At 37.6% G+C, this 72,089-nt stretch overlaps 1 pseudogene; it reads left to right on the plus strand.

Annotated features, from left to right (window-relative positions):
* The first annotated feature begins 5,983 nt into the window (after nt 1-5,983).
* On the plus strand, nt 5,984-57,143 carry LOC149260624 (ubiquitin-conjugating enzyme E2 22-like; annotated as a pseudogene).
* The last annotated feature ends 14,946 nt before the right edge of the window (nt 57,144-72,089 follow it).

Here is a 72,089-nt window from a genome sequence, read left to right on the forward strand (position 1 = left end):
TGATGGTGGGCTTATAAATGATGTATATCATCGCTTCAATGCTTGTGGTATTGCAAGGATCATAAATGTAACAATTTGGTATGACAGAGACATGACCAATGCCATTTGATAACATGGTGATAACTGTTGCTTTGAAAGGGACCACACGTAATTCGTGGATAGAGTGCTCAACATTTTGAAAGACAAACAAACAACATATGATACTATAACGAGAGGAACCAGTGCTGCAAAAGTGAGTATTGTTCCATCAAGATTCTTTTTCTGTTCAATGTATAAATTCTTTCACACAGAATATATCCAAAAGGTTTGGACTTACCAAAGGAATTCGATGCATGAAAATCCCAGTCTCAGTGTGCTTCTATTCGAACCATCCTAGATCAGGGGCACTATGGATCTTGTTGGAAATTTGGTGCAGTGGAGGCACTTTCCGATAGGTTTTTCGCTCACTATAAAAACAATGTCACTCTCTCTGAAAATGACCCGATGGGATGTAGTAGATTTCGGTGTAGGAATGGTTGTGATGGTGGTTATCTATTATTCGCTTAACTAAGTCATCATACCTGCGCATTGCACACTCTCGACCAGCAAATTATCAATCCTTGCATCCAGTGTCTGCGTTGTGTGCTCCTACCTCTCCTCTCTAGCACATAGTGGATTCTTGACTAGTCTTAATCCTTTTCTTCTTAAACCTGCGCCATGTGCCACCACTCAAAGGTTTTTTTTGGTCTTAGAGTATCGCATAACACACGCTTAGCAGACATGCATGCTAACACTGCCTCAAAAAATGTGCCATGCGACAAGCAAGGTATCAAGTCATTTTCAGTTAAACAAAAGATTGCAATGACATATATTAAATAATTCCCTGGAATGGATACCATCCTTATGATGAGCGATTGAAACTTATACCACCTCACTGCTAAAGCCTCTAAAAGCAAAGATCCTCAGCATTGAAGGTGGTTTGTACATACTTTTGAAAATCCTCAGCATTTGGATATGATATATAACGATGCAAATATCACTCAGCTCATGTTTATAAAGCCTGTGATATTGTTATGGATTTAACATGGTCCAAATACATTCAACGGTGTGCCAAGGCATATGACATGTTGCTACAGGCATTGGAAGCCCATATAAAAGAAGCGCAAAGGAAATTATATATGCATGGAAGTGAGGAGATAATGCAGGGTTGACGTGATACCTTGCATAATACATGCGCTAGAATGGGAAACGTGAAGTGTTGTGTGTCACTATTGAGAAAGATTGTGCTCAGAAATATAAGTAATTAGCCATTATTGAATGGTAATGAATGTTATAAATATTATATATGACATAATGATTTCTCTAGAATTATGCCTAGTTAATGCACAAAGAGGAAGCTAAAGAATGAAAAAATTATACCCGTACAACAAAGGCACAATCACTCAATCACGTAAGCATGGGCCTTTCAAATGGATCAGTTGGAAGATACGTGGTGAAAAATATGTGAAAGCTCAAACACTAGTTAGTCAAGCAAGTGACATGGGAAACATAATGAAACCACGAGGAATGGTGTGATAAGAAGTTATAACATGAACCATAATAGAACTTAATCGAGGTTCCATAAAGGTTGTGTGAAAAACGTTGAACTATTATGCATGAAAGGAGGAGATTGTAAACTCAACAACAAGCTACGTAGACCTTCTTGAATATCTCAAAGTTAATTATATTAAATAATTTAATATATTGAACAAAGAATAATTGACACTAACTTTTATCTTATAACGTTAAAGTTTCATAATCTTCTAATGTGTGTTTGTTTATGTGTGTGTTTGTTTATGTGGTTGTTTATTGTATGTTTTGAGGACTGAAGTTGCATTGTTTATGTGTGTGTTTGTTTATGTGGTTGTTTATTGTATGTTTTGAGGACTGAAGTTGCATTGTTTATGTGTGTGTTTGTTTATGTGGTTGTTTATTGTATGTTTTGAGGACTGAAGTTGCAGGAGCATTGCTAGTCTATCATTGCATAGATGTATGATCTCCATCATAGAAAGTAGTGAATGATCCAACCAACAATAAGGTGACCTTGCAATGTTACGAGGACATCAACAAATTTTTGAAGACCAATGAATTTCCTACATGGAACTATGTCAAAGTTCATTACAGTTTATGATTTCATTTTGTAAATATTTGTAATAAATGAAAAATATTAAAGTCATTAAGAAGGCCATGAATAAATCGAAATGTCTGAAGGAACATGAAAATTTAAACAGATGTTGAAAGATCATGAGGGAAGTCCATGAGCCATGGGGAAGATGAAAGGTCACCCCCACCTCTATAAATGTAACTACATACCTCAAGAAAAGGTGGAATTTTAGCACTTAAACTATGCTAGTATAGGATTGCTACTTTGTGTTTGAGGATCTAAAAGCCTTCGCTCTTGGTAGCTTATAGGTGGAGGGATTGTCAGGCTAGTGTTATGTCATGAAGATGTTATGAACTACTCTTGTCCCACTATTGGATTTTGGTGATCTTGTGTACATGTACTTGAATGGGCGACAATATTAATGAGAAGTTTCAATTCATGCATTGATTCCCATACATGTTAATGATACTTGTAATGATTATTCATGCTTTTTTCGTTTATGTCTGTGGGTTTACACATTGGTTATATGTTTATGAACTATTTCGTTCCATGTGTTAGGGTCCTATAAATATAGGAGCCATGTATTTTTAATAAGTTTTCATCCCACTCAGATATTGTAAAATTTTTATTTTTCAATTTAAATTTGTTTAGCTCAAAATAAAAATAAAAAGAAAGAAAAAACATAAAAATTATAAAAAGAAAAAGAAAATAAAAGAGGGATGAAAAAATATGTATGAAATAAAAGAATAAAAGAGTTTAAAAAATAAAAAAATAGAAACCCCTATAGCGCGCGAGTCAAAATGTCACTTTCAATTTGACTTAAAGTTTAATTTAATTGTTATTTTTAATAAAAACTGTAGCTTATATGGTTCATTTACCACATGACATGAATTTTTGTCATTTTGTATATAATGGTCACGCATGAATGAACAACGGCGATGACTCCCGCCCAGATTAATGGCGGGAGGAGGATTTTAGACCCCCACCCCACACTATCGACAATTAACGGAGGGGAGGGTTCCCCTCCCAAAACCGATTACCGCTCCTACCCCCCCCCCTCCGAAAACCATCGCCTCCTCATATTTTCTGCCTATCACCTATGCCCATCCACTCGCGCCACATGTCCTCCCTTCTGCCCTCAATGTCATCCCTCCACCTCATCCCCTCTCCACATCATCACCCCTCCACCTCATCTGATCGTTGAATTTTCAAATTATCTGCCAATTGAACGTTATGCATTAATTCCTCCCACAAATGGATTTGTTTCAAATTGACTGCTCCTACTCCTGAAATGGTAATAATCCTATTACAATCCCCCACCAATTTCGTTATATAACCACCTCAGAAGCCGACAAGTTCTTTCCTTTTCATGCTTTTACAGTCTGCGCAGGTTAAGCTCGAGCTAGTCAAAGCCATCAAGTGTTGTGTGTCAGCTATCCCTCTACACAATTCGACCAATTAAGCAAGTTTCTAGTAACCCGTTCTTTCCTGCTCATCTTTAATTAAAAATGTCGGCGTAGAAAGGAATAGGAAAGATGATCGAGGAAGACCCTATGATTCCCCCTGTCCTGGACCTTGATAAAACTCCCCTGATCGACACCCAATACAAAATTGTCGATACTGATTGTGAGTTCGACCTATATGAACTCCACAATTGGGAAAAATAGAAATACCTTGACTAAAGCGATGACTTGAGTATCTGGGAGTCCTTTCTCCCTCAATTCATCTTCCCTCAAACCCATTTCTTCCCTGAATTTTCCACCTGGTGTCACCTCAGATACCTTCCTAGTAAGAAAGCAATGATTGCCCAGAATGATGAAATTATATTTTCCATTTCTCCTGAGAGTATTTTCCAAGCTTTGCAAATAAATCCCCAAGCCTCCCTGCATCCATTTTCCAACAACTCATTAATGGAATTTTATAAAAATCTTACATTTCTCTAGATAGCCCATATCTTTGAATGTTTTCTCCCTGAAAATATTGAATTGCCTAGAAAAAATCCCCCATAACCTGTTTCCAATTTCCCATAAATGTCAAAGCAGTTAATTTCCATGGTGACTCGGTTACTAGGATATTATACAAACCAGTGGGTCGATGAAGTAGTTTTAGGATTCTTCTCAATATTCACACTTGGGCAAAAGCCTTCAGTTTTATTTAAGTATAGTCATTTTTTGTATGATGTCATGCATGATCAATTGATGAAATTCAAAGTTGAAGGTGTGTTCAAATAACAGTCAATGTTAGTGTATCTCATGTTATATTACCAGGAAGGCATATTCAAGTTTCAGTTGCAGAAGATGGATGAGTAGGGTAACCCATTGTCAGTTATCCATTGGACTTCACTGGTCAGAAGAAATTCAGAGGAGTACACTTATACAGATTTTGTAGACCAATTTCTTCACACCTCTTTATGTTTATTATGCAGTGATATTATACTGAGGATATCTCCAGAAATCAAGAAAGTATTACACCTCTTAGAATAGTCAAAGGTTGGAGACTGGTATTTATACTAGAATTATACAGAGATCAAAATTTATGGATGTGAGCTCCCTCCTTATAGATTACCAGTCTTTGTGCCAGTGAGTATTTTTTCTTTGGAGTATGCCAGATAGATGCTAAATATGGATGAACTACATTTTGTGTCAAACAAGAAGAAATCACAGTTCAAGCTAAAAGCACAAGTAGGCCCTTACATTGTAAACACCAGAGCAGTTGCAAAGGAGGTGGAAGCAGTTTTGAAGCGGATGAAGTTCAAACCCAAATTTACATGGTCCTATGACCCCTTGGGAGCAATCTCTATGCTAAGGGTTGAAAATAAAAGAATTCCATGTCCTCATACACCAAGGCTAGAGATATAACAATATGCCAACCAAGAAGAATGGACAAAAAAACACATTGCAGGAAGTAGAAGAGAAGATGGTTAGTCAGTCCTCATTACAAACTCATATATCTAAAGACAAAGAAATTAAAAGGCCAAGGGAAAGCACGTCTCCCACAGACTCAAAAACACAGGCTACAAATTTTCTTGTTTTCAATAGAATGAAGAAGGATCCACAGACCACAGCCAGAATTGATAGCAAATCTAGTCCTCAGGAGATCACCATTCAGGAAGGATCTTCAGAGGAAAGGGATGTACAGGAGCAGAATACTTTGGTTTTAACAGGCACTCCTACCACCTCTCTACCTTATGTAGAAGATATAATTGAGTGTCATATCTCTTCTACTTCTCAGGTTCCACCACAACCAAGTACATTGACAAGGTATAGGGAGATTAAGTTAAAGAATGAAGCTCTCAAAGCTTCAACATACTCAAAATTCTGGAAACAAACTACCACCACTCAACACAGGTTGTTGTCTGCTTTTGATTCAGAGAAGGGGCAGTTTCAAATGGACTTTTTGGAACCCAAAGTGTCAGCCCCAAAAGGTATTGAAGATTATAAGGCCTCCATTTTCTCTATTGATACTAAATAGGTTCAAGTAATAGATCAGATCGATTTGCATAAGTAGGAAGGTGAGATGATTTATTCAACTCTAATCAACTCTAGCGTGGCAGCTTCAAAATTACAAGTTTCACTAAATAACACACACTCACAGCTTAGTATTGAGAGGATGTCCTCTATGGCCAAAGACACTAGAATCAAAACATTGGAAGAATTAGTTATTAAACTAGGATATGATCCTAGTGATGTCAAGACAGCAGTGGAGGTGATCAGAAGCAAGAATGTAAACATCCAAACTCTTAGGAAACAAATCAAACTCCCAACTATAGAACACCCTCAGGCTAAAAAAGTCACTATTCTGGAGATGGAAAAAGAGAAGTTGTTTACTTTAGTAGTGGAACAAAATGCTCAAATATAGAAAATGGAGCAAGACATGGAGGCACTTCTAAAAGAAAAAGAGCAATGGGAAGCAGCACAGACATCGGCAGGAATATCAGCAGGAATGTCAACAACACGGATTGTAACCCAACTTACAACACAAGTATCCGTTTCAGATTCCATAGAAAAGCTAACTCAAGGTTTGGTGGAATTTCCATTAACAAACAAAGAAGTGGAGAAACTATTAGCAGCACTCACCAAGATGGAAGAAAACAAGATAAAGGTAGACAATGCATAATTGGTAGAAGTACATAAGAACTTCAAACTTATTCAGTAGATTCAGAAGTATGAAGATCAGCCCATCATTATTCAAATGTTGGAAAAGGCGAAAGGCAGAATTTGGCACAATATTAATGCCAATGTTACAGACTTATGACCTTCCATCCAAATCATTTTTGAACAGGAAGAATTGGTCCAGAGAGTCAAAGCAGTAGTGGAGCAAACTAAAGTTGATATTGAGCATAGGCCAGAAGAAGCACAAAAGATCATAAGGATGTTGAAATCCAAAACCAAAGAAGAACTTGAAGAGCTCAACATTCAAGACAGAACAAAGACAATAATGGAAGTCAAAAGAGTTTTGACTAAGAATAATTTGATGGTGCAATTGGAAAACAAGTGCAAAGAGCTAGAGGTATAGGTTAAGAGATTCAATAGAAAGTTTTCTTTGTTGCAGGAAAAAGGACTTCCCACCCTCATAAAATCTAATGGAAAATAGATTCCATTGGAGAATTATCATGACAAATTGTGCAATCTAGCTGCAAAAGTGTCAAAGTTTGCAAAGCTAAGGGAAGCTATAAGTGGAGAAGCTTTTCTAGAAGGCCTGCAGTTTGATTTGAACATACCGCATGAAATTCATCATTTATTTGTGAATAAGACAACTTTTCAAACTTACACTGGGGTGGATGAAAGGTTTAGCAACATGGTGAATTTTTCTATCCTATGTGAAGAAAGGTGGTACCAATTACTGGAGTTGGCCGAGTAAGAATGAAAAAAAGACCTACAATTTTGGCACAAAAACAGAAACAAGGAGCTGGAAAAAGGCCGCAGTCAACAATATATTTCCTTCATTTTTTCAACAAAAAACCGAATTTGTCCAAGGATTCTATTTTCTAGTTCTGTTTTAGAAAAATATGTAATTTTGTTATATATTATTTTGTAATGAAATTCATTTTTGGAATCTGAAATTAGTTTAGTAAGAAGTCTACAAGTATGTTGTAATAAGACTTAATAGAGGTTGGAACTTGTATGACGAAAGGAGTTGTATATTGATGTAAGTTGTGTATTATACTAAAAGTGATCAATTTACAAAAATACAGAGAGTTTTGTTCCAGGATTCCCTTGTCAAATAATTGGTGATGTACTTTCTTATGTAAAATTGTTTCTTTTCTTAGTTTTCCATATATTTTCCCTCTCTATTGTTGCAAGAAGATTTAGGGACGACTTTTCTTAAGTGTACTATGCTTTGGCTTGTTAACAATATTAATGTTTTCATTCTGATGTTAAGTATAGAATTCATCTCAGTATGCTCTATATTTAATTAAAATTAAATCATTTCATCCTTTTCACTCCACAGACTCTCTATAAGATCCAAAAGTTTGCCTATCCTTTCCTGTTACAACTGCTCTGACATTTTGTAATTGATTACCCAAATTTTCATGACTCCATGCCCAATGGATTTTCCCTACATATTTCAACTAAACTTTAAAAAAAAACCCACCTCAAATTTTCAAAACTACTCTAATATCTTAAAACAGAGATCTAAACCAGATAGAGAGATCCTTCTATGAAGTAAGAAAGGCTAGATCTCAGCTTTAAAAGTGGTTTTGTGGTTACCTTTGGGTTTCTCTCCACAACCTAGGGAAATTACGAAGTGCTAAGATTCTGGTGACCATACTGGGGAACAATCTTTAAAGACAAAATATTTCCCTGGTAAATATTGATTACAGAGCTTGAAAACTATTTCCTATGGGTGACAGAGAAGTAGAAAATATTTAGGTTGAAATTGCACCCAAAATTTGTATTTATATCTTGTTAATAATCCATTTCAATATTTGGTTCCAAAAAAGATTTACACCGGATATCATCTAGATCCTAACCCATCCAAAATCGTAAACAATCTTGAGAAGTTGATTAAAAAAAAGAGTTTCACAGGAAGTCAAGCTAGCAATAATCCTTTGCCAAGAGTTAATTCCTTTCCAGAAATCTCGATAACTGTTGAAGATCTTGATTTTGACTTACAGTTTGAACATACCCTTTTTAGAACCAAATCAGAAATATTTGTCTCTTAAACAATTGTAGATGAGACTAAATTGAGACCTTATATCTCAGTACAAAAACCTATAATTTCACAATCTGATAAAGATATTCTACAACAATTTGAAAATCTTGAATATTTCGTAACTAAATTAAATAAAACTACTGAAAAATCTTATGAAATTCATCTTTCTAGTGTTTTACCTTCCACTTCACCCTTTACCCCTCGTGTAATTTCTCTTTCCACCACTGTTCATATTTCATCTACCATCTAGATTCCTTCTATACCAAATCATCTAGTCATAATTTCATCTTATTTACCATCCCTAACATCCACATCAACTACATTTTCATCTTCTTCCCATTTACTAGTCATGGCAACTTGTTATTCTCCTCTTGTTTTACCAGCACAACTGCATACCATGCCATGGGATTATCATAACCGTATGCCCCAATTTGATAGCATTGGGCCTATCACAACACAAAATCACATAGAAAGGCTGAATGACTTCTCAAATTTACAAGAAATTGACTATGATTATGTGAAAATGAGGCTCTTTGCACAAAGTTCTAAAAAATGGTTCAGGGGATTACCAGCAAGTAGTATTGCAGATCTCCAACAATTTCACTGAAGTTTTATCACAAGGTGGGAAGTTAAAAATAATCCTCTTCAAATCCTAGCCGAATATGAGAGTCTAAGGAGATCTCCTGGTGAAACAATTCAAGATTATTGCACTAGATTTAACAATGTTTAAAATTCTATTCCAACAACAATACAAACTCCACCAAGGCTAGCTTTAATCTGATTTCCAGATGGTTTTGATGCAGATATGTCTTATCAAACGAGGGATATAAATCCTTCTACCCTAGAAGAAATAAAAATAAACGATGTTAGTGTAGAAGCAAATTTGTTGGCCAAAAGAGCAAAGTTAAAGGCTGAAAGAAGAGTGACCATCAAAAGAGGAACGTTCTTCTTCTTCATCAGATGCCAAGTTAGACACCTTAGTTAAAAAAATGGAAAGGATGATGGAAATAATGAGTTTGACTAATAAGGCTCCACCAAGAGAACCTCAAGGGGGTCTGCAAATCAGAAATCCTAACTTCAGAAGGAATCTGTTGACACCTAATCCGAAACGGATGAGGTGAAGCTGGACAGTCATCTAGAAGATGAATTGATCTGTTGTGTATATGTATAAATAAATAATTGTCTAATGAATAAATCCATCAGTTCTGTCTTGCGCTCATTAATTGCTGGAGTTACCCTGGCCTGACATGGTATCAGAGCTCAGGTCCTAGACCCTAAAATAGTAGTAACTCCTGTCTTGAGAGCTGCTCTGGCGTGATTCCCTGGCTCTGCCTCTACCTTTGCCTGAATTCGCTGCGCTCTCTGACTGCCAGAGACTGCACCTCTGGAGACTGCGCCCTCTGACCATGAGTAACTGATGTGCGTTGATGCGTTTTGAGCGTTGATGCGTTTTTTAGCCTGATGCGTTCATGTATTCCCTGGAACGCTGCGTTGAAGCTCTGCTGTCAACCATGATTGCGTTTTTTAATGGTAACTGCAATGGTGGCTGCGTTGAAAACTGAGGTATCGTTTTTTATGGTGACTGTGGTATGCTGAGAACTGAGGTATCGTTTTTTGTAATGGTGACTGTGGTTTATTACTGCGTATGGTAGAACAGTGTATTGCTGCGTTGAAATATGACTGTGGTTTATGGTAGAACAGTTGTTGCGTTGGGTTTATTACTCTACCCCCATCTCACCTGAAATATGACTGTGTATTGCTGCGTTTTTATTATTCGCTCGGTTTTTTTGTAAGAACTACTCCATGGCGTAAATGATGTATGACAGTCCCTTTCTTAATTGTCGTGCCGTCTGCCAACACCACGTCCTCCGAGACTTGTTTTCTCTCGATGGGCAGGGGAGGGTAAAGCCTTATCGTCTCCGAAAGACACGTGCATATAATTCATTTGTTTCAGTTCCTCTTTGCTGAAACGAATTGGATCGTTAACCATAATTGCACGCTCTAACCGCTGTAATAAAAAGTTTGTTTTATGTAGCAGCATATATTCATTTAAGTACTGCTATCTCTCCCGAGAAGTTGGAACTAGCGGAGTTTTTTTTTTGTTGCCTTCTGGAGAAGTGAAGTACCAGGTTTACTCGCCCGAATCTCTGTCTAAGCTACTAGAGAAATTGAATCTCACTCAGCCCGCAGCAGAGGTTTCTTAATTTAATTTGGAAATGCATGTCTAGGGTCTACGATGCCATGCTTGAGCGTATTGCTGTGAAGCGCGATAAATGCTGGAATATGTGGATCTGCCAAAATTGCTGAAGCTATAATGTTAAAACAAATACAAATGCCATCTGACATATATTATAGTATACTTGGAGCGGAGTTTTATTACATTGTTTTCTTAAACAATTTTTTGCATTAATATATATAAGATCCCTTGAGCGCCTTCTTTTTCAAAACATAATATTGTGGCAGTGATATAAGAAATGATGATATAAGATTTTTTTTTCCAGCAGAAGTCTTGCTGTGACATAAGGATTTTTTTTCTCAGCAGAATTTTTTTTCTATCAACAGAAGTTTTTTGGCAGAGATAATTTTTTACAGAATGCATTCAATCATTTCAATGGTCGGAATAGTTCTCACTGGCAAGGAGAACTATTCTGAATGGTCTCGGATGGTAAAACACACCCTTATCTACAATGAGCTGTGGAAAGGAGTGTGTGTCGGAGAAGAAGATAAAGACCCTGTGCAGCCCACATCAGATAAAGAACTCGCCATTTGGGAAAACAAGAACAACAAAGCCTTTGCATTGATCGCAGCATCTGTAAATGAGGAAGTAAGTCGTCATATTTCATCCTATTCCACTGCCTTTGAAGCTTTACAAAAGCTGAAAGAACTCTATGATACACATTCTGCACTTGAAGTTGTTCAACTCATGATTAAACTCTTCACTCTTGAACTGAAAAATAATGATCCTCTTACTCTTGCATCTGAAATAAAGTCTATAGTGCATGATATTAAATCCACTAAGGTTGAGCTGGATATCTCTCTTATTGCCTTTCTCAAAGCACTCTATCCTACCTACTCTAACTATCTTGAGTCTTTACAAGCAAATGGAAATCTTAAAGATATAACCTTTGACACTCTTGTGAAAAAGTTTGTTGAAAGAGAGAAAGCCTTTGGAAAGAAAACAGTCCCTGAATCTTCTAAAGAGAATGTTTGCCTTGCTCATAAAGAAAAGCATCCTGCTCAAGATTCTACAAGAGGAAGAGGTGGACGAAGAGGAAGAGGAAGATACTTTAGAGGCAGGGGGGGCAGACATCCTCAAGCAGAAAAGGCAGATCTGCATTGCATTCGCTGCAAATGAAATGGATCACATGATGCTTCTACATGCAAGCTACCATGGGACAAGGTTGAGCAGAGAAGAAATCAGCAGAAAGGTAAAACTGATGACACAGACAAAGGTAAAGCACCTGAATCCGCTCACTATATTGAGGCACAATGTAACATTGGAGTAAATGAAGATTTGTTTAATGCTTCACTTGCTTCTTCGAAAAATGACTGGTTGCTTGATTCAGGAGCAACCTGTCATATGACTCATAGGAGAGATTTCTTTGAAGATTTCACTGACAATGTTGATGGAGCAGTATACTTTGCAGATCAGTCAAAAATCAAGCCATCAGGGCTTGGCACAATCAGGCTTAAACTGCCTGGTCTTCCAGTCTTTCTTCTGGATCATGTTCTATATCTCCCACAGCTGAAGAGAAACTTGCTGTCCCTGGTCCACATCCGCCAGCAAGGTCACTCCATTCACATGTTTTATGGCAAGCTTGAGGTAAGAAAGGCATCTGACCACTCACTTGTCATGAGGGGTATAGAAGAAGAAAGACTCCTTAAACTGCAAGGAACCTCTGCTCATGCACAACATTTCTCATATATTTCTCATCATGAAGAAGGTGCACTTTCATCAAGTTTATTATGGCATGCTAGATTTGGACATTTAAACTATGATAGTCTCCGCTTGTTGAAGAAAAATGGTGTTGTTGGTTTGCCTACAATTCCTAGAAAACATAAACAATGTGATGCTTGCATTCTAGGAAAGCACAGCAAACAGTCTTTTCATGATTCACATTCAAGAGCACATAGGAAGCTTGAACTTATTCATTCAGATTTATGTGGTCCAATGCCTGTTTCTTCTGCAAATGGAAATAAATATATCATGACATTTATTGATGATTACACCAAAATGTGTTGGGTTTACTTATTGAAGAACAAATCTGATGCTTTTCAAACATTCAAGAATTTTCATAAATGGATTGAAAATGATGCACAATCTCATATTGGGTCTATTCGCACTGATAATGGAAAAGAATATACATGAAATGAATTTGAACACTATCTTCGCCAACATAGGATTAAACATCAAACAACTGTGCCTTATAATCCTCAACATAATGGTGTAGCTGAAAGAATGAACAGAACAATTTTGAATATGGTATGATCCATGCTTTTCTTCAAAAATGTAAAGACAATGTTTTGGGCTGATGCTGTTCTATGTGCTGCATATATAAAGAATAGATGTCCATCTAGTGCTATAAGAAACAAGACTCCTTATGAATTGTGGTATGGACATGTTCCTTTGGTAAAACATCTCAGGATTTTTGGTTCCACCTGTTATGCTTTAATACCAAAGGTACATAGAAACAAACTTGGTGCAAGAAGTCGTAAGTGTATCTTCCTGGGGTATTCAAACACATCTAAAGCATACTGCCTTTATGATGGAGTAAATAAAAAGTTTGTTTTATCTAGAGATGTCATTTTTCTTGAATCATCCAAATCTGACAGTGTTGTTGAGCGGCAACTTGATCGCTTGGATAGATTCACAAAACAAAAATCATTCCAAGAGTTTGATAATCATATTCCACATCTTGAAGGGGGGATTCCTATACTAGATCAACATGTGGAATCCTCTTCTGAAGAACAATCTCCCCTGCATGACACTCCAACAACGGATGATGCTTTAAGTGATGTAATTGATATAATTGGGAGACTCAATCTTGATTCAGACCCAACTCAATCAACAGAACAGCCTGGACCATCTCAGAAAGGTCCCCCAAAATGGCTGACAAAGACACTTGAAAGTGTTCATCCTGATGAAATTGGAAAAACAGGAACCAGAAATACAAACAGACAAGATGGAGGTGATGTAGATAACTCTAATTCACCTGTTGATATGGATATTACTTATGATTCTGAATTGAACTTGTCTACAGATTTTGAACCAACTTCCTTCAAAGAAGCTGCTTCTCATGATGAATGGAAAGAAGCGATGCAGAAGGAGTATGATGCCCTCATAAAGAATGGCACTTGGAAGCTGGTTGATCCTCCATTTGGAACCAAACCAATTGGCTGCAAGTGGGTCTACAAGAACAAGTACAAAGCTGATGGCTCACTTGACAAGCACAAAGATAGGCTTGTGGCAAAATGTTTTGCACAGAAGGAAGGGGTCAATTATGAGGAAACTTTTGCTCCCACAGCAAAATGGGCCACCATCCGGACACTCTTTGCACTAGCTGCTCAGAACGGTTGGAAAGTCCATCAAATGGATGTAAAAACTTCATTCTTGAATGGAGATCTAAAATAGAATGTTTTTATGTCCCAGCCTGAAGGATTTGCTGTGAAAGGACATGAACACAAAGTATGCAAACTTGTGAAGTCCTTGTATGGCCTCAAACAAGCACCACAAGCCTGGTATGAAAAACTAACTGAGCATCTTCTGAAACTCAACTTCAATCATTTTGATCTTGATGATGCAACTTTATTTGTCAAGAAAGTTGGCAAAACAGTTGTATATCTTGTGGTATATGTAGATGATCTTTTAATGACAGGGAACAATGAAAGCTATATTGCATCCATAAAGAAAGAATTAGGAAAAAATTTTGAAATGACTGATTTGGGCTATGTTCATTACTATCTTGGCATTGAAGTAACCCAACATCCAAAGTCCATATTTCTTTCTCAAAATAGATACATTGGAGATTTGTTATACAGATTTGGCATGACAGAGTGAAATCCCATTTCTACTCCAATGGAACAAAACTTGAAGCTCACATCTACTGAAGGAAAGGAATTTGAGGATGCAACAAAGTATAGACAGCTTGTAGGAAGTCTCATCTACCTCACTACTACCAGACCAGACATTTCATTTGTTGTTGGAATCCTCTCCAGGTTTATGCAAAGGCCTTGTGAGGGACATTGGTCTGCTGCAAAAAGAGTTCTAAGGTACTTGAAGGGAACTCAAGACCTTGGAATCAAGTATACACAGGTGGACGACTTCAACTTGATTGGATACTCTGATTCAGACTTCGATGGAGACAAAGAAACTGGGGTATCTACTTCAGGATATGCTATGAGTCTTGGATCGGGAGCTGTCTCCTGGAGATCACGCAAACAATCAGTACCAGCAGATTCCACAACAGAAGCAGAATATGTGGTAGCAGCTGAAGCAACGAAAGAAATTGTGTGGCTCGGGAAAATTCTTGAAGATTTGCAGGTAAAACAAATACAATCAACTCCACTCATGATTGATAACACCTCTGCAATAAAATTGGCCAAGAACCCAAAGTTCCATGATCGTACTAAGCACATCAATACTAAATATCATCTGATCCGACATCATGTTGAGGCCAAAACAATCCATCTCCGTCATTGTTCCACAAACGAGCAAATTGCAGACATCTTCACCAAAGCGCTTGGAAGAGAAAAGCTTGAAAGATTCAGAATGATGCTTGGACTCACCAACATCCCTTCAGATTAAGGAGGGGAATGTTGACACCTAATCCGAAACGGATGAGGTGAAGCTGGACACTCATCTAGAAGATGAACTGATCCGTTGTGTATATGTATAAATAAATAATTGTCTAATGAATAAATCCATCAGTTCTGTCTTGCGCTCATTAATTGCTGGAGTTACCCTGGCCTGACAGAATCCTCCCCAAATTAGACAAAGAGATCAAAGAGCTCCAACAGATCAGTAGCAAAATAGACCCCCCTTCCAGGCGAATTATGTAGATGAAGAAATAGAAATAGAAAATGACCCTAAGGAGAATCAAAATAATCTTTTTGGGGAAGGGGAAATAGAAAATATTTTCTTAACCAAGGAGGAACAAGATATGTTCATGTTATCACAGCAAGAATTCATCCCTACAAAAATTGATGATTATAAAAAGGGATACGAAAATGCTATTACGGAGGTACACAAATAATAGAATTTTAGAAGTAAGAAGACTGTAGTGTTGTTGGGAAAAGTATCCAATACGGAATGACCCTATCCCACTCTAAGGGTGATAGTTCCTTAGCAACAATCAAAGCAAAGCTATCTGAGATTACTTCTTTATGAGATGTAAAAGAGGGGAGAAAGGGATCCAATAATCGATGTCTTTCGCTAATGATTGATCCAATCTTCTCTCCTTGTTGCTTGCTCCCAGCTCCTTGCTCTTTCACTGGCCCAGCTACACCAAGATCCTGTAAAATGGCAAGAGAGGGAAACTACAAGAAGCATACATTCATAACTGATTCAAGGATTAGAATAAATCAAATACACAAGTATAACAACACACCATTGAGACACATGCATATAGAAGAACCTCAAATGCTTTAGTAATGGAAGAAGTAAGGTTCAGGAAGTGATACAACCATAAAAGGCCCCAATCCAGCATCACCTTCCCAGCAGAAAGAAATCTCCTCTTCACCTCCTTCAAAGCAAATCACCCAATAGTTCTAAACTCAAACCAACAACAATTCTTTACTTTCACAAGATTCCAGCCTTCCTAGACCTCATGAGAGAGATCTATATATAGGAGTTTTGGAGAAAGGATGAGTCAGCTTGAGACTGGCATGAAGCTGACTAGTGTCCTCTCTCACTTCAGTTATTCTTCAGTTCTTGAGTCCACTTGGAGGTTCTTGCTTCCACTTGGAGATCTAGAACCTCTTACTCATCCCCAGTCGAATTCTCTGATCCAAGTGTCATTTTGGAAGCTTCCTGGGCATTGACACCTTGAGGAATGACTGTGCCACATGTCCAAACTCGCCCAGCGCAGGTAGCCTTCTTTGCAGTTGACATTCAACGCAGGTAGACAGTGGAGCAGTTGACATTCAGCGCAGATGCTCAGTGGAGCAGTTGACATGATCCAGAATTGCCTTGTTTTTGAGTGTTTTCAGGTGGAGAACTTTTATTCAGTGCTGTGGTTTGCTGACCTTGTTCCTCTAGGGGTAGGAACAACATGTTTAGGGACTTTGGATCCCTTAGATTATGGACATTTCATGCTTCATGCTGTAAGGCACAAAAATGTCTATAACAGTTTCCCCCTAAAGTATGAGGTCGTTTATCGGGTCAAATGCTTTATCAGGAGGATCCGAAGTTCATTCAATCGCTGAGAGGTGACCTGTAATAAGATACAATACAATACATTATTTTTCATACTGCTTTCATGATCTAGCTGAGGTGGGCATTCCCATGCTCAGCTTTATAAATTCATTTTGGTACATAGAACAGACGACCGTCTGATGGTAGACTGATAATTCTGGTGAAAATTGTCATCCTTTGAGTAGGATGATCATCTGCTGCAATGATGTACATGTCAAATGTCTTTATATTTCCTGAATATATATCGCAGCCCAGATGGATGAAACTAGATCCGGGGTCTTCAAACTCGTTCGATCTTCACTCTAAGTACAAGTCGATCCATGTGAGAATTGCGCTGAAGTCGAACATGGAAAGACATCGCTTGATTACCAGTCAATGATGTAAACCGTTAACGAGCGCGAGAGGAATCACCGATAATGATAATGACCCTCAAGGTACTGCAGTACAATTCACGTGGTGTGAATAAAGGACTTGGTGTCGAACACCACGCAAAATCTTCTGGTCGAAGGTCATTGATGTATACCTATCGCCAGAAGTGAGAAACTTGCCATTGAGGCATGCAAGCTTCAAAGTACTGAGGGGGTTGTTCCTAGATCAACTTCTTGGATAATGAGCTGAAGTCGACAAGAAGCGATCCGTCAAAGGAGGGCCTTAATGAATCCCACATCAGTGACACGGAACGGAGCTAATGATTTTAATGGAGGTGAAAACAATCTGTGAAATATGATTCAGGGTGGCGGTCATGAATGGATGAAGGATAATGTATGGAAGTGGATGGGACACGGTTGACTCTTTCTGAAAAACATCTCTTGAACATATAACGACACTGATGCGATGGATCGGTAGCATTACCCCAAATGTGGATGGTTTGGCGAGACCATGGTGATGAGACCGGTGAATGAAACAACCCAACCCGATGTAATACGGAGGAAAAGTGTCATGTTCAAGAGCGACTTGCTACCATTAAAGCTTTGAGGTTCTCCCAATTTTTCCCCAGTCATTTATGACCAGTACCTCTTTATTTTTGTCAAGCTTGAGGAGGATAACATATGCTTGTTCTATTACCTGCCCTTCGGGCAAGCCCATCGCTATGTTTTAACGAGCCTAGCGATAGGGAAACTCGTTCTCGTCTAAAGACAAGTTTGTCGCTATTTAATCAATTTAACGAGTCTAACGACAAGGAAAACTCGGTCCTTTTAATTTTTAGAGAGTCTGAAAAGGTACATAAAGTCAACTCCAAAATTCCTTTTTCATCATCTAATCCCTTAAGTCCGAAAAAGTGTAAAACAATACAGAAGGGATGAGTTTTCGATAACTTTAACGAGCCGAATAAAACAAGCGCTCGACCTTTTTGTGCAATAATCCCTCAGGTCCAAAAAGATTAAAATCTAGAGGAAGGATAGCTCTTCCGGTCCTTTTAACGAGCTGGAAGGCCAAAACTCGGCAATCTTTTCATATTTTACGAGTCAGTCGAAAAGAGCTTAAAGAAGACTAGTCTTTTGAGGAACGAGTGATAAACAGGGATAGCAACTGATTCCAGGTACAGGTTGGAATTTTCTAATCACGGCAGTGTCACAAGGATGGCTAGGTGAAATCACTCTTCGCAGCTGTTCCTCAAAATGGGTAAACAATCATATGGAGGTGAACGATCGGCCCAATGAAAGTGGAGGTGGCAGGTGCAAAACACGACCAAGGCTTTTATGGCTGATAAATTTACGATCACAACGGTTATTTACCGGGATAGGTTCATTTTTTATTTAAAAATGAGCTTAAACTCTAGAGGAAACATTGCTCGTTGCTTTTATTTATTTTTTAACGAGCATGAAGACCGCGTTAAAACTGCTCGGATCTTGCGTTTATTTTTAACGAGCATGAACTTTATACTAAAACTGCTCGATATACCAGTCATAAGATAAGAAATGTCCCCTGTGAGATCTCTATTTTTTTAAGGAGTTTCATCTTCACTAAGCTTTACTCCATATCCTTTCTTTGTGCAAGTTCGAAAACGGCTAATCCAAAAAACAGATAAATAACCGCTCTTTGCTTGCACTCCAAAAGGGTCGCATGCCCCCAGGTATAAAATACAATTTCAAGGCTGCCCCTCCTCCTTCCCACCTCTGCTTTTCTTTGGGTGTTCACAGCTACTTGTCGTCTTGCTAGTCCAATTTTAATGATACTTGTCTTCTCATTAATTTTAACGGGTCTATACGATACTTGTCTTCTCGTCAGACCAACTTTCAACAGATTTTTCGCAAGATCGCAAGAGAACAGCTACTTGCGACAAGAGAGCAACTACTTGCTACAAGAGAAGAACACTACTCAAAGACAAAACATTTTTGTTATTGAGGGAGGCTTACCTCTTTCTAGTTACCCAAAGATTGTCTCGTTAATCTTTCAAACAAAACATTTCCTTGGCAATGTCTACCGAAATAGACAAGGGTGAATGACTGGTGCCAGACACGTAACTTTGACAAAAGAATTCTATTCTAGAACAACCCCTCTTCCATCCATGGACGGGGTACGGACGAGTCATATTCTCTCGCGGAAATTCTACCTTATACCCAGGGTTTTCTCTGCCCAACGCAGACCAGGATGCATGCCCCCTGGGTTCCAGTCCCATCTTTCCGAATCACTCGCATTCATCGGGAAGAAGGACTGGGGGTGGAGACATTTCTTGATTGAATAGACCATTCAGGGTTGGTATGTGACTATTTGCGATGCGTGATCCTGGAAATGAAAGTTGGTCTACGAGCTTGACCATTCTTCCTTCATGTGGAAAACACATTACTCTAAAGAGTGAGGAGACTATTGCTCCCATGCAATATATATAGTCTCGTCCAAGGAGTAGGTTATAATCCAAGGGTCCTTGAACGACCATCACGTTCATTTGAACGGTCTTCCCTTTCAATGTTACAGGCACATTGGGGAGGATCCCTAATGGTCGACTGGTTCCTTTATCGAAACCTGAGAGATTTCTTATCTCAGGCAAAAGCGCCGGGGAACCCAGTGCTTTCCAAGCAACAGAGAAAAGGATACTCACAGATGCCCCTTCATCAATGATAGTGCCAGCCATTACCATTCTGTATATTTAGACCATGATTCTGAATGGTATACTGGCTGGCAACCGAGGTCTACCTAGTTGGTTCCAATCAAAAGACACAACCAGGTTGCTTGGTGGTGGGACCGAATACACGGCCGGATATGACCCTGACGATGTTCCTTCCTGCGATAAAGGAATGGGCGCATTGCCCTGACGCTCATCAGAGTCTGTGTTGATGAAAAGAATCTGGATGGTGTCATCCTTATTCTCTTCAGTGAGGGTGTCATTTGAAGATGAATCTTCAGTGACGGTGTCATTTGAAGATGAAACTTCTGAAGGGAGAACTGGGTCAACTGCCGTTTCGACCTTTGGACTTTCGTCCGGTCTGGATTCAGTAGGTTCATTTTCAATAGCTGACGCTTCAGCTGACCACTTGAGCGGGCCAGCTGTATTCTCAACCAACGAAGGACTTGGCACGAGTTTTTTGTATCCAGGAGGAAGTCTCAACGGTGAAACCGGACGATCTTCCAAAACTCTCTTCACTTCGTCTAAGAAGGGACAACGGTGGATGGCGTGATTGCCTTCACATAGTCTACAGGGGGATCTTGCTCCCCCTCTTTGTCTTGAACCTTCACTTTCGCTGGTTGACGGTAAGCATTCAACATGGCTATCAGAGGTTGATGCTCCCGAACTGTGCAAACGAGGGGACCCGTCCCTTAGTATCCGGGGAATACAGGGACAATCTCTATGGAATTGGTCTCCTCTACATATGACACATGGCGATTTAGGCCCGGTCTGCGCTGTGTGTGGATTTTTTTCAGATGTCTTTTGCTTGCCCCCAGTCGCCTTAGGCTCCTTCTTCTTCTTCTCTCTCTTCTTCTTCTCCTTCTTCTCCATGGGAGCTTGGCTTTTGCCGGCTCTACCTTGCGAAGATGAAGGATTGGAGGAAGAGTTATAGGAAGTAGAAGGCTGGTGGGCAGCTCTAGACTGATCTAACTGTTGACTCGACTGTTCAGGAACCATGGTGTTCTGAACTACATTGGTTGAGAATAGCCATATTGGCAGGCCAATTGTCAGTCTTGGAAGCGACAATGTGGCCATGTGGGGCGCACCAACTTCTCCCCAAGAGGAGAAAGGACTAGGATTCCCATCATGGGGAATTCCTTGGTTGGTGCGTTCCATGTTCTCAACCTACAGATCAACGCAGGAATAGGAGGTGATTATGTTCCGTTTAAAATAAATTTTATAACGATGCTTTAGACACAACTTGCTTTTTCACTTTTTAAGAGTCGAGAAAAAGCTAAAGATGACTCTAGTCTCCTTCGATGTTTTAACGAGCCCGAAGTGACAAATGCTCGGATGGAATTTTTCAGTTATATAGTTTGAAAAAGGCCAAAAGAAACTACTCTGGAGATCTAGGCAGAGGGTGTGCCAAACTTTTCGCAAAACCACAGAATACGTTTTACGGTACGGGTGGTCAATCTTCGTGAATGTTGTGTTCACTGCATTGCGATCAGTAGGGCGGCCGACACGGCTTCCTAAGGATAAAAGATATATGCCTATAGGGGTCTCCCAATATATACGCAATGGTACGTGGGAGCACAAGTCCGTATTAGTGCCACCGACTCTCAGGAGGAATCACCCACCTTCTTCGAGATCGACAGTCACTATGTTTAACGACGCCGGAACACGTCTCTACCTAGACCTCTACGATGAGCATTATGTTGCAAAGCGTTGTTAGGTTCATTCAATATATTTTAAGTTGATCTTTTTAAAGTTTGCCTTTCAAGGTTCACCACGAGATGTATGATACAAATTCCTAAATGCAGTCTAAGATGAGAAGCAAGCTTTTTCAATCTTTTCAACTTATGAAAATCTTAACTACTGAGGGAAAAGAAAGACATCATCTTTTCACACAGATCATAGAGCACACACTAATGCACTTTTTCCTAAATCCAACATGCAAACTTATCAAATGCAAAATGCACAATGCAGGTATTTCTTTTCTCTTTCTTAATGTTGGTGTACTACAAAAAGAAAGCTGTTGTATAACTTTGAATTCAATTTCAAGTGAAAGAAAACAAGCTTTTGTCCAAAATCAAAAGACACCTTAAGATTTACTTGTTTCAACACTAGAAATACATAAATTCAAACCATATGACGAAAGCAAAAGCTCAATCAGCTATGAACAGCAAACAAACTAACTCTTAAGATCAAAACGACACTTTATCACAGGTCTAGATCTAAGAGGCCACAACAAGACTAGTTCACTTTCGTTATGGGAAACTGCAAATGATGTAAGAAATACACAAAGAACAAATACAGTTTCTTTATACAACCGAGGCAGAATAGTGGTAAAGAAAGGTGGTTTCAGATAGGTACATTGACTGATAACAGGCTGCAAAAACAGGGATGAAAACAGGGCAACAGAAAGCAGAGAACCCCAGTTGCACAAGGCAAAACTGGTTCAGCGCAGGTAGAACACTGTCAGTTTGACATTCAGTGCAGGTAGCCCCTTCGGGACCTGCGATGAAATGCAGACTGCCTTCACAGTGCCTGCAATGAAGAGAGAAACTCTCGTTTCTCTTGGTTTCCGGGTTACAGATTGCTCAAAAATCAACAGTTTTTGGCCAAATCAAAGCTACCAATCAATTACACACTAAAGGATGAAAAGGAGGATGAAAAGCTATCACTAAGAGATGTTCAGAGTCCTTGTGGATCAGCTCTTCAAATCATAAACATGCCCAGAAACTGAGCTAGAGTAGCTGCCCTCTACTTTGCATTTGAAAGATCCAAATGCAGTTCGATTCGGTACTCCCTGTGTTTAGGAAATGAATAGCAAAAAAGACAAACAACCAACAAGATACGATCCCCAGCGGAGTCGCCAGTTTGTTGTTGGGAAAAGAATCCAATACGAAATGACCCTATCCCACTCTAAGGGTGATAGTTCCTTAGCAACAATCAAAGCAAAGCTATCTGAGATTACTTCTTTATGAGATGTAAAAGAGGGGAGGAAGGGATCCACTAACCGATGTCTTTCGCTAATGATTGATCCAATCTTCTCTCCTTGTTGCTTGCTCCCAGCTCCTTGCTCTTTCACTGGCCCAGCTACACCAAGATCCTGTAAAATGGCAAGAGAGGGAAACTACAAGAAGCATACATTCATAACTGATTCAAGGATTAGAATAAATCAAATACACAAGTATAACAACACACCATTGAGACACATGCATATAGAAGAACCTCAAATGCTTTATTAATGGAAGAAGTAAGGTTCAGGAAGTGATACAACCATAAAAGGCCCCAATCCAGCATCACCTTCCCAGCAGAAAGAAATCTCCTCTTCACCTCCTTCAAAGAAAATCACCCAATAGTTCTAAACTCAAACCAACAACAATTCTTTACTTTCACAAGATTCCAGCCTTCCTAGACCTCATGAGAGAGATCTATATATAGGAGTTTTGGAGAAAGGATGAGTCAGCTTGAGACTAGCATGAAGCTGACTAGTGTCCTCTCTCACTTCAGTTATTCTTCAGTTCTTGAGTCCACTTGGAGGTTCTTGCTTCCACTTGGAGATCTAGAACCTCTTACTCATCTCCAGTCGAATTCTCTGATCCAAGTGTCATTTTGGAAGCTTCCTGGGCATTGACACCTTGAGGAATGACTGTGCCACATGTCCAAACTCGCCCATCGCAGGTAGCCTTCTTTGCAGTTGACATTCAACGCAGGTAGACAGTGGAGCAGTTGACATTCAACGCAGATGCTCAGTGGAGCAGTTGACATGATCCATAATTGCCTTGTTTTTGAGTGTTTTCAGGTGGAGAACTTTTATTCAGTGCTGTGGTTTGCTAACCTTGTTCCTCTAGGGGTAGGAACAATATGTTTAGGGACTTTGGATCCCTTAGATTATGGACATTTCATGCTTCATGCTGTAAGGCACAAAAATGTCTATAACATGTAGCGAACCCTCCCAAGAAGATTTAGAGTGATACACCTTCCACTAGCCAGACAAAGGATGACTCCCAAAAGGAGGTTCCTCAAAAATAAGATGTAAGTGTTAAAGAAGTAGATAAATCTCCAACCTCTTTCAGTATTGAAAATGAATTAGCCAAGGTCAAAATTTATATTCGTATAAAATTCAAGCCATGAAGGCACTAAAGATAGGGGAGGAAACATACACAACTAACTTAACTGATGACCAACCTGAATTATTATTTGGATCTGAAGATCAAGTCACAGGACGGTAATGTGTCACCTTTCTATGTCAGTTTGAACATTCATGACTATATTTTGCACAATGTCATGCTTGATATTGGTTCTTTGCACAATCTCATGCTTAAAATCATTATGGAAAAGCTAGGATTAGATATAACAAGACCTTATAAAGACATTTACTCTTTTGATTCTAGCAAACTAAGATGCTTAGGTCTCATTAAGGATTTATGTGTGACTCTGGCCCAAATCCTAGCCAAAAGTGTGGTTATGGATATTGTAGTGGCTAATATACCTCCCAAATATGGAATGTTATTATCAAGATCTTGGGGGGGAATTACAAGGTACCATGCAAATGAACATGACATATGCAACTATTACTGTATTTGGTCGGCATAGGAGGGTGTATAGGGAAGCATTAATGAAATATATGGTAAGAAGCCAAGACCATAGGGGCTTCACTGAGAAAGAAATATGATATCATGTGCATTAATATTGGGGCATAAAAAATTCAAAAAACAAAAACAATATATTGACTTTATAATAAGGGGTTAAAGGGGTTTTATTTGTTATATATATATATATATATATATATATATATATATTAAGATGTTTTTTATACTAAACATTGGCCAAGTGGAGGCCAAAACAGGTGGGGAGTATTAGGGTCCGTGGGTTGGGTCCATGGGAGTCACAACATACACTCTTTTTGGTTAGGCACATATGTTGTTCAATTGGGAACATATGGTTAACGTCCTCTTGATGGGCTCCTCCCTTGGTGCCTTGTATAAGTGCTACCCAAATAGAATTTGATTGTCGATTAATGAAAATTGGTGCTTGGTTTGTGACATTTAGTACACATATTATAACTCCCTTGTTCCTTGGCTTGGAACTTGATCTTTTGGACTTTTATTTGCATAGCTTGGTAGATGACCTAGACATTAGGCTCTCAGCCCAGTATTTTTGTGGCTTGGCGCTTGATGTGTTGGAATTTTTGTGTTGACTTCAATTCTTGGTATGTTGGTTTGGTTTGAAGGATTTGGATAGTGGCCTTCGATGGAATATGTTCCATTATATATGAACTAATCATTTTTTATTTGGTCGTGATTCAAGGGCGATATTGATAGAGGGTCTGCTACAAATTCAAATTTTTAGAGTACTTGTAATGGTTCGAACAGACAGTTCTTGAAATGACATATCATAGATTTAGTGTCCACTTGTCTTTTGAGTGGGTAGAGTTGTTCCTAAAAGTTGCGCAGTCAGTCTCAAAGCTTCATCACTTTAAAATTCAATTCGAGCACGCAGACCGTAGGATAGATTCTTGAATTGGGTGAGACCTTGGCAACCTATGTTCGCAGGCCAAAAATAGGCTAGACATCTATTCACAATCTTGTAAGGGGATACCTGTGTTCACAGTATATGTCTATTGGGTGAAATTTATGTTGATAATCAAATGTGGACAAGCATTCCAAGTATTTTTATTGGTTTTCATTTTGGGGCTAAAGAAAATTATTATTGTGATTTAGATAATGATTAGGGTTTTGTTTTTTTTGGCCAAGTATAGCTTTGTTGATGAGAATTATAGCATCTTGTGGAGAAGGTTTTGTTTACTTATTTCCTTTTCGAATGATCAATGAGATTTCATGAATCCATCGATTGGTGTTTCACAAGCAACAAGAGCTCGGATAGAGTTTGACCTACCTGATATCCATGAATCCTCTCTTTCGAGATGAACTACCGCCTATGAAAGGGTTAAGCACCTCTTCCGTTAGATCCAAAACTTCACCATTGTTGCTAGCTCTAGCCATGGAAAATCCATCTAAGGTAATACAACGACACTCAATTTCTTCCAAAACAACTGTAATATAGCAAATACAAGAGAACATTGCCTTGATTGAAACCTCGATTGGAGCAGAGAAAAAACACTTTCAACTCTATCTTGAGGTTTAAGCATAGGTATATCCTAAAAATTAATGGCATACTTCTATCCTGTGGCTAGCAATTAATTCAATCTTTAGATTTTGAATGTGAGACTCATCATTCAATTGGGCGTGTTGATGTCAGTAGAATTTATTTTCCTTAGAAAGTAAATATTCTAGAAATATGGAATTTTGATCATATGCCCATGTAGGGAAACTAAGTAATGTCACCTGAACATTTCTTGTATACCTATTTTTATATATCTAACAAGAAAGAAGTCTATTACCTTAGATGGAATAAGTACACAAGAAAATAATACAATCAATGCAATAGTGAAAGCCAGTTAATTGTATTGATAAAATAGTATAGTGTCATTGTTTAATTTTGAAGTTCACAATGTTTAACATTGAACATGTCTCTTTTGTTGCCGTGAATATCCACTATAAATTTTATTAGTTGGAGTGGAGATGGCCCTCGGGACATGATGTGGCAGTTTGATGATAATATTCCAGCTTGAGCATTTGACAACTTCTAGGTTATCTGACACGCTTTTAAAAAAAATGGAGAGAAATGATGTGATGTAATTTTTACTTCTGTACTTCCATTTAATTTTCCATCTTAATTTGTAATTTTTCTTTTGGTTTTTCAGTCTGTGAAATTTATAGATATTATGTCAAAGAATGTTGCTCAATATAGGAAGGATACTGAGTTTTCCCTTGTGTCACTTTTGGAAATACCATCTTAGTACAAGGCCACGCTGGATCTTCAAATACTAGGGAAGCTTGAATTTTTTGAACATCATGTTCTCCATCTAGATTATAATAGTGAGACTTATTTATATAAAATATGTCCTCAATTTTTATCTTATCTACTAATGAAAAAGTATGGGTAGTTTGTTGTTTTCTCTTTGTAAGAATTGTTGGAATATAATTGAAAAATCCCACTATATTCTATTTGTTTAATATTAGAAAATTTGGATGGATTTTCATACAAAACATTAAAACAGTAATAGCCCTGGTTCAGAACAACCCACTACAACTAAGAGTGCATAAGAGGATTTTTAAGGTTCATTTCCAGTCGATATGCTACACTTGAAAACCTCTATTAAACCTCTCCCAAATTAATATATCAAACTTTATCTGAGTAACCCTAAGGTTGTTATGCAATCTGACCATAGAATGCATCCATTATATTGCGTAATTACATCAAATAATTCTTGCAACTTTGTCTTATAGGTTAATATCTCACTTTCCTAGTTCTATGTTGCTTTAATTTAACCACTACCAATGGGATTGAAAACAAGTGATAGGTGTAGGAACAAAAGTCATCTCCATAGTTGTTTTCAACTATAGTTATATTTACAAATTGTTACAAGATTCCAAAGTGGGGAAACCTGTGGAGTGTGTGTCCAAGGACCATTTTTTTTTATTCAACTTAATGATCGTTTCTATTGATCTTTGTATTGATGTGTATGGTTCAATTTCCCCAATATACCCTACATTTCTTCTCTTTCACCATTCTTATGTCTTTAACAATTTGGATTTGTGGGTTGTGGGGGTATGTCTGTATTCTTGTGGATCCCCACAAATGTGAGTTGTACAAACTTATCATGTTTTAGAGGCTTGTTCATGCTTCTTGCAACCTAGAATTGTAGTCATTCTAGATTTGCATAGTTGGGTCTTGTGGTTTCTACCAGATTGTGGCTATGTTGCTTTTTGGTCCTCAAATGGACATTGAAAATCATTCTTGTTGTCTCCTTAGACTCTGCAAATCTTCATTGTGCACAATGTAGCTTCGTATGCCCTATAGGTTGTGACTAACTTAACTATCCATGAGTTTTACACCATTGTAAAATCAACAAATCTGATTTAGATCGAATCTCACCACTTTGAAGTTGATGTTCCTCATTGGCATTCAAGTGTTGTGGATTTTCACTCGAACTTGTATCTTTCTTGGATGCATGTATTGTATTTTTCTCAAATGCTATCAATTTAATATTCAGACTGGCATTGATTAGGTGCTTCTCTAATGTGATTATAATCAAAGAAACCTTCTCCTCCCTCTTGTACGAATTAATCAAATAAGGTTTGTCATCCTCTTACAATTTATATTGATTGGCACACCTTAAGGTCATTACATATTTTCTCCACATGTAGGGACTATCTAACTCAATCTCAAAATGCCCATGGGAAGTACATCGCATTCGAGTTGACTAGTAAACTAAGAAGAACTCATGAACTTGAACTCACACTATTTTGTGACTATCAACTCTATACATTATATGGAATTGTCCCAAGGGATTTATAACTAGATGGGTCTTAGATATAATATAAGGTTGTTAATAAAAAACTCTAATATGAAGCTCTTCTGATTTCCTAGATTGAATATTGTAGCCACTATAAACCTTTTTATCTGCATCTTAATAAGGAACATATTTTCTCTTTAATTGCTTGCAAAAATTATGGGTTTTTAGAATGGTCTTGATGGCCTTTGGGTCTTGTTACCTTGGCCTAAATGTACATATATTTTGTATTCTCCACTAAAGGTGTAAAAATCAAGTGACCCTTAACTTGTTTTTTCCATGTATTCATGCACGTTATTGTTTCTAACTCATTTTCAGTGGAATTGCGCAACTTATTGATGACTCTAATATGATGTCTTTTTATTCTCTAGAAAGTTGCAACTATATGGTATTCTTGTGGAATTCAGTGATGTAATGATTAACCTTTTGCCATGCATTTGTCCAAGATGTTTTAATTCTCTTTCATACCCTTAGGGTAGAACTTTTGCAATTTTTTCTTTAATATTTTTTTCCTAATTGAGGATGGGAAGTCTTACTTGTTTGTTGTGAGTAATTTCTTTTCCACCACAACATGACTTTTCATTGTATGTATTCCTATGGGATTTGGAGGTTGTCATGAATTCTAAAGAGTCCAATTCACTAGATGCTTCTTACCTATCCAGTATACCTTTTCTGGCTAATTTTTACCAGTCTTTACATTCATTCTACCAGTAGCAATCCAACATTCAATATGTATTCCCATGGTTGTTTTATATTTATGCCCCATTTCACTATAGAAGCACCTTTGTCTTCACTCTTCATGTTCTTTCATATTCCCATCCTTTTCATCAACCTAGTGTTCTAAATACTTTACCACAACAGAAAATAAGGAAAAACAAACTCACTGTTTAATTTATTTAACTCCTATTTTGGTTTGTTGCTTGGCCATTCTTTTCCTAGTTGAGGAGGTTCATTTTCCCTCACATCCTCTAAGGGAGAGTAGTTAAACAATGTTAGTACTGATTTTGGGATTAGTTAAGTCACTAGACATATCCCCACCCCTCGTGTCCTAAATCCTACATGTTAGATGCGACACATGGGTGACACGTGTCCGACACGAGTTTGACTTGTGTCTTATTTGTAGGACATGAGTTTGAGTCGTGTCAGGCATGAGCCCTACTGGTGTCCCGAAATTTGGACACGTATATATTGAAACAACATCTTGAAGTTGATTTATTGACTCATTCTCACACAATTTAGTCAAAATTATGGATTCTCAAAAGTTTTGGAGTGTAGCTAAGGACAATTAAGCAATATTGGAAGGGATTCCAAGTGTTGGGAAGTGGATTTGTCTAGGCCCTGCTAATGCTATTAATGGTAATGTTAAATTCTTATCCTTCATTTTCATCCTTTTACTTAAATTTTTGACATTACGATTCATTAACTCGGGATATTGGAGAGTGGTTTTGACCTCATTGTATTTCATATGGAGAAAGTAGAATTTTAGATCCAACTCAAAATCCAACAGACTTAATAGTTTTTCAGCATTTTAAGATTGGGGGGATTACAATGTTTTTGCTAGCGTTTGTCATGTATGAGGGTATGGAACCAGCATTTAATTAAGAGGAACAAGCCCTCTATGTATCTTGATGTTGGTGGTATTGATTTTTGAACTCCTCTCTCATGACCCTAGTAAAAATGCACCCATCACTCAAACAAAATCTCAATTTAACATGCTAAGCTTTTTCTATCTTATTTTAATAGTTAGGGTGATATTTATTATGAGGATCCCTATATAGGCAATGATTTTGATGATATATAGTACTAGACTACTAGTTATTTTTTGTAGCATATTTTTTTGGGACTATACAAGCCATTTAGGGCCTCTTTGTTGATGTATTTTGGTTTAGAGATGGATTGCATTTGCACTCAATGTTATTTTGATTATCTGAATTAGTTGCATGATTGTATTTATATCATTATCATGTAAATGTTTTATATATTTCATTTTCATATTTTAAGTGTAATTCATTATATATATATATATATATATATATATATATATATATATATCGTGTCCTCTGTGTCATGCTTAGGGGGTCAAAATGTCACGTGTAGGGCACTCATATTTTTATGTCCTTCGTGTCCCGTGTCTCTATGGATAAGTGTACTTTGTTGCTTGCTTTCCTAATCCACTATTAATCGGCATTATCTAACCTCCGTTTTGGAGAAATTTCACCTCTTCATCAGCCTATACCTCTTGCACATCAACGCCCATCAACTGCCAATGACTGCCCTACATCAACTGTTTACCTTGCACCTGAGATGTTTTTTAGTCTCAAATCGATAACCTACATTAGATTTTAGATTTTATCTAGGGTGAAAACTACTTGTTTTCTAATCAATAAGGACATCATTGTTCATGGTCACTGTTATTAAAAAATATAGTAGCCTAATGCAAAGCCTCACTAGGCGTTCTAGGTTTAGAACAACAATGAGATTAGCCACCATTGTTACCTTGGTGGCTTCACCCCTTTTGTTTTGTTGTTAGATATTATCCCCACAATGGAGGATTCCCCAATAAGCTTAGAGGTTAGATGACTAAGGGATTCTAAGCCAAATGGCTCTCTAAGGAGCCTGCAAATTTACCCACCTTAGAAAGGTCTTCAGTAAAGGAAGGTTCGAGGGGAGAGAGAGAGATGATGTATTGAAGGAAACCACTGGTTAGGCCTAAGAGGTCAAGATAAGTCCTATAGATCTTCAAGTTTTTTTTTACTAGCCACCATCAATTTATGGATTGTTGTTAAATTAGGTTTTTAGGAGATTTCACTTTTTACAGCATGCAAAACTTACGATATCAATAGGAAAATAACCTATTATAAGTTTGGACAAAAAAATCCTAAAGGTTTAATTTGTAAACACTAGGTTTTTAATGGTTGGAAATGCACATAACAAACAAACCCTAGAACTCAACCCTAAAATAAGAGTGAAAAATGCATAAAATGATATATTTTGCCCTTTTAACATAATAGAGGCAATGCTTAATTTTATGATAGTGACATATAGGTGAAATCAAGCTATTAATTGTAGAGTTAACCAAATCCTAACCCTATTTTACCATCAAATAAAGAAAAATGGAAATTTTAGGTTGATCAATGCACAACGACTAGTGTCTTCTATCATTTGGGCAATGGAGTCAATAGGAAAAGCTTTAAGAGGACCCTTGGACAAAGAGGGAGGAGAGGTAATTTGTTCTACTACCAAACCCTAGTGACTTTCGATTCAAAGAGTGGATACTTGATGACAAATTTTGCATAATAAGAAACAAGAGTGCATAAATAATATTACAATTTTTAATATGGCACAAGATAAACCCTAATTTCAACAATTAATGCAAAATGGAAGAAAAATAACTTTAAACTTACACCATTCAAGAAAGCATGACTTCAACAATTCAAAGAAAGTCTCCCCATGCAAAACATATCCTCCCAAGACAATTCACATACTTGGTTAGCCATTGTGTCCAAGTGAAAGAGAGAGAACTAGTGTGCACTCTTTGCAAGAGAAAGAATTGAGTGTCTGTGACAATGATCCACTCAATTCAACTCCCCTCTATTTATAGGAGGGTAACCAAGTCGAATTGGACATAAAAGGCCTCAAATAACAAATTTATGTGTTCACAAGGAAAATAGGTCATAGGCTGACCTATAAGATAGCTCTCATAATGTTGAAACATAATAAAATGGCATCATCATCAAGTGAACATCTCCATCAAGGAAAGTTCCAATGAGTGTCCAAGAGTGCTCCTCATTCTGAGACATCCCATCAATGTGAAAGGGTGCATCATCAAGCCACAACTCCTCAAGCCGTATGTCATCATCAGGAGGCCACATGTCATCACTTTGGGATTTGCAAGGGTGATTTTGAAATCCTAGTGCATGACATCATCTTGAAGAGGTGTACTAACCCTCCCAAAGTATCTTAAGTCATCATCATCCTCATTTGGGCTTTGGAACAAGATAATGCTCATCAAGAAGGTTCAAGGATAACTTGGGGGCATCCTAGGTCCTCTGGGGCACATCATAAATTTTGGCAACGTCCTAGCCCCTATGTCGAATTGGACACACAATGATTAGTGCCTTCTATCATTTGGGTAATGGAATCAATAGGAAAAGGTTTAAGAGGACCACTGGAAAAAGAGGGAGGAGAGAGAATTTATTCTACTACCAACCCTAGTGACTTTTAATTCAAGGAGAGGATATTTGATGACAAATTTTGCATAATAAGAAACAAGAGTGCATAAATAATATTGCAATTTTTAAAATGGCACAAGATAAACCCTAATTTCAAAAATTAATGCAAAATGGAAGAAAATTAACTTTAACTGGCACCATTCAAGTAAGCATGACTTCAACAATTCAAAGAAAGTATCTCCATGCAAAACATATCCTCCCCAAGACAATTAACATACTTGGTTAGTCATTGTGTCCAATTGAAAGAGAGAGAATTAGTGTGCAATTTTTTCTAGAGAAATAATTGAGTTTTTGTGGCAATTACCCACTCAATTCGACTCCCCTCTATTTATAGGATGGTAACCAAGTCGAATTGGACATAAAATCCATAAAATTTTGAATTTAAGTGTTTACGAGGAAAATAGGTAATAGGCTGACCTATAAGATAGATCTCATAATGTTGAAACATAATAAAATGTCATCATCATCAAGTGAACATATCCATCAAGGAAAGTGCCAATGAGTGTCCAAGAGTGCTCCTCACTCTGAGACATCCCATCACGGATAAGTGCCAATGATTGTCCAAGAGTGCTCCTCACTCTGAGACATCCCATCAATGTGAAAGGGTGCATCATCAAGCCACAACTCCTCAGCCATAACTCCTCAAGTTGTATGTCATCATCAAGAGGCCACATGTCATCACTTTGGGGTTTGCAAGGGTGATGTTGCAAACCTAGTGCATGACATCATCTTGAAGGGGTGTACCAACCCTCCCAAAGTCTCTCAAGTCATCATCATCCTCATTTGGGCTTTGGAACAAGACAATGCTCATCAAGAAGGTGCAAGGACAACTTGGGGGCATCCTAGGTCCTCTGGGGCACATCATCAATTTTGGAAACATCCTAGCCCCTATGCTTAGTGTTTCAAGATTTGGAGGTGTAGAAGTTGTCATACATCTATGTGAGGACTCATCTATGTGGGGCTAACATTGTGGTTGCAAGGTCGTAAGTGCAGTCATGTTGCACTAGACTCCCTCTTCAAGGTACTGTAGAAGTGTCAAGACATCCCTCAAGAGATATCCAATGCATTTGGGAGGAAACAACTAAGACATACCCTTAATATCAAGTGAGATCAACATTATTAGGTAAAGAAACCATGAAAGTATCATAGTGGACCATATTTAATGCTAGGGGCACCAGAATACTTCAAACAAACCTTACCTTCAAATGAAATTCTAGCTGATGATTTGTAAGAAAGTTGCCAAACATATGTTTTTGATGGCTATTCATTAGCCCTATTAGGTGTTTCCAACCCTAAGGGGAAGGAAAGTTCCCAGGAAGACAAATTAATACATAGGTACATGTGATAAAGGTGGAAATGGAATGGGAAAGACTTTAGGGAAGATGCCATTGCCTTGGTACCAATTGAATGGGGTTGAACATATTGAGTGTAATGATGAGAAGATGGAACAATCATGGGGGCTTCAGTTACCCTTTCTTCGGCCTATTTTTACCACCCCTCTGGTGTGCCTTTTACTTAATGATTTTTCTTTTTCTTTCTTGCATTAGCTTGGGTAACTTGCTTGCTTGATTCTTTCAAATACCCCTTAAATAGGTAGTGGTTTCTCGCTCATCGGGGTTGGGACTTTCATAAGTTCCTTATATTTAGATAGAGCATGATATGCAAGGAATTGGGTGATGGCTAATGAGGGGAGTCGAGCTCAAGCCAGGCCTTTGTCCAAACACTTTACTTGTCCTAGATATCTTTTTCATTTTACATTTTATTTCATTTGTGGCTATAAATTCTTTTATCTTTATTTCAACTACATTAACCTCTTCTAGGCCCTTACTTAAAGATGAGGATGAAGGGTGCCAATACTGGTGACAAACGACAATCAACCCAAAAAATGGAAGTGGATACAAAGGATTGTTTTAAAGTGATAAGTTTGAATTACCTTGGGCATGTTGTATCAATCAATGCCTCCTATTTGTGCCCCTCCTAGATGGTGAAAAGGAAAGGCCTTAGGGAAGGTCACATTGGACTAGGGACAAAGGAATCACCTCCTAGGTGAAGCATGGGAACAAGGATACAATCAAGAGTAGTCAATCATCTAGCTAAACCTGTGATTCATATTAGAATGCCCTTAGCATTAAATGAAAGCAGATGATTATAGAAATGGTTAGTGTACCTTATAATATATGACCCACCTTCCTTCATGTATGCTAGGTGAGGAAGAAATCATTGACTGAACATATGTGGAGATCTCTGAGGCATAGCTATATGTCGATCATACTAGGGTTGTTGGCTGTTAGGTTGTCATTTAGGAGAAAAAAATTCTCCTAGTGGTTATCTGCTTGGGTGGGCAATAGTCACCTTGTTAGAACTTAGACATAATATCTAACAAGATATAGGCCTTTAATTGTTCATTATATTCAACAAACATCAATTTTTTGCATTTTGGATCTAAGTTGATATTTCCTCATATAGAATTAGAACATATGCTACTGGAGCAAAAATATTTCAAGTTGCAACCATGTAGTTTTCTTGTGGACTAAGCTTCCATTGGTGTGACATTCCATCCTGCCTTTGGTAGGATTCCTCTTGATCTGGTACACTGCAGTGTGCACTCCTTTCACTCAGTACCTGTTTTGAACTTCCCTACATCCCAACAATCATCCTATTTTTTCCTTCTCACAACCCTAATCTGTTGAGGTGTATATGTTGCAGAAACAAGTCTTTGGATACCTTCCTCCTTACAAAATTGACAAATTCATTAGAGTGGAATTAACATCGACTCTCAGACTGAATGATCTTTATAATTTACTTGATTTATTTTCTTCTGTCTTAATATTCTTAAATTCAACATATGCATCTGACTTAATTTAAGAAAGTAAACCCACATCTTCCTAGAGGAAACATCTACAAAGAGAAAAAAAAGTACATTGCACCAAATATTTACAGTCACCTCAATGGACCACAAATGTCATAGTTGACCAGTTCCAACATTGCCTTAGTCCTTCAAGCGTTCTCCTCATATAAAGCTAATCTATGTTGCTTTCTAGCTAAACAATATTTACAAAGATCCCCCTTTTCATCTACATCTAGCAAACCAAGCACCATAGTTCAACCAAATATAATTTAAAACAATATTCATGTTGGAAACATTTATTTTCACATCTTATAAATAAAAAAATTCAACTCTCAAAATGAGTGCCCTATTCTTCTAACCATAGTATATCTGTAGTGCTCCATTAGCCTGTCGATATTCCATGATGTTGTCTTCATTTTCTTATGATTTCTAGGGCATCAAATGAGTTAGAAGTTGTCCCTTAAGAAATGAGTGAAATAGTCATGCAAGCTAGGAATATTTGGATTTTTTAAGGCCTCCATGGGATCTTGTGAGGTATACAAATTAAAGAGTGCGTGAGGTGAGAAAGACCTCTTGTTTACATTTGTTTAGGAAGGTCTTTGAGAAGAACATGTTGGGTCCTTGTTTTGTTTCTAAAAGGCTTATGGCCTACTGATGACATGTGAAACCTTGGCAGGTGGCTAAGAATCTAGACATGTCTAGCTAGATGAGGCCTTATTGTTCTGTGAATTATTTCTTCCCACCTGTGTTCAACATTCCTTTAGGAAGATTTTGAGTGGTTGGTTGAGCATGAGGAGCTTAGGGTTGTCAATTGTCTGGTTTGGACAAAAAGGAATGTTTCCAAATCTTGTGGTCAAGGGTTTGACACCTAAAACACGTGTTGGGTAGATTCTTATATTGCATTGGCTGGTGGAACATTTTATTCAGAATAAGAACATATTCTTGTTGGCATTATGATTCAAGTGTTGTCCTTGATGGCAACTCACTCAGAGGATGGTACAAGTGCTCAGAGGTTGGTACAAGTGATGGCATCTTAATCAGAAGACAGATCTCAGTACAGCATGCCAAGGAAGCTCATACACGCCGTTTCGTTAAGCCCAAGTCGCGTGTACACGCTAGTTCGATTCATAAAAAGCGCGTGTATGTGGAAAGGTTCCTTTGGTCCATGGTGGTTAGTCCTTGGAAGTTGTGCCTATGATTTCGGACCATTGTGTCTCGACGGGCGTGTCGATCCCTAGTTTTGAAGTTGATGGTATTGTGTTACTATGGTTTTGGCTCTTGGTATTGAGCTAGGCCTAAGACTATATAAGGAGAAGAAGATCATTAGGCAAAATCATCTTTCGACAAGGGCTTGAATATCTAAGAGTGAAAGAGATCTGATTTGCAGGTGCTGGGTTGCTTGATCTAAGCCAAGGAGAGATCACATTGGTTGATGGAAGACTAGATCTAAGGATAGATCGGGATCTAATGGTTTGAAATGCACTATCATGATATGGTTGATTATGCTTATTTCTAGATCTGCATATTGTCGCAATGCTATGTTCTGGGTCTAACTAATGTCTGGTACAGCTGCAAATTGAGAAAGTTTATTTTTAGATCTGTACGCAGGTTGGCTTCGGTAAAAGAGCGTGTATACGCGGGTTTGGCTCCTTGAAGTAGCGTATATCTTTTGAAGCTTGTTTTTGGGTTTACAGTGGGGTCTGACAGTTATTGCAGAGTTCTGTAGTCTGCTCTGTGTTCTGATAACTGGTGATTGACAGGGTTCAGTGGTTCAGTGATTCAGAGTTTGGTTGTTTTATGCTTCAATGATCTGTTGTGGAAATTGAATGAATTGTGGTCTTCAGATTGTAATGTTGTGCTTCAGGAATATTCAAGTCTGAAAATGTATGAAAGGTGATACCTGAAGAAAAGAAGATTGTAGGTCAGCACCTACGTACTAGTATCTTGGCTAGTACAAGAACAAAGGGGGTTGGAGCTCCCTTCCAAGGAAGTTTGGAGAACGAGAGAAGGTTGTAGCCTTCTGCAGGTTGTAGCCTGCGTACTGGTATAAGGCTGCACCAGTACAAAAGATTGTAAACTGAAGTTTCTTAAAGAAAGATAGAGATAACTTGCAGCAGGTGGTTTTCACCCACATTGGGTTTCCACCTTATATCTTGGTGTTCATGTGTGTGACTTTTGATCCGTTCTGTTATACTGCATCTGCTTACTGTTAATGTGCTGAATAATGTCCTGATGAACTTAACTGAAGAATAAGCTAACTAAGTTATGAGTTTTCTGCTTATACGCTGTTTTATTTAGTCACAGTAGCGTGTACACGCTGTTTTACTTAACTGAAGTAGCGTATATGTTTCTGAGCATTGAAAAGGTTTGATTGATCTGATAATACTGATTCACCCCCCCTCTCAGTATTATTTCCAACAATTGGTATCAGAGCAGGTCCTTCAGGGAAGCTTGATCGCTTGAAGGTAGATCATTCATCATGAGCAACTACGAGAAAGAAGCATCAATCAGGCCACCGGTTTTTGATGGAACAAATTTCAATTATTGGAAGGTAAGAGTTACTGCATATCTTCAATCTCTTGGTACAGAAGTTTGGAACATTGTAGAAACAGGCTATGCTTTTCCTTCAGTTACTCCTACAGATCCAGCTGAGAAAAAGACATATGAAACAAATGCAAAAGCAGTCAGTACTCTATTAGGAAGTATATCCCAAACAGAATTCATGAAGGTCATGCACTTCAAATCAGCAAAAGAGATATGGGACAAAATGATCACTAGCTATGAAGGAGATGAACAGGTAAAGGAAGCTAAACTTCAAACTCTCAGGATTCAATATGAGACTCTCAAGATGTATAATGATGAAAGTGTGGCAAATTATTTTCTTCGGGTAGACGAGATTGTTAATTGTATGAAAAATTTGGGTGAAGAAATAAAAGAGACTATAGTAGTTTCAAAGATTCTAAGATCATTATCCCCCAAGTTTGAATCTAAAGTATCTGCAATAGAAGAAAAGGAAAATCTCAAAGTTCTCACTATGTCTCAGTTACATGGAATTCTAACTGCTTATGAAATGAGAAAGGGAGGTCCATCAGACAGAAGGGAAGCTGCTTTTAAGGCATCAGGAAAAGAAGATTACTATGAGGCAAGCCATGTTCCAGAAGAAGAGGAAGAAGAATCAAATTTTGTTAGAAATCTTCAAAGGGGTGCTGGAAGGTTCAGAGGTAAGCTACCTTTCAAATGCTTTGCTTGTGGAAGAGTAGGTCATTATGCTGCAAAATGTCCTAATAAAGATAAAGGAAAAGAACCTGCTAGATGGAATAAGAAACAAAGTGCAAATAAGAAAAGCTACTACACCCATGAAGATAGTGATGGCTTATCAAACAGTGATGAAGATGAACAAGGTAATAAATATAAGCTATTAATGGCATTTGAAGATGATGATTATGAGGATGCTGTAGATGTGGATAATCTCTATAATGAAATTACTAGACTCAAGAGATGCATAGAAGAAAAGAGTGTGATCATTGATACTTTGCAATTTCAAATTGATGAAAAGGAAAAACATCTTGAAAAACTAGAAGGTGAAATTGTTGGTCTCAGAAAAGAAATTGAGAAAACAAAAGCTATTAATCTTAAGTTTGTCAAAGGATCTGAAACTTTGGATGAGATTATCAATGTGCAGCGGTCTCCTCTAAACAAGACAGGTTTGGGCTATAATGGAGAAACCTCTAAAGCATCCACCTCAAAAATTATCTTGATGCAGCAAGAAGAAATGAGCAGAAGAACAATGAAGATAATCAGGTAAAGCAGGGACGAATTACAAACAGAAACTATCAGGGACAATCCTTCTTAAGGGTGAACAAAAGCTACAACCAACCACAGGTAAAATCTTCTCAGTTTGGCACAAGAATAGATGAAAATAGAAATTACAATCAGTTGGCTGGTAGATTCAATAACCGCAGAAGCTTCTTCAATGGACAATGCTTTTCTTGCCATAACTTTGGTCACAAAGCAGCTCAATGTGTTGCATATAAAACAATCATGACTAGGGAAGCTCAAAAACAAAGAAGTATGACAGGGATTACAAAGAGGACCTATAACAACTTTTCGGTTCTTGAAAATGAAGTTGAATGTTCTATTTGCAATAATTTTGGTCATAAAGAATCTGAATGCAGGAGCAGGTTTCAGGAGAAAAAGGAACAAGCCACGAGCACCAAAAAATGGAAATATAAAGAACCTCAGACAGAAAGATGTGGGATAGCGTTTTATGCAGAAGGACAGGAAAATCTATGGTACATTGACAGTGGATGTTCGAAACATATGACAGGTGATAAAGAAAAACTTGAATCTTATTCTACTTTAGAAAAGGGAAAGAAAGTTTCTTTTGGAAATGATACTCCTGCAACTATAAAAGGAAAAGGTATTGCTCCTTTGAAAGAAAAGGTCAAGGCTGGAAATGTTTTGTATGTTGATGGATTGAAGCATAATCTTCTAAGTGTCAGTCAGATGTGTGATCAAAAAACCGAGGTTATTTTCAGATCGAATGGATGTCTTGTTCGTGATCTTGATACAGGTAAAACAGTTCTCAAAGGCAAAAGAACTCCAAATAATCTGTACATATTTGAAGAAGGACAACAACAATGCTATCTTAGCAAGGATGAAGAGCACTGGTTATGGCATCGAAGGTTGGGACATCTAAGCTTCTCACAAATAAGAAAAGCATGCAAATATCAGGCAGTTCGCGATCTTCCAGATATCAAAATTCCAGACAACACTATATGCAAATCTTGTCAGTTTGGAAAGCAAACCAGAACTAACTTTCCAGAAAAGGAAGGATCAGCTAGCTTGCCTCTTGAGCTAGTCCATACAGATGTATGTGGTCCATTTAGGAAAAGGACACCTCGAGGAGAAGAATATCTGATATTATTCATTGATGATTTCTCAAGGTTTGTTTGGTTAGGGCTTATGAAGCACAAAGATGAAGCATTCGAAAAATTCAAATCCTTCAAAGCATTGGCTGAAAATGAATCAGGACACAAAATTAAGTGCCTCAGATCTGACAGAGGTGGGGAGTTCACATCAAATGAATTTTTCGATTTCTGCGATGAACATGGGATAAGAAGAGAATTCTCTACAGCTAGAACTCCTCAGCAAAATGGGGTTGTGGAAAGAATGAACAGAACTATCCAACAAATGGCTCGTGCTATGCTCGATGAATCAGGTACTCCTGCAACCTTCTGGGGTGAAGCTGCACATGCTGCTGTTATCATTCTTAACAAAACAAATGTCCGAGTAAACAGCACTCAAACACCTCATGAGCTTTGGAGTGGTAAAACTCCTTCCGTGAAGCATTTCAAAATCTTTGGGAGCAAATGTTATATTAAGAATACTGATGAGCAACTTGGCAAACTTGAACCTAGAGCAGATGAGGGCATTCTTCTTGGTTATTCTCCACATAGCAAAGCATACAAGTGCTACAATAAAAGACTTGGCAGAATTGTTGACAGTATTGATATAGTGGTTGATGAGAAGGGATATATTCCTAGGCAAGTTCATCATGAAGACATTGAAGAAGATGAAGGTTACTCTCAAAGGCGAAATGATGAAGAAGAAGAATCTCAAGAAGAACCAGAGGAGCAGACAAGAATAGAAGAGAAGACTCCATCCAGATATGTCCAAAAGAATCATCCAGAAACTCAGATTGTGGGGCAGAAAGAAGCAGGAGTACAAACAAGAAGGACACTTGCAGAAGCTTCAAGCTACTTGGCTCTACTCTCCTCCATTGAACCACAAAATGTGAAAGAAGCATGCAAAGATGAATGTTGGGTCAAAGCAATGGATGAAGAACTTGAGCAAATCGAAAGGAACAACACTTGGGAATTAGTTCCTAGACCAAAAGATAAGAATGTAATAGGAACAAAATGGGTCTTCAAGAATAAGTTAAATGAAAATGGAGAAGTAATTAGAAACAAGGCCAGACTTGTTTGTAAAGGGTATGCACAGCAAGAAGGAATAGATTTTGAAGAGACCTTTGCTCCTGTGGCAAGACTAGAGGCCATCCGAATGTTCCTTGCTCTCTCAAGCTTTCAAAACTTCAAGGTATTTCAAATGGACGTGAAATCAGCCTTCCTAAATGGAGACTTAGAAGAAGAAGTATATATTGAGCAGCCAGATGGGTTCATTCTTGGAAATGATCCAAACCTTGTATGCAGATTGAAAAAGGCACTCTATGGGCTCAAACAAGCTCCAAGGGCTTGGTACTATCGGTTGGACAAATATCTTCACCAACAAGGCTTTTCAAAAGGATCAGCAGATAGCAATCTCTATATAAAAGTTGAAAATAACAAATTGCTAATCCTTGTTGTTTATGTAGATGATATTATTTTTGGCAGCAATGAAGAGACCATGAGTCAAAACTTTGCCTTGGTTATGCAGAAAGAATTCGAAATGTCACTTCTTGGAGAATTGACATATTTTCTTGGATTGCAAATCCAACAAAATGAAGGAGGTATCTTCTTGTCTCAAACCAAATACCTCAAGCAGATCTTGAAGAAGTATGGCATGGAAGAGTCAAAACCAGTATGTACACCCATGGTTACAGGATGCAGCCTCAGTGCAAATGATGAATCAGCAGCAGTTCACCAACCCACTTATAGATCCATGATTGGGAGTTTGCTTTATTTGACAGGTACTCGACCAGATATTACACATGCAGTAGGAATGGTTGGAAGATTTCAAGCCAACCCAAAGGAAACTCATCTTCAGGCAGTCAAAAGAATCTTCAAATATCTTCAAGGGACCCAAAACTATGGCTTATGGTATCCTAGAAATACTGATCTCACTCTTCATGCTTACACAGATGCAGATTGGGCTGGAAGTGTGGATGATAGGAAAAGCACAAGTGGAGGTGCTTTCTTCATGGGTTCCAGATTAGTATCTTGGTTCAGCAAGAAACAAAGTTCGATTGCCTTATCTACAGCTGAAGCAGAATATGTGGCTGCAGCATCTTGTTGCACACAACTTCTTTGGATGATGCAGACCTTGCAGGACTTTCAAATCACTTGCACTCCACCTGTCTCTATCTTATGTGATAATACAAGTGCAATCAGCATTTCAAAGAATCCTGTCATGCACTCAAAGACCAAGCACATACCAATCAAGTACCATTTTCTTCGGGAACAAGTGCTTGAGCAGAAGGTCAAGTTGGAGTATGTTCCTTCTAAGGAGCAAGTTGCTGATATTCTCACAAAACCACTGCCCAGGGAAACTTTTGAATATCTCAGACAAAAGCTGGGAGTAGTTGATGCTTCATCCTGTTGTTGAAGATTGTTTGTTCTACAGAAAAGTTGGTATACGCAGGTTACGGAAGGGATATGAGCGTATACACGCGGATTTATGGTGGGTAAGTCGCGTGTATGCTGGACGCTTGTTGCAGAAAGAATATCCGCGTACATACGCTGTTTTATATAGGATAAAACGCGTATATGAAGTTCTGAACAGCAAGGGAAAACTCTGAAGTTCTGAAAAGCAATAGGAATGTCAGAATTCTTCAGGCACAGTTTCAGGGAGTGCAACAGGCACAGGTTCAGGGGGAGCAGCTCAAAAGTCTCATAAAGCATTGTTGGCATTCAGATGTTTTGGTTGTTGGTTTCAGGAGAAGGAGCTCAGAAAGAAATTCTGGTTGCTGATCTAACAAGATGTTTATCAGATGTTGCTGGTGTCTTTCCTAAGTCTTGGTCTAGATCTGTTGTCTCTATGTCATGTATCTCTCTTGTCATATCTCTTTTATGGTGTCAAGGTCATGTAACGGCCTATGTTGGTTTCCCCACTATGCCTGGGATGAATGCTGTAATATAATTGGTTGTTTCTGATATGTCCCCTCTTGGTAGGGAGTATGGATGTATGTATTGAGTCTTTTGGTGATAGGAAGGTCCCTTATGGTGTATAAATCTTGGCTCTTGTTGAAGAACATCTTTTTCAGATCTGGCCTACTGTCAGGGGGAGCACGAGTCAGCACAGCCAAGCAGAGGTATCAGCATGTCCTCAGGGGGAGCACAGCCCTTTGCTCTTGATGTCAAAGGGGGAGAGTGACTTGGTGTGGTGGTTGCCATCAAGTCCAAAGGGGGAGATTGTTGGCATTATGATTCAAGTGTTGTCCTTGATGGCAACTCACTCAGAGGATGGTACAAGTGCTCAGAGGTTGGTACAAGTGATGGCATCTTAATCAGAAGACAGATCTCAGTACAGCATGCCAAGGAAGCTCATACACGCCGTTTCGTTAAGCCCAAGTCGCGTGTACACGCTAGTTCGATTCATAAAAAGCGCGTGTATGTGGAAAGGTTCCTTTGGTCCATGGTGGTTAGTCCTTGGAAGTTGTGCCTATGATTTCGGACCATTGTGTCTCGACGGGCGTGTCGATCCCTAGTTTTGAAGTTGATGGTATTGTGTTACTATGGTTTTGGCTCTTGGTATTGAGCTAGGCCTAAGACTATATAAGGAGAAGAAGATCATTAGGCAAAATCATCTTTCGACAAGGGCTTGAATATCTAAGAGTGAAAGAGATCTGATTTGCAGGTGCTGGGTTGCTTGATCTAAGCCAAGGAGAGATCACATTGGTTGATGGAAGACTAGATCTAAGGATAGATCGGGATCTAATGGTTTGAAATGCACTATCATGATATGGTTGATTATGCTTATTTCTAGATCTGCATATTGTCGCAATGCTATGTTCTGGGTCTAACTAATGTCTGGTACAGCTGCAAATTGAGAAAGTTTATTTTTAGATCTGTACGCAGGTTGGCTTCGGTAAAAGAGCGTGTATACGCGGGTTTGGCTCCTTGAAGTAGCGTATATCTTTTGAAGCTTGTTTTTGGGTTTACAGTGGGGTCTGACAGTTATTGCAGAGTTCTGTAGTCTGCTCTGTGTTCTGATAACTGGTGATTGACAGGGTTCAGTGGTTCAGTGATTCAGAGTTTGGTTGTTTTATGCTTCAATGATCTGTTGTGGAAATTGAATGAATTGTGGTCTTCAGATTGTAATGTTGTGCTTCAGGAATATTCAAGTCTGAAAATGTATGAAAGGTGATACCTGAAGAAAAGAAGATTGTAGGTCAGCACCTACGTACTAGTATCTTGGCTAGTACAAGAACAAAGGGGGTTGGAGCTCCCTTCCAAGGAAGTTTGGAGAACGAGAGAAGGTTGTAGCCTTCTGCAGGTTGTAGCCTGCGTACTGGTATAAGGCTGCACCAGTACAAAAGATTGTAAACTGAAGTTTCTTAAAGAAAGATAGAGATAACTTGCAGCAGGTGGTTTTCACCCACATTGGGTTTCCACCTTATATCTTGGTGTTCATGTGTGTGACTTTTGATCCGTTCTGTTATACTGCATCTGCTTACTGTTAATGTGCTGAATAATGTCCTGATGAACTTAACTGAAGAATAAGCTAACTAAGTTATGAGTTTTCTGCTTATACGCTGTTTTATTTAGTCACAGTAGCGTGTACACGCTGTTTTACTTAACTGAAGTAGCGTATATGTTTCTGAGCATTGAAAAGGTTTGATTGATCTGATAATACTGATTCACCCCCCCTCTCAGTATTATTTCCAACAATTCTTTGAGGTCCATGGACATATTGATTTTGATATAGAGACATTTTTACATCACAAGGTTGTAAAAGCTCAGGGTTGTGATAGTTAAACTCCTTAATAAGATTGGTTAGAATGGCCAAAATTGCATAGGTGGGATTTAGAATTCAATCCATATTAGGTAATGTAATTTAAAAAAATTCTCAACAAAACATCTTTGGCCCATTGTTGCTCCGAAGCAGGAACCATGAGTGGGAGCGATAATTTTCATAAACTTCCAGGTTAGGAAGCATTGATTACATTTTGTTGTTGTGTACTCAGTTGTCTTTTGTTCCACTATTACTATCGAAAATCCATCTAAGCATTTTCAAATTGTGACATTCACCAAGTCTTTTTATGCCAGAATATAAACTTGACAGTTCTCTTCATATTCAAAAGATTGGGAGTCTCTAGCCAATGTTGAGGAAAAAAACATATCATGGGAGAGATCAAGGGCCTGAAGACAGAGTAAAATGATCCAGTGTAAGAATACTAAACACTTTGCCTTATCTTGAGTTATGCACTGTCATACTACCATGTCCTACTGCAGTATTATAAATTCATGACCACTAAATTCCATTTTACCTGAGAATACACTTCAGTTGATGTAAGACTCTTGCATTGAGTGTGCTTGATGAATGTTTATTCAAAATGAGAGTAAAGATTGGATTTCTTAGTGTTTTGTTTGACCTAACTAGGTTTACAGAGATTCTCAATGGGGGAGCTGCTATGAAAGGTACAATGAGGATCCAAACAATGACAAAGATAATCTTTAGTCTGCAGTGGCAACATCCTGCCAATTCCACAAAAAATATGTGTTTAGTAGGTGGACAATTAGTTGAAAACCTTGTGTTTTATTCATTTGTCCTTTCCCATAGAACATGATTTTTTTTTATCAATCAATTATGCCACATATTTACACAATTAGTGATCTATTTATCTCTATCAGGTCAAATGTTGCAGCCTATGCTAAACATTTTGTTGGTGATGGTGGAACAACCACTCTGTAATCAATTATAAAGGATTGGTGCACATCCACATGGCAGCCTATTTTGATGCCATTGCCAAAGGAGTTTATTGTTTGAGGTATGATTAATTGATGGGCCAGTATTTATAGGTTAATGATGCACAAAGGATGGAAATGTCTTTAATGGATTGAAATGTGCTCTAACGTCCACGAAAGGCATTAAAATATTCACCCTGTCGACAGTGGGGTTATTTTTGGGTGAGATTTACAGTTAGTGGAGCAAGTGGAAGCAGTGGGAACAATCATACTGCAAGCTAAAATAGATCCGATGAATCTTGAATGTTGAATCTTGTTTTGCATCTCTTGAGGGTTTCAAGTATGGAGTTTGGTCCCTTTGCCGCCCTGAATTGACTCTATTTGTGTCATTTTGGCCTTGGTTTCATGTGGGATAGGATTTTACATCATGGAATTGGGTTAATTTTGTTGATTGAGGCTTTGAGCATTCAATTCAGTAAATGAGGGATTTTTTGGATTGCTACTTAGTTTTGAATTTGATCTAGTGAAATTGTGTCTAAAAGAGAGATACATTCCTAATATCTTTTGGGACTCGTATCTCTAAGAGATTTGTAAATATGTGCAATGAAATATGCATTCCGGGCTTTTTTAATTATGTGAATTACTGGGATTGTTGATTATCCATATGCACAAATGTAAACTTACATTCATGGAGAACTTCGGGCAAGACAACTTATGTTTGCATAAATTCATTTTATCTTTCTTTAGATTTCTCACAAGTAGAAGAATGCACAACTTCTTGTATTTCTTTTAAATTTTAATGGGTTATGTTTTGGGATTTTCTATAAGGTCGTCATTTCAACTCTTGTGGAATCATCACCTACATTAGTTGGGTGGTCACGGACTCGAAAACTCTTCTTTGCACCCACTTTGTTAAGTTGTACACATGAGTTCAAATTTTCAGGATTCATTCCTTGAAAAGACAATGCAGAGCCCTATACTCGTGTGTCATTGAAACTAACCCTGATTATGTTGGATTTAATTCATGGTTTTTCTAACAAAACAAAACAATGGAGGAGAAATGAGTTAACTAGATGACTATCTGTTTGTCATTATTTGGGGGGAGGTTGCACATGGACTCAAAATTTGACAAATTTTAGCCATGGATTCTGAAGTATGCAGATATTCCCTTCCGTTGAAAATAAAGTATGATTGGAAGATAAACCACTTGAAAGAGATCATGTATGTGAATATTGATACAATTTTGGACAATTTTTTATCATCTACTCGTACAAGACAATTGAAGGCAGAGACAACCTAAGAAGAGTATTTTTTTTTTGTAAAAAGGACAACCAAATATGTGGACAACCAATTTTGTGGTTTTCAAAAATTTTGACAAGCATTATATGTGTTGCAAGAAATTGTTTTGCTTCTGATTTCATGGTAAGTAAAGTATGCCTATCTGTTTTCAAGGTGGAAAAATCTTTTATTATAATCGAGTTGCATTTGATTGTGTTGTCTATTTCTCTCAGTGATTATTGGTTCCATATTATTTAATGAAGAATATTTCATGTTGAAACCTTAAAGTTAAGAAAGAATTGTTGTAATTGATTTTACCTGCAAGATTAGAGTTTTATTTTTCTTCCAAGATCAGTAGGTGGAAATTCACAGTCATTGTGACAAGTCATAATACAAGAAATGTTACTGTTGTGCACATTTTGCACCCCGATACAATTGGTCAATATGGACATAAATTAATATTTGACCCCTTTATCTTGTCATGGCCAGTGGTCTTTATTCCTTGACTATATTAATTGTTCCTTTTTCTTTCCACATTCCTTACTGAAGTTGTCATTATCAAGCCTTCAAGGTAAATGGGAGTTGTGAAATTCCTTCTTACCTATTAGATAGGGAGGTTCCATATGCAAAATTAGCATGTGGATGTTTTCAGCCATTGCTATAGGTTGAATTTCAGGCAATTGTATCAGTGGGACATGGTAGAAATCCTAAAATTGCTGATCGATGATGGGGCCTTTTAGCTCATTATATATACTCAATTATCTCTTGTAGAGGTTTTCCTACAACTAAATTGGCATATTATGAATGTTTCTATCCCTTTTTCTCTTAATGCGTAGATTTTTGGCATAAACTTGTTTATTTTTTACTACTGCAAGGAATTCCCTTTTCCTTTCAAAAGTAAAAACCTTACATCAGTAAATAGTTGGGGCCTTTCATCTCTTACTGGAGCTTGTTGTGCTTTCTATTACCATTTTCCTATACTTAAATAACTATTAGTAATTGACATATTGTGAATGTTTTTGTTTTGTTTTACCAATACATAGATTTTTGGAATATTTTTGTTTCTTTGGCATTGCAAGACAATCCATTTTCCTTTAATCTCCTAATTGCTAGAATTAAAGGTGTAGAGTTCCGATTAGTCTTCAATTTACAGAATGTAAAACCCCCACATCCTGGGCAGTGGTGAACATTGCATGTAGTTTGTTATATTTTGGGTTTCTCATGATCATTTAATATGGTTTCTGTCAGGTGTAAGTTTTTGTGATGCTTTCCATTTTGAAGTGGATTTTTATACATAAATACATATATGTCTTGTGTTACAGGATGAAAATGAGAACCTCCCACCCAAGGTGATAAATGAAATTGCAAAGGAGTTGAAGAGTCTTGATTAATCACCTCATGGAGGTATAAAAGTGGTGGTGAATGATGACAAATTTTGAATCACAATTGTAGATATTGAAGGACCAAGTACATTCTAAAAGAATAATCCAGAACAATGTAACATATTTTGGATGTTATATTCTTGAGAAAGTCGTCATCTTTTCATATTGCATTTACTAAAGCATTTGAATTCATTTTTTTGCATGGTTATTACTAGATTTTTGGAACATGAGCTATATTTACATTTACTAATGCTTTTTCCTGCAATTGGCACTTGATCCAGGTGGATATTGGTGGCCACCTGCCAATTCCACTTGGGCCCCCACCATTGTTTCTTTTAGTTTTTCAGTTTCCTTATTTGTAGCACAATTTACTATTTTTGGCAGTTTTTCGGGTCCTAAACTTCCAGAGCCGTTTGAGGCCCTAAACGACGTTTTTTGGTAAAACTGGGAGAAACTTGGGCACATGGACCGATGTTGCTCTTCCCAAAGTTGTAGTCCTCCAATAGATCTTTCTAACGAGGTATTGCGCGCGTCAAACGAAGATCGTATTCCAAAGTTACGACCCCGGGAAGTTGATGTACCAATGTACCCAAAATGGGGCCCATAGTTTGGCGCTTCATCTCCTAGGGTTAGGGTTTTGGATGTTTAGGGTTTTCCATTGTTTTCTCAACAATAAATAGGCCTTTGAGCCTCATTGTAAGACAGTTCAGAGGCATGTAGCTGCCACATCTTTGTTTGTAAGCATATTTCAATATTTTACATTAATGAAATGAAGTATTAATTATGTTGTATCTCTGTATTTATGGTTATCTCTATAATTTGTTGCGTTCCTATTTAAATCTAGATCAGTGGCACCAGAGCGGTCTGCTCTTTCTCTGTTTTTCTTTGCATGTCCCCAATGAGGTCGGGATATAAGGAGTTAGGGCTTAAACTGGTCGAACCTTTGCAAGACCAACCTCGCAAATCCCGACGGCCTCCCATGGTGGATGAAAAGAAAGACGAGGGGGCAGGAGATCCTATCAAAATATTGCTCGAAGAGGCCCTCGAGTGAGAAAGGAATGCAATGATGGATAACTTTGCCCAGATCCTTCAGCAGCTTCCTAGGGGTGACACATCTACTTCCAGCAACTACTCTGGAAGCACCACACCCTTTAAGGTACAAGTTAACTTTGACATTCCCATATTTGAGGGTCAGATAGATGCAGATGTTGTAGATAAATGGTTAAGTTTGCTAGAAAAGTATTTTTCTGTTCATGATTTTTCCGGCCGGGAAAATATTACTTTCGCTCTTCTCAAAGCCACCCCACGTCAAGGACTGGTGGGAAACCTACTCCGAGTAGAAGGATGAAAGTACGACCTCACTTTTTTTAGCCACACCCACTTGGAATTCATTCAGAATTCCATCAAGGAGCAGTATTACCCTGTCAAAATCTATGAGTATAAATACGTAAAGTGGACCACGCTGCGGTAGGGAAGGGACCAAGACGTGCCAGAGTTTACCAATATTTTCCACACCCTTTGCACAAAGTTGGGTATCAAGGATTCTGAGCTACATTTGGTACTCAAATACCATGGCTGCTTACACAGTACATCTAGGACGAGATGGAGTTCCTGGACATCTCCTCGCTTGGCATGACATACTGATATGTTGTCAAGATCGAGCAGAAGTTTAAACAAAAGAAGTGAGACTTTGGATCTACAAATCTGAAGCAAGGGAAAGGCGCCCCCAAACCAATAAACAAAGGACAAAGCCAAGGTGGGGTGGCCTAGGACAACCTACCAAAGCGACAAGAAAAGAAAAACACCGCGAAGCCGAAGAAGGACACAGGAAAGTGGTGTGAGTTCCATAAGAGCTCCACTCACAACAAAAGTGAGTGTCGGGCCAAGCAGTCAATGATGGCCGAGCTAAAGTATTTGGAATCATATGCAAGTTCAGACTCTAAGTCAGAACCTAATAAAGGGAATGACAAAGGGAAGCATATTGTCGATGCGAAGCCTAATGCCACTGTTTCCACCACGAAGATCGAGAAGGAGGAACCCAAATATCCAGAGGAGGAGGAGCGCTTCTTCCACTACCAGATGTGAGTAAAGGTCTCCTGCTACAGTTCATTGTCGACATCGGGAGCCAAAAGAACCTCATTTCAGTAGAGGTCCTAAAGCGGTTGGGCTTACTGACCACAATACATCCACAACCGTACACCATTGGGTGGCTTCACCAAGGACGAGATCTTTGCATGAGCCAACAGTGTCACCTTCCATACAACATCAAGCCCTTCACAGATGAGGTATTGTGTGATGTTGCTACCCTTGATGTTTGTGATGTACTATTAGGCCAACCATACTTGTGGAAGTGACATGTTGTATATGAGTCAAGGCCTTGTTCTGTTATTGTTACTTTGGGAAATAAGTTGTACAAGATACCGGAGGTAGCACCGCCTACCGCCATCTCTTTGGTTACTGCAAAACAATGCAGTAAGCTCATTTCAAAAATTGGGAAATTTGTTTTCCTGATGATACGCCTTCAAGGAAAGAAGAAGATAGTGGCCACGACCTCCAAACAGGGCCCCTCCGCACGACAACTACAGATGGACAAGGTCATGGAGGAGTACGAGGACATCTTCACCTCTCTCGTAGGGGTTCCTCTACAATGTTAGGTTAAGAACTCCATCGATTTGACCCTAGGTGCACCGCTGCCCAATGGACCAATCTATCGGTGCTTCATTCTAGAGAGCGATGAAATCAAGAGGCAGATTCAGGAGCTGCTCCAGAAAGTTCACATTTGACTGAGTTCAGTGCCCTGTGGGAGCCCGATCGTGTTGGTACAGAAGAAGGATGTGGAGACTCTGTATTGACTATCAGGTGCTGAACAAGATCACTGTGCAGAGTAGGTACCTGTTCCCATGGATTGATGACCTTCTGGACCAACTGAAGGGGGGAAAATATTGCAAAATTGATTTGAAGTCAGGATATCACCAGGTACCAATCAAACCCTTCGATGTGTGGAAGATTGTCTTCAAAGCCAAGGAGGGCCTTTTCAAATAGTTGGTTATGCCTTTCAAGTTGACGAATGCTCCTGCAACCTTCATGAGGCTAATGGATGACATCTTGCAGCCATTCACCAACTCATTTGTAGTGGTATACTTGGATGACATCTTGATCTTTAGCCAGAGCTAGGAAGAGCACCTCCACCACATCCGACAGGTTCTCCAAACACTACGGCAACACAAGTTATGTGCCAATTTGGAGAAATGCACTTTTGGCATGACCCAAGTTTAGTATTTGGGATACATTATTGATGAACAGGGGGTGCATGTGGATCTAGCCAAGATCCATGTCATTCGGGATTGGCCATCTCGAACCAATCTGACAGAGCTCCGCGGCTTTCTAGGTCTTGCCAACTTCTACCGCAAATTCGTGTTGGGATTTTCTCATATCACTTGGCCCTTGAGTCAAGTCACCAAGGGAGGAGCGAAAGCAAAATTATTTTGGTCTGAATCTCAATAGATGGCATTCACAGAGTTGAAACATCACCTCTGTTCGGCACCGATGCTTGCATTACCAAACTTGCAACAACCATTTGAGATCGAGGAAGATGCCTCTGACTATGCTATTGGGGCAGTCCTTACTCAACACGGGCATCGAGTGGCATATCACAGTGAGGCATTTTCAGGCATAGTCTGGAAGTATCCCACTTATGACAAAGAGATGTATTCCATTGTGCAGGCCTGCAGACAATGGAAGAATTACATTTTGGGGAAGGAAATGGTCATCCACATAGACCACTAGCCCCTATAGTTCATACAAAAGCAAGGGAAGTTGCAGAATGATCGCCATCAGAAGTGGTCCACATACCTGCAACAGTTCCATTTGAATATCAAGTATAAGAACGGTAGCACTAATAATGTTGCAGATTGCCTCAGTTGACCATCGATCATGGCGTTAACCACCATGCTCAACTCTTATGGGCACGAGACTTCTGATTGGCCACCTCTCTACAAAAGCAACCCAAAATTCAGCCGCACATACCAAACACTCTTGGAGGTTCAACATGTTCTAGATTTTCACCTCTAGGATGCCCTGTTATGCCACCTAAGTCACCTTTGTGTTCCTTCAAGTGAGCGTGCCAATATGATTTGGGAAGCACATTACAGTTGGGCTGCTAGGCATTTGAGGGTCAAGAAAATGGTGGCACTACTGCAGAAATATTTCTATTGCCCGAATCTTTGAAAGGATGTCGGAAAGTACATCAGATCCTGCACTGCCTGCGCCATTGCCAACTAACGATCAAGAAGCAAGGCCTCTATACTTCATTGCCTACCCCTAGTCGTCCTTGGATATCCATCTCCATGGATTACATGTTAGGCCTTCCTTCTACTAAGCATGGAAAATACTGTGTTTTTGTGGTCGTTGACAGGTTCTCAAATATGGCCATTATGGTAGCCTGCAAGAAGAATATCACAGCAGAAGCCACTGCTAAACTCTTCTTTGAACGAGTGTGGGTACACTTTGGGATCCCACAGTATATCATCTCAAACCGGGATAGCAAGTTCCTCAATACATTTTGGTCTAGTCTCTAGTCGATGCTGGACACCAAACTCACTAAGTCCACAGCCTTCCATCCCCAAACTGATGGCCAAATAGAGGTTGTCAACAGGAAGATCGTACACATTCTGTGCATGTACAACTCAAATCATCCATGCACATGGGATGAGAGCCTCCCCTATGTTTAGAACAACTATAACTGGGCTCTCCATAGCTCGACTGGCCACAACCCTTTTCAGGTGGGCTTGGAATTCCAGCCACTATGTACCATTGATGTGGCCATGCCATTTGCAACTACTCAGGCAAATTCATCTCATGTACAGTCTAAAACAGATAATGCAAACAGCTTCATTGAGCACATGCAACATATCTGCCAGCATGTCCACAACATTATGGATAAATCAAATGCCAAGTACAAGCAGCGACATGATCAACATCAGGTGCCACACAAGTTTAAGGTGGGCGACAAAGTTTTGTTGCATTTGCAAAAGGAATGACTTACCAGAGCCTATTAGAAACTCATACCACTCTGATATGGTCCTTACACCATTACCAAGTCTATGGGAGATAATTCATTTGAGCTCAACATTCCCCCATTCCTTGGCTTGCACCCAGTGTTCAATGTGGACTGCCTTCGGCCATACCTTCCACCATTACTAGACACATCCGACATTGCAGAATAGCTCACACCAACAGAGTTAAATCCAGATTGCATGGAACAAGCTGCAACTATTCAGATCATGGAAACACAGATCAAGCACACTCGCCAGTAGAAGATCCAACTATATCGAGTTGTCAAAGTAGGCCAACTCCTTCACCAAGGCAAGTGGCTCACCAAGGACCAAGTTCAGTAGAAGTTTCCTCATCTCATGGAGGAACTCAACGCAATGGGGACCATTGATTCCTAAGGGGGGAGGAATGATCCAAGTAGATATTGGTGGCCACCCACCAATTCCACATGGACCCCCACCATTGTTTCTTTCAGTTTTTCAGTTTCCTTATTTATAGCACAATTTACTATTTTTGGCAGTTTTTCGAGTCTTGAACTTCCGAAGCCGTTTTGAGGCCCTAAACAACTTTTTTTGGGAAAATTAGGAGCAACATGGGTCTATGGACTGACGTTTATCTTCATAAAGTTGTAGTCCTCAGATATATATTTCTAATGAGGTATTGCACGCGTCAAACAGAGATCGTATGCCAAAGTTAGGACCCCGGGAAATTGATGTACCAATTTACCCAAAACATGGCCCATAGTTTGGTGCTTCATCTCCTAGGGTAAGGGTTTTGGATGTTTAGGGTTTTCCATTATTTTCTCAACAATAAATAGGCCTTCAAGCCTCATTATAAGATAGTTTAGAGGCATGTAGCCACCACATCTCTCCTCAAATATAAGCTACCATCGCCCTAGCTAGTTTATTTCCATTTCTGTTTGTAAGCATATTTCAGTATTTTACATTAATGAAATGAAGTATTATTTCTGTTGTATCTTTGTATTTATGGTTATCTCTATAATTTGTTGCATTCCTGTTTAAATCCAAATCAGCACTCCATATGAATTTGGTGGTTTTCGAATGAAATTGGTTTTAACTCCTGATTTTCCAAACTCTCCTCCCAGAGGTAATTTTTTATCCTTATAATGATGCTTCATCCAATTTACAATCTATTAAATGGATATTATGTTTTCTTTAGATGTTTAGTTTCCTATAGGTCATTCTTTTTTATTTTCTACTTACTGCTTATCTAAATCATCAAGTATATAAGGGGGATGCATGACTGTAAAAACTAAGAAATAAACTTTTGCGTCTTTCAATAGTAATGATTGGCTTGGACTGTAAAGTATTTTGTCACAAAAATCTTCCACCCTAATATTGCAAGAAATGGAGAGATATGTGACAATACCCTGAAGAAGGATTGGAATCCAACCCTTGGACTGTGACATGTTCTTCTTGTATGTGTTCATCCACTAATCAATTTAGATTATTTATCATAATGTTTGGTAAGAATTGTAGGGTGTTACATTTGGCTGGACACAATTGTGATTGTTGCATATTTTTTTCTTAAAAGATATTTGGAAATTGAAGATGCACATAAGCTATTTGAATGGTAGTGTAGTGTGTTAATTGGTTCGATTAAATGTGAGCTACAAGATTTTCACTTGTTGCATACTACTTAAATGATATTTGAAAACTGATGTTGCACATGAGCACAAAACACAATGGATTTTGCTCAACTTGTGGATCGGTTTTTAGTAGCCACTTTTAACCTTCTATAAGTAATTGACCAAGAAACTTAGGGATGAACTACTTGTGGTTCTAAGATTTAGAAGTGAATTTTAAAAATGTATTCAAGATGTTACCTTTGACGTGATCTGTGTGCACTACATAGTGAGAGCTGACTGGACTTCATGTGAAGAAGAAGAAACTTTATTGGAAAAAAAATTATTGTTATTTGTTGCATAGTTAACACACCTTGTATTATTCTTTAAACTCCTCTTTTTATCAACTCTACGGCAGTAAATTGGCATGGACATTCATGTAGTTTGTATGCATTCTTGGATCTTAGTTACAGGGACGGAAGTATATGATTTTTTCCATAAACAATAGTAATTTATTTCCCTTTATAAACTTTGGATTACTGTTGTAGGTTATAAGATGCCTACTTGTCGAACCATTCCCAGAGTCTACTTTGAATGAACAGACTGACAAGATGCTCATGGAACACTATGAAGCATATGCAAAGCATGTCAAGTATGTTGTATGTTTTCATCTATATCTAGAAAATATTTACATGATTACATTTTATTCATATAATTTTGGGATATATATGGTTAACCCTAATATTTCTCTCCATCCTTTGAGAAAATGGTACGAGGATATTAAATTCGATATTAACAAAGTGATTGGGGTACTGGTAAATAATTGAAACGTTGAACATACCCCTGTCAGAGGAAATGAGTACTAATCTTCAAATCTCAATTTTGTAGTTATTGACATAATTCTGGACATTTCCCCTTGTAAAGCTAACCATGCTTTAAGTATAGTTTCTACTAACATTTCCCCTAGTGAGCAGGGTCCATAACTTCTTCACATTTTCCTTTAATTTCACTCTTAAGTTTTGTCTACACATTAGATTTATTAGGTTCTTCACTGGTTGTATTCTCTCTACATCTCTGTCTACATCTTCCTGCACTATCTAATGTTGAGTAGCGCATATCCCTTTTCTAGGGTTAACACTTGTGGGTCACCCTTTCTTAGGGTCTTCTTTCTTTCTTTCACTTGTATCTGATAACTTGTAGCTTGGGCTTGTTAACTGGGTTTTCTAGCCTCGTTCACTTGTTTTCCTTGTGACAAATTTTTCTTTATCAATAACATAAATAATAGTGTGAGAGGTTCTTAATGGGTCCAGATCCACACACCTGCACATGTCTCTACACATATGCCTTTGGTACTCGTCTACGTGGGTCTTCTTATGCAAGCACGCCTTTGGTAATCGTCTACGTGGGTCTTCTTATGCGAGTGTGCCTTTGGTAATTGTCTACGTGGATCTTCATATGCCAATAGTAATATTAGTAATATGTAATATGTAAATTGTTGAGACATGTTGTGGATCTAGTCAACTCTTCTAAAAAGGGTATCATAAAAAATGCAAACAAACTTGTGTGCCTAGTTAATTATACAACCTGATTTATTTCTCTTCTTTCCAAATATTTGTTTCTAAGAGGTACGATGTGCTTATGTTACAAACAAAATATATTGATATGGGTTTATATTGCAAGCTCTATACAATAATTCACGCTTTGAAGCCCAAATTGAAGAGTAAAGTGGCAATTTCAAAGTCTACTACTTTAAATGAAGGCCCAAAAAATACCCTTGTGACCTCTCCTATCCCACTTGTACCATGCACAACAAATAGGAGAATAATATTCAAGATCTAAGCATAAATGTTGCTTCAATAGAAGATATAGGAGTTGGTGCATTAACAGTAAATAAGAAGAAGGATCTAGCTTCTACCAAAGTTCCCATTGATAAGAAAAAGCTTGATGCAAGGAAGAAAAATATTAAAATATCATAGAACTTTAGCCCTTCTTATCAGTTATTTGAGTCTTTTAACTGGTCATGTTACAAAGGTGAGCTAATTTATTCTATGAAATTAAAATGCATTGATCCTTTGAGGCCAGATTGAGTATAATGTATTTAGAAGCTGGAAAGGTTTGGTCTCAGAATTTTTGGGAGCCAAAAATTGGGTACCTAAGACATAGTTAATGGAAACTACTATAAGTTTATCAGTTGGTATCTATATTTATCATTTTTGGCACCCCCTTAAATAATTTTATATTTTTGCATTATTTTATGAGACTTCGCCCATATAGATCTAGTTTGGTATGTAATTTTCAATGCTTGTATGCAGTGTTCGAAATAGTAGTTTTGTTAATGCTAAGTTGTTACTCTGAACAACTAGGCTCATAATGGAAAATTGAATCAACCTGAATATTGAGTTTCTTTGGCAATGTTGAAATTTAGTCCTTTCACAACAATTAGTTTTTAGTTGAATAATGCCTATTTTTCATTTATGTGGGTATGATGTGTATTAAGAGGATGGAAAGGCTTGGTCTTAGAACCTGCTCCAATTATAAAACAGAATCACTACTTAGACCAGGATGTTTAAACTTGATATCAAAAGTGGGTTGTTCTCAGATTCAAAAATATTTTCTCCATCAAATTCACAATCGATTTTATCCGTTGTTCTTTTTTTCACCTGATTCGATTCATCAAGAACTAGAGCCAATACTTATTGCTCCAGTTGTTAAGGTTTTGGCTATATATTTGAACATAACATTGTGTGACATATAAGATTGCTTTATGCTATTATTCTCGACTGTACATCACAATTTTTGCAAAAAAAAATGGGTCTCCAAAGTTAACTATAGGTTGATGGTTAGGGATGCAATTTCTCCCCTTTCATATTAAAAATTTAGAACCTTTTGTATGTCACAAACTTACATGCAGAAAATACATTTATACAAAAAAGTAGTGACATTGCCACCATGTGGCTCTTGTTGGATCTCCATGCACAATGCTAAAAAATAAAATCTATAAAGAAAAACAAGCACAATGACATTGCCACCACGTGGCTCTTTTTCCCCAAAAGAACAACTTAATCATCTTTTTTATAGAGGGAGTACCTATATATGGATTTTTAGCCTGTATGAGTGTAAAATAGTAACTTTTCATTGGTCCCATATTTTCCAGAGTTTTTATCATAGTAGATGTACATTACATGAAGTATTTCATCCATATTTTTGTTGAAAAGGATGTTTATTTAGTGAAAAGAACACCCCCTACATTGAAATAGTCAACAAGAGACCATGGTAATACATGTATTTGGGAGGGGCTGCTTAAATATATAGCTTCACTTCTATTCGTAGAGTCAAAATAGGACTATGGTACATGGAAGGGAGAGACCCTCCAATGTGCTCTCGATCTGTAACCTAGTGGAACTATCACAACATGAACTGCTAGTTGTTATGCTTCATTGTTAAGCTCCTTGTATATATGAGTAAGAGATTAGGATGGAATTTGGAAAAAATATTGCATGCAGTTCTTACTCTTGTTTGATGGAAAATATTAATAAATGTGGAGTCACCCGAAATCAAACCTAGAACCACTTATGCGTGCCCATATCTACCAAGCGATATCAAGAAGTGTGCACACTACGATGAACTATGCTCTATTGTTGGTGGCACTTACAAGTCTATGTTTGAAAGATAATGTCTCACTAGAGGGTATTAAGAGTCATTCTCTAGTGTTTTTGAGTCCTGTGTTCCCTTGAGAGGCACCATCAAAATATCCTCTAGAAATTTTAGAATTGTATTTCAAAGGTATGATAGTGCAATGAAGCCTTGTCTTTGGTGAGGTGCATGATAATTTAATGCTTGTCTTCAACATGTAGAAAACCTTGAAAACATTTGGAGGTTTATTTTGGAGTACACCATTTCTTTTAGCTAGCCAAATGGAGCAGATCACCTATAGAACCAAATTTTTGTCTTATGTTCTAGTTGTAGTCCATTCATTTAATGCCTCTATGTTATCTCCAATCCATTGTTGCATTTTACATAGTCTATGAGTGATAACCCATATCTTATTGGTGAGATGAGAGTGAATCAAAATGTGAGTTCATGCTTTTGTGCTATTCCCTTAAGAGCGCATGTGTTGGGACTTGTCCATCCTCTTCTTCTAAGCATCTCTAGGTTGGGATTGCACCCTTGGTTTGAAATTTGGGGCCCCAACCTTGGTTGTAAATAGTGGTCTTGCATCTAGAGGGTCTAGACTTGGGCTTGAACATCTTATTTGGTGCAAACCTATTCATAAAGATTCATCAATTGATTTTTCATCAACATATAGATCAATTTATATGTTACAATCCAACCCACCAGCTTAGACAGCTAACCCACAAGCTTAGACAACCAACCCAGCCTAAGTCCCAAGTAAAATCATACTAATGCATTAGGTTACAATCCAACCCACCACTTAGACAGAAATCAAGTTATTAGCCCACACATATGAGTTGTAAGGCCTAGAAAGGTTGATGTCATCAATTCATTGAGTTCCATGTGGCATGCATTGAGGCTCCAAGGTGCCCTGAGTGGTGTAGAAGCCTCTAAAAAATATGATGTGAGGGTTGGCCCTCAAATCTATGTCAAAATCCCTCTATGGACCCCAAAATCTAGTTTGGGGCACCAAAGGTGGTATCCTAGTTCTCCAAATGCTCAAAATGTCCATCTCTACTCCAACAATCAGGGATTTCCTGGTGGTACTAAATCTCCCATGTCTCAAAGGTGAGATTGTCCTCATTTAGGCTCTAGATTAGTTACCATATCTTAGAGAGTGTTAAGGCCAACCTTTGGGCATGTTGGTCTAGGTGCATCATCTTGAATAATAATCAAATATAGTGAAAAGTGACCGTACGTCCTAGGTGCCGAAGGTGTCCAGGGGTAGATGTGATGTGCTACTACTGCTCAAAGACCCAAGGATTCCAATGCTTCACCTCTAGGTACCAATATACTTCTCTAGGGCCCGGGTACCTATGGGTAAGGTTCCCAAGTCATGGGATGCATAACACCTTGACAATCACAACATAAATTCTAGTGAAAGCAACCAGTCATCACAGACAATAATAATTTTTGCATCTAAGTGAACTAACCTTGAATGTAAAGGAATATTTAATACTTCAAATAAGGCTTCCCCACTAGAGAAATTTTGAGGTCTAAAATGAGTCTCCTAAGGAATATTATAAAATAATAGTGGAAATAATAAAATAGGATTAGATTGCACCATCAAATTTTAGAGGGAAAAAAGAAGAAACAATTTTAAACACGTATTTTCAACTTATCTCCCTATAGTTTTACTTAAATTTCGAGTGGGAGCACCTGTTAGATGCATAATTTAATTCCTCATCCAAGGAGTGCCCATTTATCATACTTTTTATGGACCGTGTTACACAAAAAATGAGGAATACAAGAAAAAATGTGATTGCAATCACATTTTTCATGTATTTCTCATTTTCATGTAGCAAGTTTGATCAAAAGTATGCAACATCAGTACTCCTTGGATGAGGAATTAAATTATGCATCTAATGTGTTCTCTTGCTCAAAATTTTATTAAAACCATAAGGAGGTAAGTTGAAAGATAACTTTTATTTTTATTTTTTAATCTTTTTAATCCGAAAATGGTGAATCATCCCCCAAGGTTCACATCATCATTTTGAATCCTATTGATTCTTATAAATTTGATTTTGGTTGTACATTTTTTTTTGGGGCCCATTTTTTACCTCAAAATTTCTGTAATGTTTCCAAAATCAAGGTTTCGAACTCACAATGGCGTTTCCTCCCTAAGTATGAGTGGATAAAGGAAAATCCTATTAGGTGTTTCCAACCCCCAAGGGGAAGTAACATTTCCTCAATCCACCCTTCAATTTATAGGTGTTAGTTAATAATGATGGTAACAACTAGGAGAAGTCTTCGTGGCCAAGTGCAATGTTCAAAAGGACCAGAATGATGGGGATCCACATCCTAAGTGTATAGATGTGAGGTAGGAGTAATCATTGATGCATGGGTATCCACATCTTGAGTATATAGATGTGATGTGGGAGTAATCTTCGATGGATATGTTACCAGCTCAGCCTTTGTTTTTCCATCCCTCTTGTGTGCCTTTTAATTTTGCTTAATTTTTCTTTGTACTCATAGCTCAAATGATTAGAGCTTGCATTATATGATGTATGACAGTTGTATTAGCCTTTAATAATGAGGCAACTCATTGCCCATAGGGGTTGAGACATGCAAGGGTTCATTTTATGATGTTTAGGAGCAATGTGTGCTCAAGAATCATGTGATGGCTATAATGAGTGAGGTAGAGCTCATGCTTGGCTTTTTTCCCATGAGATAGTGTGTACATCCCGACCATATTTTTCATTTTGATATTATTTTATTTTACTTTGTGGCCATAAAATGTTTTTTTCTTTTTTTTTATCTACATCAACCCCACAGGGAAAAGTTTTCGGCCCTACCCAAGTATGTGGATGTATGGTTGCTAAATCGCAGAGAACCAATGGTCAATTGAACTCGAAGAATGGAAGTGGAATATGGGCTTGTAATGTAAGATGGAAACTGGTAATTAGGGATTAGGGATTTATGGAACACGTTATCTCAATCAAGGCTTCCCAAGTAGTGCCCCTTCTATACCCATTAGGTTATTAAGGGAGGTCCCACAAGACACCAGTTAAATATTAACCGCCCATTTAAGGTGAGGGGACAATATCACAGTCAAAACTCCTCCTCCTTCCATATCACCCCACAATCCATATTCAAATCCCAAATACAAAAAAGCATAAGCACCCAATTGCAAAATGAATAGGTTGTTTAAATTCGAATATAATATAGAATTATTATCATGGTAATTACTTGTGATTGATATGTAATATTTTTCTTAGTATTTACTTTGATTAGTTATGTCATCAAGAAATTACGCATGAAAAAAATAGAAATCAGAATGCACAGGAGATAAGAGACACCATAAGCTAGGCTCCAAGCCAAGGCAAAATCCCACAAGGGTGAAAACCCAACAATCTTTTCTTTATCGCTTCTTCATCAACAAGATAAATCCAGTTTAGGCTAACCACTGATACAAGTTCCAAGTCAACGCTCCATTAATAGTCCACATTAACTCCGCTACAAGTATGTCCATTAGATTCCATGCTTCTATCCACTGGAGAGTCCAAAAGATTGTTCACAAAACTATCTCTAAAATACCAAATATTGTCCACAATAGAAGCCTGAATATTTTCCTTTGTTTCAACCTATTAACCACAAAGATAAAGCTACAGAGCCTTTGCATGAATAGTGCCTCAGAATCTCGTTCATATGCCACATATATTTCATTCATTTGACTCATGAATTTCGAACGTATACGCTTCATAACTTCATATATGTGTGCATCAAGTTTTCGTATATATGTTCCTCAAAAATAGGATATGTTTGCCTCAAAGTTTCAGATGTATGTGCCTTAGGACTCAGATATGTTTCCATCCTAAATCTATGTCACAAACTCGAATTGTTATGCCTCAAGAATCTTCATTTTCTGCCTCAAAAATATGAATTCTTCATCATGGATCATAACTGAATTACTTGCCAAATGATGGAGGATAAGTTCCAATTTATAGTTGTTTTTGTATGCAAAATGTCACGTCCTTAGGACAGGTCAACATGAACTCTAGGAGGGCCAACTTGGCAACATGGAGGAACAAATGATGCTTACAAAATTCAATTTTTCTTTCCTTTTATAGGGTCACAAAGAACATTCCTTTTGACTTTTATTTTGACCAAAATAAAGCATGTTAACATGCTTTATAAAAATAGAAATAATAATAATAATATTTTTTCCTTTTTTTTTTGTACATGGAATACATATTGATACAAGTACAATAATTATGAAGATCGAACATATTTACAATTTCAACACTCTCTTAATTAGGGAGGAATTCATAATGACTTATTAGGATTTTATCAAGTTGAGAACATCTATAAGAATGGATCTTGATTGATGAGAATCAATGATGATTTACATCATCATAACCAACATTGTCAAAAATAGCAAGGCTTTGACTAACACACTCTAACTCTCCACTAGATCAGAGCACAATGTTAGGAGGCATAAATTTGGACACCATTTCTTCTCAGGCACATTCCCCACTTAGGTGTTCACTAAGTATATCCTCATAGGACCATTTCCTAATCCAATGACAACAGGAAATCTCAGTCCTTAGGACTATTCTTATCTTGGTTTAATGTACTTGACTTACAATGGTTAGTCCTAGTCAAAGTACAAATCCTCAAAGAATATCAGTCCCAAATTCTTACCCAATGCACCATTCTCCCTACCAATTCCTTTACTAGGATTACGGTTGTTATTCCTAGCCATACTACATCAAGCATGGAGAATATGGTGTCCACCCTCAGTCCCTCTCAACTAGAGAGGAGATCCTCACTCCCTCTCAGATAAGGATGAAATAATCACAAGCCTAAGTTTGTATAAAAAATAATCATTCTTGAAAAGGAAATTCATCAATGCATCTACTACATGTTCTTCTATGGAGATATATCGTAGCTTTGCGACTCTTGTTTACATCATACTCTTGAATCATAAATCACTTCAACCTTATTGGTTCTATGAAAATCTTCATGCAACTTTGAATCGGACATGTTGTCAAGTAGTTCATCAAACACCTTATGGATCCAAACTTCTTCATTGTTGATTGCACACGTCTTCACATCTTCTTTCTTCGTATTGCAGTAGCATTCTACTTCACTTTATTCCAAGAAATAATATTGGCTCTCAATCATCAGTAGTATCTCTATCAGCATCAATATTGTCAACCCAATCAATGTGTTCCTAAATAAAACTAATTAGATCTTATTTCTAGTTAAGGTAGGTGAATTTCTTCTTTTATTAAGCCTTGTTTGACTTCAAAGATACATACTTCAAAATTATTTCTTCTTTCCTTTGCGCTTTGCTACATTCTTTCAATTCTTCCATCTATTAGTTAAGCTTAGATATATATTGTCTTGTAAGCTTAGATAGATCTTGTCTTGTAAGCTTAGACAGATTTTGTCTTGACCTGCAACCTTTATTAGAGGACTTATGAAAGAACAAAGGGAAAAGTGCATAGAAAAAAAGAAACATTAATAATTAAATAAAGGAGGTGCAAGATACTTATCTCTTTGATGAGAGTCGGCTCCCTCTTATTCTTAGACATTATCATCAATCTTGTCCTCACATCAGCATGATGTCATTCTTGTCATTCTCAAGAGCTAAGTTTTCTTTATACAATGGAAATGATTAGTTAGGGTTTTTGTTTCTAGGTTTTTCTAACTCGAGGGTTTACAAACCCTAGATGCTTCAAGTTTCAAAGTCTTCAATACATGTCATTTAAGAATTATAAATTCTACAATCATACTAATGGGTTAGCTACAAAAACCTAGAGATGTTATGGATAAGCCTTCTATGCATGAGATTTTATTCCTTGATCATAAAGACCTAGTATTCATATGAAAGGAGAGACTTCAAATGCTATATCAATGATCTCTAACGTATCTACGTATATATTTTCATAATATGACAATAACTTTCATAATATCATTAACTTGTTTCTCATGTGAGTTCACCAAGATCTAGAAAACTTAGCACTATATGAATAATAGTTTGCAAGACAACTTTGAAGTTAACAAGAATGAGACATACCTCTTTTGACCTTAAATTATCTCTTCTTGCAATGATTTGTTCCTTTGACTTATATTTAGTTTTCATGTACTAACTTTCTCCAACAAAGGTGCTTCAATCCTTCAACCATTGTACAAAACACAAAAATTTTGTTGGTCTTCTTGCTGTGTCTTGGTTCCTTTCATAGATAGGTCAAATTCATTTATGTAAATCATCCTTCTTTTATGTATAGGAGAGTAGCATAGAAAATTCACATACTTGTGTCACTGAGATAAGCTTCATATGCCTTCATATGTCTTATCATAGTTCTTTCATAGAGTTTGTGAAATCAGAGAGATGATCCTTATGGTTTCAGTCCCTTCCACTATATACCACTATGTCACAAGTAATTATCCTTGTAGTGAAGCAAACTTTTGTTCTTCGCATATATCACAAAGTAACATCCTTTAGTTCATTGCATAAGTTGCCAAAAAAATTGAATTATTCCATGCTCAGTCATACATGGTCTCCAAGCTTCAATAATTTCAAACTTTCATAGAATTAGGATCCTTGTCACACATGGTTTTGATATTCTACCACACCACATATTCTTGACAAATTTGTATCTTTTCAAAGTATCACTAGAGGTTCGAATTATAATTTATACCACATGTTTGGAAATTCTACAAGATCGGGTTTGGTTTTGGCAAGGCTTCAAAGAGTCTCCAAGATTCTTCAATACTTTTGAAACTTTTAATGATAGTTATAGTATCGTCCAATGTCACTCATCAATCTAGCATTGCTAGATGCCAAATAGGTTCCAAGACTTCTCCAATAAGGTTTTCAATAAAGTTTTACAAGGAGTTTCTTCAATGGTACTTGCAAGTTATTTCAAAGATTTTTTCATGCCTGTCTCAACCACAGTCACTAGGCTGCTCCAAATGATGCCTCTAATCTACTTCAAAGACTGCTCAAATTCCAAGCTTTGTCTTCAATTCTAGTCTTATTATTACACAAGAATAAAGTCTATTGATTTAAGAGTATGAGCCCACAAGTCTCTTGTACAATTTCATAGGTAAAATTACAAGACTGGGGTTGTAGGCCACAGGGCCAAGGAGAAATAGGCCTCGGGTCCGAAGTTGAGATGCCACAGGGCCAACAGGAAGGTGTCATAGTTCTAAAAAAGAGGTGACATAAGTCTAAAAAACTTTAGATCTGAAAATTCCACAAGATTCATATCTCTTTTTTCTCACAATATACGACATGAAATTCAGATGAATCCTTGTTATCTCATCCTTTTATTCTTTAAATCTTAGTTCACCTTGTCCAACTTAGTTCTTTTGTATTTACCATAGCTCTTATACCATGTTGAAATTCAGATACGATATTGAGTTTCTTATCATGTAATTACTTGTGATTGATATGTAATTTTTTCCCTAGTATTTACTTTGATTAGTTCTGTCATCAAGCAATTACCCATTAACAAAATATAGAAATCATAATGCACAAGAGACAAGAGAAACTAGAAGTTAGGCTCCAAGCCAGGGAAAAATCCCACAAGGGGGAAGAACCAACAATCCTTTCTTTATAGCTTTGTCATCAACAATAGAAATCCAAGTCAGAATAACCATTGATCCAAGTTCCAAGTTAGCCATCCATAAAAATAACAGTCCACATGAAGTCTACTACAGGTCTATCCACTAGATGCCATGATTCTGTCTTCTGGAGAGACCACAAGATTTTTCATAAAACTTTCTATAAAATGCCAAATATTGTCCATAATAGAGGCTTGAATCTTGTCCTTTATTTCGGCCTATTAATGACAGAGATAAAGCTACTAATCCTTTGCATGAGCAGTGCCTGAAAATCTCGTTCATATGCCATAAAACTTTCATTCATTTGCCTCAAGAATCTTAGATATATATGCTTCAGAACTTTGTATATGTGTGCCTCAGAGTTTCATATGTATGTGCCTCAGAACTTGGATATGTGTCTCATAGTTTTGGGTGTATGTTCCTTAGGACTCAGATATGGTTGCCTAAAAAATTTGCCATAGAATCGAACTGTTTGTCCTCAAGATTCTTCATTTTCTACTTCAAAAATATGAATTCTTCATCACAGATCATAGTTGAATTACTTTCCAAATGAATAATAGGTGTCAATTTATAGTTGTTTCTATATGTGAAGGGTCACGCACCCTTTGGGCAAGCTGACATGACCTCTAGGAGGGTCGACTTGGCAACATGGAGGAACAAATGACACTTACAAAATTCAAATTTCTTTCTTCTTATAAGGTCACAAAGAACATGCCCTTTTGACTTTTCTTTTGACCAAAATAAAGCATGAAGAACATGCTTGATAAAAATAATAATAATAATTTTTCCTTTTGTTTTTACATGGAAGACATATTAATGCAAGTACAATAATTATGAAGACTGAACATTGTTATAATGTCAACATAGGTGCTTTTTGACTGGAAGCCCATCATCGTCCAAGTGCTCTTACCAGATAGATGAGAAGGTATATGACTGATGCAAGTGGTAAAGATATAATGGCACGTTGTCATCGTCTAGTGGTGGTTGTCAAGGGCTATTGTCTGGATGGATTGTAGAATGGGAGAAAAAATTTCTCCTATGGGGTCACCCACTTTTGGTGGGTAACATCTAGCTCCAACTAGGACATGAGCTCACCAAGAGTGAATAATCCATATCCTCAAACGAGGAGTTCATGAGAACTCCAACAATCCCTAGGACCAAAAACCTAGAACTTTGACATTGAAATTAACCAGTTTGGGAGCATGTGCACTAGGATTGGGGTATCACCCATGTTTTATATGAAAGTAATATTTCATACAAAAAATAAAGTCCAATCTAGATTCAAATCAATCTACATGAAACACAACATGAATGATGTTAGAATGTTCACACAATATGTAATGCACCTATACTACTATAACATATGTTATGCTAGTAGACAATTCATGACCTAAATATAGTCATTTAACCATTGTAACTAACATAACATTAGATCAACATAACATCTCTTATCCCTATGAGTTATGAGTCATTATGAGATAGAACAACAAAATATCACAATCACCTGTGCAAGTGTTGGGTCTTGAAATTGTCATTCACTTCCATTACACTTTCGCTATCATGTCCATTATATCACCTCCATTTCACCTTCATTTCATTGCCATGTCACTACGTTCATCTCACTTTCATCATTATTGGGTCACATTTATGTTTTTCCAAACTTTATTAATTCTTATCATTTTTAAGTGAATTTGTGGTTAAAAATTAGAAAATAATGTGCATATGCTTATACCTAACAAGTGGGATGAGATTGTTGACATTTGTAGCTCAAAAGAAAGCTTCTAAAAGACCTATATGTGGCATCCTAAGGCCAAATTCGAATTTGAGTGGATAAGATCATGGGATCATGAGGATATGTGTCACATTTCCTATTTGTATTAAAACTCTAAGAAGACATATGTCTTATCATTTCCTATTTTGATTATAACTCTAGAGGTATAGGGAGAGATTCATGGACTCTCGTTAATGAGATAACTTCTCATCTTTTTGTATAAATAGGAGATCTCTCTAAAGCTTTTGTTAACGTTTTTAGCTCAACTTGTCATCACTTTGTACTTTGTAATTTTGAAGAATTTGAATAAAACTTTGAGGTTCCCAACATGGAAGGAGATGTGAAGTAGGAGATGTCATGGAGCATATTAGAATGTAAGGTAGAGTACATTTTATTTTGTAATTTTGCTTTGATTTAATTCAAGTATGTCATTTTATTTTTATGATTATTTTCAAGTTTAATAGTTTAGATTTTCCATTCATGCAAGTTTAATTCATGCAAGTGTGTTCAACTGGTTGATTGTAGATTTATCTAACTGTGTAATCTATGCTTAACAAAATAGTCCAAGAAAGGAGTCCTCCTATTTTCCAATTGGTGCTTGGAGCATTAGAGCACACAGTAGATTAGTTTTCCTTTACATGTTTTGTATTTTCTTTCCATTTCAAATTAGCATAACTGATTGTGTTTCCTATGCTCACTAAATCATCTCAAGAAGGTGGCTCTACCATTTTCCAAATTGGACTAAATTTGGGTGTTTTTTCATGCAACAGTGATAGATTCATTTCCCATGCTTTCTTAAGATCACATCTATTGTATACTCAATTGCTTAAGTCATTTCAAGAAGATGATTTTGACATCTTCCTATATTGAATGTTCCCAATGGTATTTGAGCCTGCAGTAGATCATATGTGTTTTTTAATTTTGTTGCAATTTCATTTTCAGTTTTAGTTTCTCTTAGAACAATGAAGTATTTAATTCCTCAAAATGTTATCACAAGGAGGTTGTTCTCCCAAAATTGTGTAGCAGAGTAATAAAGCACTTCATTTAGTTTTTATGATAAGATTAGTTGCAATTTCATTTTTAGTCTTAGCATCTCATTTAGCTTTGCTGCAATTTCATTTTCAGTTTTTGTATTGTTTTAAATTAGCATTATCATTTTTGCTTTCATTTCATAGACATTTTTGATCAGGTGCTCAAGTCCTAGGTGTTGTAAAAATGCTCAAAATTCAAAGTGCTCAGAACTGGTTCACAGCTGAACGAATGGAAAGTGCTCGTCCTCTCGATTCCGGCGCCGCAAACGGTTCGGAAAACGGTCGTTGTATGAGGGAGATATGGCCAAAACAATATTTTGCCCAAAACATTAGAAAATTGGAATTTTTTTAAAAAAATTAAAAAAGGAATATTTTTTGGAATATTCCCTCTGCAGCAGCCAATCACAGGCCGCCACGTGGCAGGCCCGGAGGGCGCCACGTGGCCCCCAGATGACGTCAGCAATAGTATGCGCATGGTTTATAAAATTTTGCAACTTTCGTGGTTTGAACCCCTGACCTATGGTCTATTAACCAGGCGCGTTACCGTTACACCACGTGTTCACATGTGGTTAAAGTGGCAGAAGAAACGTTATTAAGGTTTGAAATGTGCTGAGCGGGAAAACAAAGGGGGCCAGCCCCTAAGGGCCAGCCTGCCCACCATATGACCACAACCTTGGACCGTGGGCTTAACCCAACCGCCAACACAAACTGCTGGCACGAAATCCGAGGCGGCCATTACCAAACATTTATTGTAACTGCAGCTTTGGCGGATTTTTTGGCGGAGCGCCAAATTTGGCGAACCCGCCATAATTGGCGGAGTTAACTAGACTTTCACTAAAGTTAGCTGGAGTTCTTTTAGGGGAAACTGGCAGTCTGGAGTAAATGGCCATAACTTTGGCCCAGAAAGTCGGTTTTGAACGAATTGTTTTTTGATTTTGGATAATTTCAACCTTGTGAAGCCATTGGTGCAGGTCTTACAGCCATCAGAGGTCATTTGCATACGTTTTGGAGCCGTGAAAGTTCTAGGAGCCACCAGGGGCCAGTATTGGGAAGACTGTACAGGGTTGCAGGTATCCATTGGAGGTGATCCAATAGTCAATCCTGAAGTATTCATGTGTTCTGAATCCATTTCTACCATCTATTTCTCCTGTAGTTTCTTCTATTCAGTTGTATTTTCAATTTGAGCATTTAATAAAAACAAGGACAAGCCCATTTGGAGGCTTTGGACCTAGCAGACGTAGCCCTGGAGGGGGTGAACTGCGTTATAAACTTCTTGTGCATATGTGGTTGGTTTATTTTGCAGAACAAATTCGTTTTTATGTGTTAAACAGTAAAAAGAAATAATTCTGCTATGCTTAAATGGGTTGTAATCAGCTGAAAAGTTCATGTGTTTCATTTCTGCAAGACATGGGAAGCTTTTAAATATGTTTCTTTCTGAATTGAATACCTTGCAAACAAATTTCAAGTAGTTTCAAATTCAGATCAATTTTTGTGGCCTAGATTAATCTAACTATTCAAAGTTTTGATTTGTTTCTATCTAATGTTCATTTCCTTTTCTCCCTTCTTTAGAAATTAGATTTTAACATTAAAAGTCACTAGATTTAGTTGTCCATTAACATTTAGAGATTTCATCTAGAAGCATAACTTTTCTTTCTTAGATTAATTTCCTTAAGCATAAGAAACAAAACCCCCAAAAAGAACATAAACTATAAAACAACTAAGTAAGAAAAAGGTTAACTAAGCACATATAGTGCACTACACTTCATCAGTTTACGATACCTGGATTGATAATTTATGTAGAGAAATTTAAGACGTTAAATGGACACGACAACAAGATTGGCACGTTGAATCACAAGGATGGGAAGTGGGAAAATAAGATAATAGATTGGATTTCTAAACACACCAAAGGGCATTGAAGAAGGTTCTTAAAGGACTATTAAGTAGAGAAGGGAAATATCTTTCTTGTGTCATGTTGGCTAGTGGAAGGGAGAGAAGGGACATTAGGGAATTTTGAGCTAAAAAATGAGCCTCAAAACAAAAAAATGTACTAACAAAATTAACTTTAAAAGAACTAATAGGATTCAATATGGTAATGTCATCCCTAGGAGAAAATAGTTTGGAGAGAAAAAAAGAAAGCTATTTTTTTTTTGTATTTTCGACTTATTTCCTTGTAGATTCACTCAAATCTCAAGAGTAAAGACTCGTTGGGTATGGAATTAAATTTCACATCTAACGATTACCCTCTCTTTATTCTTCTAAGTAGATCCACATAGAAAAAAATTGAGAAAACATCAAAAGTGTGATAATCACATGCTTCACTAGCTTCCACTCAGAAGTATGTAGAGTGGGTACTTGTTGGATGTGGAATTTAATTTCACATCCAACAGGTGTATAGTCTTGAAATTTGATTGAAAAGATAAGTAAAAAATACAATAAAAAATAGTTTTTCTTTTTTTCTTTAAAAATCCATAAGCATTATTTTATTATTTTAATTAATACTTTATTATTTTTCTTAGAAGTCTCATTTTAGACCTCAAAATTCCCTTAATGAATACCTTCCATGTTGGATAATGGAAGGGAGTGTCATTGTTGTGTTGGTTGATGGTTACCTAGAGTGTTTTGTGGTCAATAGTCAAGTTGACCTTGACAACAATTGGCTTGGGGGAGTGACTTGATATGCTTATCCTATCTTCTTCACATGGGTTGCCTCATAACCTGGCTTGGGGATGGTATCTATGATGAATTCTTATATAGTTAGGTGGAAAATTATTCGAAAGTAATTTTTATATTTATAGTTAAGTGGAAAATCACTTGAAAGTATCCAATTTTAAATTTCCTTGGACCAATATTGTTCACAAGATAAGTGTTTG

Source organism: Pinus tabuliformis, chromosome 6, assembly GCF_031772625.1.
Source record: "Pinus tabuliformis cultivar Carrire ecotype Pingquan chromosome 6, CPIR1, whole genome shotgun sequence".
Classification (NCBI taxonomy): Eukaryota; Viridiplantae; Streptophyta; class Pinopsida; order Pinales; family Pinaceae; genus Pinus; species Pinus tabuliformis.